General features: G+C 44.4%; 2 long non-coding RNA genes across 2 annotated transcripts; both read right to left on the bottom strand.

The window, feature by feature from the left end:
- Nucleotides 1-36,083: 36,083 nt before the first annotated feature.
- On the bottom strand, nucleotides 36,084-46,732 carry LOC101904059 (uncharacterized). The gene is made up of 3 exons (XR_003032415.2): nucleotides 46,476-46,732; nucleotides 36,822-36,906; nucleotides 36,084-36,310 (listed from the first exon to the last, which is right to left on the bottom strand). It is a non-coding gene; the product is annotated as an uncharacterized lncRNA (long non-coding RNA).
- An 11,036-nt stretch (nucleotides 46,733-57,768) lies between these two features.
- On the bottom strand, nucleotides 57,769-60,153 carry LOC132343806 (uncharacterized). Its single transcript, XR_009492779.1, has 3 exons — nucleotides 59,807-60,153; nucleotides 58,254-58,442; nucleotides 57,769-57,985 (listed from the first exon to the last, which is right to left on the bottom strand). It is a non-coding gene; the product is annotated as an uncharacterized lncRNA (long non-coding RNA).
- Nucleotides 60,154-72,089: the final 11,936 nt, after the last annotated feature.

The following is a 72,089-nucleotide window of genomic DNA, read 5'->3' as shown; positions in this document are numbered from 1 at the left end:
ACTGGAGTCTGCCCTGAAGCAACAGCTCTGATATGGTTTTCTTCAGTCTCCTTCTTCATGTTTGCAATTAATCCATGATTATCTGCAATCTTTTGGCCGATAGGGTGCTGGTAGAAAAGAAAGAATTGGTTTGTTTCTTTAAAAAACAGTGTCTTCTTATTTACTTGAATATTCTATATACACAGATAGTAGTGTCTTCTTATTTACTTGAACATCCTGTGTACAAACATAACAGTGTGATCTTATTTACTTGAATAGCCTATATACAAACATTTGCACAGTGCCTTACCATTTCCTTTCACACAGAGAACCTGCTTTTAGTTCACTTAATCCTTACAACAAACATGTGAGGTGAGGATCAGAAGATTATCTCTGCTCTGTAATGAATAACATTAAGCTCCATTCAAGGGGACTGCTGAACACACAACTATCCCTTGAAACTTTCCTGACACCCTTTTGATGAAATTTTCCTGCCACCAAACCTGTCGATTGAAACTGCTAAACAGAATGGGAGGCTAGCAGGAAATGACCGAGGTGTCTGAAGCTGCTTCCTGCGTTTTGATGAAGTTCTGTCCACAGAAACAAGGACAATGGTAGAAAGTGGAGTTCACGTCCTGCTCTGTTCTCCTCCAAGTTTTCTCTTTCTCTTAGAATCTGCTTTGTGTCTAAGAATCCATGGCAAACAGAAAGCAAATTTACACAAATGAAGCATTAGTTTTGGGTCACAATTCCCCACTTGGTAGGGTTTGAAATGTACAAATATTGTAAGTGCATAAGTATGCTTATTTATATATACATCATGGGCTTCCCAGGGGGCTCAGTGTTAAAGAATCTGCCTAGCAATGCAGAAACCACAGGAAACGTGAGTTCAATCCCTGGGTCAGGAAGATTGCCTAGAGGAGGAAATGGCAAACCACTCCAGTATTCTTGACTTCTATGGTCAGAAAAGCTTGGCAGGCTACAGTCCACGGGATCACAAACAGTTGGATGTGACTGAGAACTAACACCCCCAAAAGATGTCCTTTTTTATTATAGGAGACTAATATACAAAAGTAGGAAGTCAAGAAAAACCTGCAAATTTGGCCTTGGAATAGAGAATGAGGCAGGGCAAAGGCTAATAGAGTTTTGCCAAGAAAATGCAGTGGTCATAGCAAACACCCTCGTCCAACAACACAAGAGAAGACTCTGCACATGGACATCACCAGATGGTCAACACCGAAAGCAGATGATTATATTCTTTGAAGCCAAAGATTGAGAAGCTCTATACAGTCAGCAAAAACAAGACTGGGAGCTGACTGTGGCTCAGATCATGAACTCCTTATTGCCAAATTCAGGCTTAAGTTGAAGAAAGTGAGGAAAACCACTAGGCCATTCAGGTATGACCTAAATCAAATCCCTTATGATTATACAGTGGAAGTGAGAAATAGATTTAAGGGACTAGATCTGATAGAGTGCCTGATGAACTATGGACGGAGGTTCGTGACATTGTACAGGAGACAGGGATCAAGACCATCCCCAAGGAAAAGAAATGCAAAAAAGCAAAATGGCTGTCTGGGGAGGCCTTACAAAGAGCTGTGAAAAGAAGAGAAGCAAAAAGCAAAGGAGAAAAGGAAAGCTATATCCATTTGAATGCAGAGTTCCAAAGACTAACAAGGAGAAATAAGAAAGCCTTTCTCAGCAATCAATGCAAAGAAATAGAGGAAAACAACAGAATGGGAAAGACTAGAAATCTCTTCAAGAAAATTAGAGATACCAAGGGAACATTTATGCAAAGATGGGCTCAATAAAGGACAGAAATGGTGTGGACCTAACAGAAGCAGAAGATATTAAGAAGAGGTGGCAAGAATACACAGAAGAACTGTACAAAAATGATCTTCATGACCCAGATAATCATAATGCTGTGATCACTCACCTAGAGCCAGACATCCTGGAAAGTGAAGTCAGGTGGGCCTTAGGAAGCATCACTACAAACAAAGCTAGTGGAGATGATGGAATTCCAGTTGAGCTATTTCAAATCCTGAAAGATGATGCTGTGTAAGTGCTACACTCAATATGCCAGCAAATTTGGAAAACTCAGCAGTGGCCACAGGACTGGGAAAGGTCAGTTTTCATTCCAATCCCAAAGAAAGGCAATGCCAAAGAATGTTCAAACTACCGCACAACTGCACTCATCTCACACACTAGTAAAGTAATGCTCAAAATTCTCCAAGCCAGGCTTCAGCTGTACGTGAACCGTGAATTTCCAGATGTTCAAGCTGATTTTAGAAAAGGCAGAGGAACAAGAGATCAAATTGCGAACATCTACTGGATCATGGGAAAAGCAAGAGAGTTCCAGAAAAACATCCATTTATGCTTTATTGACTAGCCAAAGCCTTTGACTGTGTGGATCACAATAAACTGTGGAAAATTCTGAAAGAGATGGAAACACCAGACCACCTGCCTTGCCTCTTGAGAAACCTGTATGCAGGTCAGGAAGCAACAGTTAAAACTGGACATGGAACAACAGACTGGTTCCAAATAGGAAAAGGAGTTCGTCAAGGCTGTATATTGTCACCCTGCTTATTTAACTTATATGCAGAGTACATCATGAGAAACACCAGGCTGGATGAAGCACAAGCTGGAATCAAGTTTGCCAGGAGAAATATCAATAACCTCAGATATGCAAATGACACCACCCTCATGGAAGAAAGTGAAGAAGAACTAAAGAGCCTCTTGATGAAAGTGAAAGACGAGAGTGAAAAAGTTGGCTTAAAGCTCAACATTCAGAAAACTAAGATCATGGTATCCGGTTCCATCACTTCACAGCAAATGGATGGGCAAACAGTGGAAATAGTGGTTGACTTTATTTTCTGGGGTTCCAAAATCACTGCAGATGGTCATTACAGCCATGAAATTAAAAGATGCTTACTCCTTGGAAGGAAAGTTATGACCCACCTAGACAGCATATTCAAAAGCAGAGACATTACTTTGTCAACAAAGGTCCGTCTAGCCAACACTATGGTTTTTCCAGTAGTCATGTATGGATGTGAGAGTTGGACTATAAAGAAAGCTGACTGCCAACGAATGGATGCTTTTGAACTGTGGTGCTGGAAAAGTCTCTTGAGAGTCCCTTGGACTACAAGGAGATCCAACCAGTCCATCCTAAAGGAGATCAGTCCTGGGTGTTCATTGAAAGGACTGATGCTGAAGCTGAAACTCTAACACTTTGGCCACGTGATGTGAAGAGCTGACTCATTTGAAAAGACCCTGATGCTGGGAAAGATTGAGGGTAGGAGGAGAAGGGGACAACAGAGGATGAGGTGGTTGGATGGCATCACCAACTCAGTGGACATGGGTTTGGGTGGACTCCGGGAGCTTATGATGGACAGGGAGGCCTGGCGTGCTGCAGCTCATGGGGTCGCAAAGAGTCAGACACGACTGAGAGACTTAACTGAAGTGAACTGAACTGAGCACCCATGTATGTACATATATTACACCTTCATTTTACCATGCCCTTGTCTTCCTTAATTAAAAATAAAAGCCTCAAACTGTGGTCGCAAAGAAACTCGGAGTCATTGCCCAGGAGCACCTTGGATTCCAGACATCCTGGAGTCTGCCACTACCCAGTGACCAGGTCAGTGATCAGGCCACTTCCAGGAAGCAGCTTGTAGCTCAGAGTCCCGTTGGCTTCAGCATCCCCAGGCCTGTGATAACAGCTCTCCTCCGGCACCCCCCAAGATCGCAGGAGCTTGCAGTCCAGCAGAGAAGGATGCTGTGTGCCCTGTGGGTCCACACACTGGTGGACCGACCTCTGGGCCTTCCCAGGAAGAGGCAGCCAGAAGTTGGGAAGTGGGGGTGCAGTTATTTCAGGTGCCCGGGGAGCTGGCTACTGCACTTGGACAGTGGATGGGAAAGAAGTACAGCAGACTGGAATTCAGGAGGGTGAGGGAGGAGCTCAGATGAACTCAACCACTCTCCTAATGGCCAAACTTTATTCCAAACAGTAGAGTGGGCCTGTAACAAGTTTACAATTCTGGGGATTCTTACTTTGATGATGATTTATCAGTGGAAAGGTGGAGAACAGTGTGTGATGAATGGGGGTGAATACTACCCCCCACCGCCTGCACCTCCAGGCACAGAGGCCTGCGAAGCTGAGCGCACAAAACTGGTATTGCCTCAGGGTGCTCCTTGCAAGGCGTGTGACAATCTTTTTCATTAGGGCCATGGAGGAATGAGCTTAGCTGGCTCCTGAGAGAATGTCTTCAAGACTTGCTCCTAGCAGGACGAGGCCTGGTCCTTCGCCGCGAGGCTGGGCCGGTGAGACCGCACTTGGAGTGGGGGGTGGAAGTGGTCACATTGAGTAGCCTCCCCGCCGGCCCAGGAAGACAGGGGCTCTTCCTTCTGTGTGTTGTGAAACATTTTGTCAAGCCTGTTATAGTGCATTTATCCCAAGATCAATTCCAATTAGACCTCGTGGCCGGCACTTCTGCGGTTGTAATGAGCAGCCAGAGCTGGGCGGTTTTCACATCATGGGAGGCAGGACAGGACAAGGCCACTGTCAAGGACAAGGTCTAGGTCCTGTCGGGGTGGCCCCACAGCTGGTCTCTCAGAAGACGAGGTGCCCTTGCCGGGGTCCTGGAGCGGCCACCCCCTCCAACCCCTGACCCCGAGTTTCCTGCTTCTCCCTCCAGGCTGCTAAAGTGAAAACACGTGTACCCTCTTTTCTTCCTTCCTTTCTGCCTCCTCATCATTCCTTCCTGGGACTCTCACAATTACCTTCTCTTTAATTTTAAGCCAACTTTCATTCAGTCTTATCATTATTGGAGGGAGGAAGGACTTAGAACATTAATGAGTAGTTAATACAAATTACATAAAATTTAATTATCAGCACAATTGGTAACATTTCAAATCAGTTTTGCTTGGAAAAACCTTATGGCAGGAGATCAGTATGGGATGGTGAAGAAGAGCCGTCTGTTAGGGAGCAGCCTGCTCCAGGACCAGGAGAAACTGTCCTAGCTCCTCCGATTGCAAGCTGGGGACAGCGGCAGTGTTCCCCTTGTGGGGCCGGGGGACAGCTCAAAGCCACACTCACCAGGGCACTTGCAACACGCCCTGGGTGCTGGGAGGGCTCCATGGATGTTTGCTCCCATTATGTCAGATGCAGAGTCTTATAATCATTGCCCCCCCGAGAATGAGCAGCAGGAGCAGAGTGGACCAAACTCAGGTCAAGACTCAGATGGCGCCCCACCCCCATCTAAAGCTGGAGTCCACACCTAAGATTTTGTATATTGTGTGAGAAGACTGTGTATAGATTCAAAAGGTGATTATACCAAGTAAACACTTCCCTTGGAGGGGAAACATTTCTAATCCTAAATGGTACACTCTCCATAGTTTTAGATTTTTGCAACTTGACATCATGCTCCCTTCAGGTTGAGTAATATGGCACAAATCCAGTTTTGCACACTCGGCTGCTTTTATTTAATTAAAAGGAACAGAAACCATAAAGTGAAAGTGATCCTTTCTTTCTTTCTTTATTTCCTCTCACTGGAAACTTCCTCTCGCCAAGGTCCACTTGGGAAATTTCCATTAAGGAATTTTTTATGAAGTTATGAGAGACAAATTAGGTGATCTGAATACGTTAACACTGTGTCCGCCGCTTTGAAGATCACAGCACATGGCAGAAGTGATATGTGCTGTTTGCCTTGTGGGGGATGCAAAACTTCATTAGTTGAGATTTTGTAAAGCGTTTACAGATCCTTCATCAAGAGGCCTTTCTGGAAGAATGGGCATTGTGGTAGGAACCCTTGACTGCTGATAGACATGGATATTGAAACCACACTCTGGGTTAGTTTGTGCAGTGACACCACACCCCATAATATTTAGGAAAAGGGCAACAGAGCACGTGCTGTGAAAGTGAGTAGCATCACTCTGGGACCATTTGCAAACCCAGACTTGTTACCTCAGAGTAGCTCATTCAGACATAAATAGCACCAGACTGATTTTCAAGGTCGAAAGTACTGTTCATTTATTCATATTTGCCAGCGTGGCCACCCTGATCACTGCCGGCCACCGAGGGGCTTTCTTCTTTCTGAGAACCAGAAGCAGTAATGCAGTCTCTTGGTTAGGACTCCTTACCTCCATGAGTGTCTCCCTCCTGGTTGACAATCAGCCTGCCGCTACACAGACATTTACTGTTTCATGGATATTGGGACCCACTGTACTTAGAAGGGAGATGATTTCAGGAGAACACTTTCCTCCAGGATGTGTTAAACAAACAAGATTTTCTCCCCACATTGGGGTTGCTTAAAAATCCTAGCCTGGTATGCCTCCTTCATCTAAGTAGTGACGCTCCACGGTCAGCAGCTCTGGAGTGGACTGGCAGCTGGTGCCCTCCAGGCCAGGGCAAGGGACTTCTCTGCCCTCCTCATCTAGCAGAGCATGAAAGCGGCAGTCCACAGAAACACATGGGCCACACCCCCGGGTACCAGGATGAGACGGAGTGCCTGGTGGGAGCCCAGCCTTTGGTTTCTATGGCAACTATGGGAGCCATCGGCGTAGGAAGACCTCAGCACCCAGTTACTGCCCTCTCAGAGCCTCCACATTGCCAAAAACTACAGTCTTGGAGGAAGAGGCACTGTGTGCTGTCGGGCGGGGACCATGAACCAGAGACCAGGTCAGGAGTGGAGGCGGAAAAATCGTCAGGATGTGTCATCTGCTGACCTGCCATGGGTGTCTATAAGACAGCTGGACAGAAGGACCAAATGACCTGAACACCCTAAAACATTCCAATGTAACTCATGAGAGAATCCAAGTGCAAACCAACCCTCTCCCCTACTACATGCTAAGAGCGCATATGTAGATCACAAACTGCTTTGGAGGCTGTGTTGATGTGAGTCTCCCTTTTTCTTATCTTGGGGCTGTTGGTTTTCAGATCCCGCCCCAGCCCCTTGTGGAAGAGGCACCTTCTATTCCCACTCCATTCTGGCAGCTGGACGCCTCCTGGACACAGCTGGGTCCTGGTGCACTTGATTGGGCGACTCAAGGCAACACAAGGGCCGTGGCAAAAGCTGCAAAGACAGTCTTCAAATCTAGGGACAAAAGGCTGGAGGGCTTTCCCATTCTCACCTCCATTCTTCCTCTCCCCTTACCGTGCATCGACCCAGGGGGCTGAGGGGGTGCTTTCTGTGTTTCCTCCCCACCTCCTCCTCATGTGTCCACGCGCCTCCCTCCTGTCCAGTTTTATGTCACTGTCTCCCAGCTAACCAAGCAGCGATGCTTTTAAGGATGGGCTGATTTATGGAAGGAAATAAAAACAATCCAGAGGATAATAACAAACAGATTGGAGAGATGAAGGAATTATTAAACACCCAGCCCAGGCAGGGTTCTGTGCCATTATACATGGATCGCTCCCCTGTCTGAAAGTCACAAATGTTGGGGGCTCTTCTGCTTTCTCTTTCCCTCCCTCCTCTTTCTTTTTTTTTCTTTATTGTTTTTCAAAACCAAGATGGAAAGAAAGTAATGCACAAAACAGAGCTTCGATGTATAGGTTTGTTCATGTTTTAGAGGGGAAAAAAAAAAGCAACAAAAAACCCAGGGCATTGTGCGCTCGAGAAGGGCTCGGCGGCGGATCGGTGCGGGTTTATTATTCTGAGCGGCACTCCATCAAATGTGGCCCTACGAACAGACAGAATGCTGGGGAATCGTCCCGGGGGCTCTTTTTCTGTGTGTGAGTGGTATCCATCTGTCAGCTGTCAATGCCGGTGAGAGATATACAGGGCTGTCACTTCTCGTCAGCCAGCATTTGTGAAGTCTTTTGCAGCTGCTACACAGCACATACTGTCCTTATTGAAGGCCAGCGAGGAGTCGGAGATGATCGTGCTGGCCAGGGTGAGAGGCGGGAAAGAGATGTTGGGCTGTACTGGGACAACAGCATCAACTCATCCAAGACACAAGTACAAGCTGCGCTTGTTTCCCTGAAAACAACGACAACCAAAAAGGGGATCGCATTAAAAGAAAGCCTCCAGGCTCAGGGGGTCATGGGGCTCCACTTTGTCCCCAGGGGTCCTAGGCAGGTTGGGGCTCTTAGGGCCTGTGAAACCCATAACAGCGAACAAAATTTATACCCCGGTAAATGAATACATTCAACGTAGAGATGGGGATACACATTTTTTAAATCAGTGGGATATAAGTTTTTTATGGTTCCCCTAAATAAATTAAATTACTGCAAAGATTATACACATGCGTAAAAGTTTGCATAATGGAATGTATGTGTTTGTAAAGCAAAAATGAGCATGGTGAGCCACGGACATGCCCACACTCTAATAATGCAGATGTTAAAAACTGGGTTAATTTTGATATGGAAACACTCTATTAATCATTACTCTGGTTTTCCATTGGACGTTTCAATATGTTTATTTATAGGGTGACTTCCGCTTAATTGAATTATTTTAAACGGATGGTGGTTCTGGTGTTGCAGTCCTTCATCTGCAGGAAGTTCTTTGTCCAACACCTGCCTTTAAAAGCAAAACTGCCTTTATGGACCCTTAATGCACTCACTGATACGCAGCTACAAATGAAATGGGGAATTTCAATGCACTCTCTTGTTTGATGCTCGTTTTAAGATACTGCGAAATTTAATTATATTTTGGTTTTATGTGGGTTTGGCAGGACTTGAGTTTAAAAAAAAAAAAGAAATCCAATATGCTTAAATTCTTATTTAAAAAAAGAAAAAGGAAAGGGATTTACCGGAAAAATGAAGAATTAATTGATAGGATAGAAGAGTCACTGAAACAGTGAAAAGAAGAAATGCAAATAGTCAGAGCTCGGAGTAGTTTGGAAAATCCTAGTGATGCTGATTCCCTGTTTAGAGGAGAGAAAGGTAAGCCTGTAGTCAGTGAAATAAGTGTATTGGCTCAAATATCTTGGGCTTAAAACCTGGGATGCAAAGGTTATATTCTTACCATGTCAAAACACACTCTTCCTGTGTCAGCTGGCCGATGGTGTGATTGAGGCGCTAGAAGAGCAATTGATGGATCACGCCTATTAAGGTCTTGGGTATGCTTCTAGGGGAACCAGCAGGGTAAAATTAAATTCAGACTTTCTGTCTTCAAAGAGGCTATAATCAAGTTTCGAAGCCCACATAAATATGGAAAAGTTGAATAAACCAACTACTTACAGAAGTGTTCATGTATAGGCCGAGAGAGAGTGATACAGTGCGATTTTTGCTTTACCTGAACATAACCGAGGCAATAATCGTTCCGGTCAAAGAGGGAGGTCTACCCCTTCAGAGGGGAGACACAAAGAAGTGCTGCAACCAGCAGAAAGAGGAGGGCAAGGAGGAGAAGGAAGACAGGATGGCATTTCAGCGTCTCTTTGCTCCCTCTGGCTGCAGTAACAAATTACTATAAATGACAGGTTTAAGAAACCATGACTTTATTTTCTCTGGGGGCCAGAAGTTCTAGAACCAATGCACCTGCAAGGTTGGTTCCTTCCAAAAGTTTCTAGGGGAGGACCTTCTGCCTTGCCTTTTCTAGCTTCTGTAGGCCGCCTGCTTGCTTTGGCTCCGGGCCCCTCCCAGCGCAGGCCAGCAGCTCAGCCTCAATCTCTCTCTTACCTTGGCTTCTGCCTGTACAGCTCCTCCCTCAGCTTCCGCTCTCAGCCCCACTTCTCTGACTCTGACCCTCCTGCCTCCTTCTTATGAAGACCCTTGGGATTAATCATGACCATTTGGATCATTCAGGATAATCTTCCCATCTCAAGGTCTTTAATTCCCGACATCAGCAAAGCCCTTTCTGCCATGTGAAGTGAGATATAGCTTTCAAGGATGAGGACGCAGTGGTGTTTGCAGGGGACCAGCCAGCCACAGACAGCAAATACGATGGAGTAAAGCTTGGGGATTGCAGGCCAGAGCGCTATTGTGGACTCCAGGTTGGAAGCAGTTCACCTGGAGCTAATGGGTGGGAAGAAAAGTGAGTTCAGACAAGCACTGAGGAACACTGGGACCAAATTACAGAGACTGTCGGATTCCAGACACAGAATGTGGAGACTACTGGGGGGTGGATATGAGTTCAGCATGAGGAGATGTTTTCTAATAAAGGAAAGAAGGCAGGGATGGGAAGGAAGGAATGGGCTCTCTGATGCCAGAGATGTAGAGACAGACACGGATGACAGGAATGAGCAGAGTTTTAAGATACTCCCAGTTCTGAGAATCGAAGGTCCCGTTTCCACAAAACAGACTGCTCATGAGTAGGTTGGACTCAGAAGCAGGTGTTTTACAGGACTGGGAGAAATCTGCTGCTCTCTGCCTTAAACTCTTCAGAATGCTGAAATACATGATAAACAGTAACGTTGCACGTGTTCACATTGTGGTAAAGAATGGAAAACCAGAATCTTTTTTTTTTTTTTTTTAGATTTAGAAGGATCTGAGCACCCTTTGAAGCAGACTGAGAACTCTGGGTCTTCTCACTGTCAGTAAGCCTCAAACAAGGAGGATGCAGCAGTTAGTTAAAACTTCTGGTATTTCGGCTGTTACTCTGATCAGTTTTTCAAACGCAAAATGAGTCAAGAAAGAATTCAGAGAAAGGAATGAAGGCACCTGAGGGGCTGTTTGTGTCCTGTGCGTGTTATTGGTGATGCCTTCTGAACTGGGCTGTACACAGTATCAGCCCTCTGGTTTGCAGTCTGCATTACAGGAGCGCATGAAAGCCTTGCTCTGCAGGAATAAATCGTTCAGAGTGACCCTTGAAGATGCACTACTCTGGCCTCCATTCACAAAGGAAAATTGACGGGATGACAACAGATTGCCTTGTAAAAGTTATTCTATCCTGGGGGGCACGAAAGAAATGGACTTTGGTGGAGGTGGGGAGGAGTGGGGAGAGGTGAAGGCACCAGTTATCATGATTAAGACGCCCAGGAGGCAAGAGGATCTTTATAAACTTAGTTATTCTCCAGGATAGAAAGCGACAAGCCTGAAGTAAATTGGATCTAGAGAAGCCTGTTCACCAGGTAGAGAAGAGAGCATGCTTTGGACCAGAGAAGCAAGAGTTATGGCTTCTCTCTTACTATTTGAAGTCGCCAGATCATATAGTGTTTAAATGACTCATCACCACTTAACCCTGTTTTTATTTTCCTTTCTTCCCTTCCCTCCTTCCTTCTTCTTTTCTCCCTCCCCTTTATATTGTAGCTTCCTGGAGACAGACGTGCCCCTTAAATCACATCTCTTCTTGTGTCTCTGACGCTTATGTGTCCAACTTGCTAAGATTCAGGATGGACGCAGTAAACGGTAAGAGGTGGGTCTAGGAACACACGGGAGCCATCAGACGGGTCCCACAGGCAGGGGACTGTATTCTAAAACTTTTGAGTTTGGTGTCATTGATGTGCACACGATATCTAGATTCACTGGCATCTGGACGCTTACAATACATTGTGTGGAAAATATAAAGCGCTAAATGCTTTTGGCATACAATGGAACCAAATTTTAAAATTAGCAGAATATATAGAGTGAAGTAAGTCAGAAAGAGAAACACAAATATATTAATACTTATATGTAGCAGAAATAGAGACACAGATGTAGAGAACAAACATATGCACACCAAGGGAGGGAGAGTGGGATAAACCAGGAGACTGGCATTGACATACATACATTGCTATGTATAAAACACGACTAACGAGAACCTGCTGTACAGCACAGGGAACTCTACTCAGAGCTCTATAGTGCTCTATGGCCTTAATGAAATATCCCTTCTTTTTGGATTTCCTTGGACTGAAGAGACTTAGCACACACACAATATATATATATATATATATATGCGTGCTAAGTCGCTTCAGTGGTGTCCGACTCTTCGCGACCCCATGGACTGTAGCCCCCCAGGCTCTTGTCTCCTTGGGGTTCTACAGGCAAGAATACTGGAGTGGGTGCCATTCCCTTCCTGCACAGCCAATTCACTTTGCTGTACAGCAGAAACTAACAGTGTTATGCAGCTACACTCCAATAAAAATTTAAAATAAAATAAAATTAGCAAGACGCATATTGTGGGTATTCTTTGATTCTGAGGGACTTTTAAGCATGAGAGGATACTCAGCAAGTTGCAAATCTTTAGCAGAAATAGTCATAAATTATGATGAGATAGATGCAAGCTTGGTTTGAAAAAAAAAAGGCAACAGAATGTGTTTTGTGTATTGATATTTTTATTAGCAAAATATAACTAAAGGAACAAAATTGACAGGGATAAAATTTTCCAACCAGCAGTGGTACAATTATAGCTTGGAGATCTTGTCAAACATCAGGATACCATTAAGAAGCAATCCCAGTCATCACACACCAAAGAAAACAAATTCACAAAAAAATACCTTGTCAGGGTAAATTCCTTTCTGCTCCAGATACCAAGCATCTAACAATTTTCTCCCCGGGAGAGGTAATAAAGTGAATACATTATAATAATAATAATAATTGCTATGGTTGTAAATTATTTCAGCTTTTTCCCAATTTCCAAATTTCCAGTTTTCCACAAGAAATCATAGGAGAGGACACAAAGAAGTCCAGTCAGGATTGATTGTTGCCTTTTCTGCTTCTCTTCTTCATGAGAATGCTTCTTTGGGGAGGGAGGGCAGAAAAGAACTGCCTCCATTATTTCTGCCTACATTCTGTGGCTTATCTCAATCCACCCTCTCCCCATGGCAGTGTGTGTGTGTGTGTGTGTGCGCACGTGTACAGATATTCTTACAAGGGTAAGAATGGGAAGGTTTTTTATTGTTACCTGGCCTTCTTGGGTTTCTTTTATGGTTCCATATTCTTAGGGTTGAAAAATGGAGAAATTTTTTATTAAGGCAATAGGAGCATTATTAAGAGAGAGAGTGAAGATAGCTGAGCATCACCAAGTCAAAGATCAAGAGGAAGTTCAGAGGACCACTTAAGGGTCGGACACGGGGATCAAGTCTGATAGGGGCAGAAGCCAAAGGCATCCATTGCACTTCCAAGGTGATCCAGTCACCTTGCCTCGGGCTGTCAACTTTTACACGTTCTTGTCTTAACCTCATCTTCTCCTCTAGTGTTAGGATTCAATCGCTCTAGTCTGCTTCTAAAACATATCCTACTTATTTCCACCCAGAATCTTCCCTTTGGCAGCTTTGTTCTTTCTGGACCAGGAATAAGTTCTTCTTGCATTTTACCTCTCAGCCTCCACTTAGACTTCAGAAGGCTGTGCACCTTCTGCCATTCAGATCTCACCCAGTGTCAGCTCTGTGGTGGGACTTCACTTCTGTCCGAGATGGATTTATTTACAGAGACTGGATTTATCTTCCAACATGGAACAAAATAGTAACAATAAATTAGAGAATAGAAATATATATTTTAAACTGTTTTAAATAAGCTGGACACCAGGCAACAAAGGACAGAGATTCTTGAGAGACAGAAAACAAATGAACTGTACTCTCTGCATCCACAGCTTACTGACTAGAGAGGTTCCAGACCACAGTGCAGAGAGGAGGAACCTAGGAAGAACCAGCAAATACCCTAAGTTGAGGAGATAAGGTGAGATTCAGGAGAGAATACAACTGGCCCACAAAGCCAAGTTTCAGAGAAGAGGTCTGCAGAGGCTCCCCCTCAGTATTATCACAGTGCTGATTAGCACACGCAAGTGAAGAGATGAGCTGAGCTTGAGAGAAACCATCAGCAAGTATTAAAGAGATGGGTAAACTGAAGCTCAGCAAAAATTCAATATGTTTGTGCTTTGAATAGTATTATTAAGAAAATGAAGACAATTAACTGGACTGGATTTGCAAAACACAAATCTAACAAGAGACTTGTATCCAGACTATACAAAACAAAAGCCTAAAAAAAAATTCTCTGAAACAATGTGAAGGTAAGCAACTGAATCAAAAAAAAAAAAAAAACACAAATGCTTTCTGTAAGCATTTTATTAAAGAAAACATATGAATGACCAATAAATACAAGATCAACATTGCAGTAGGGAAATGTGAATTAGAAATGCAATGTAATACCATTCCACACCTACTAGAATGGCTCTAGTGAGAAAAAAAAAAGACATACAATAAAAGTATTGGCAAGGATAGGGAGAAACAGGAATCCTCATACATTCCTTATAAGAAATACAGCTACATTGGAAAGCCATTTGGTGATTTCTCCAAACATTAAATATAAATCTCTGCTATGAGTCAGCAATTCCATTCAAGTATCTATTCAAGAAACGTGAAAACATACATCCACACAAAGACTTACACAGGCGTGATCTTAGCAGTTATGGACAGGAAAATAACTTAGTCATTTCTTGGAGCAGGGAACAAGGATTAACAACAGCAAATGGCCAAGAAGAATCCTGGCCGTTTGAAACATGAAAGATGAAAATATTCTACAATTGATTTATGAAAATGGTTTTACAACTTGGCATATTTACTAAAAATAATTGAGTTATACACTAGAAAAGGGGAACTACATAACATATTAAAAATATATATTAGAGGGAACAATATCATTACTCACACAGGACCAAGTGGAGTGTCTCTTCCTACACTCTTCACCACTGAGCCACTAAATACATATGAAAGGACAGCGTATCCTCAGAGAGGTCTGTCCTAATCATTCAGGCTAAAGAAGCTACTTGATCATTCTCTATCAATCCGCTAATTTGAATTCCCTGTTTAGTATCTCCTTACACCTGACGTTTTGACATTACCTGATCATTGTGTGTCTTCCACTTTTAGAATCAAGATTCCATGTAAGTAGAACATTCTCTGTCTTGTTCATCACTGTATCCTCAGAACATTATCTGGGACCTTCTACAGTTCTGTAAATATTTTGCTGAATGGGTAAATGAAGAGGAACAAAGCATTAGGAAAAAGTAAGGACTGGGAGCAGAAAGTGGGAAGGAAGAGGAAAAGGTATGTTTTTAATGAACCAAACTGAAGATAGGATGGGAGTGTGCCTTGCCAGAGAAGAAGAAGGCTGGCAGGAAAGTCCTCCGGAAATCTCACCTAGTAAACACAGATCTTTGAATCTGTCTGACCGTTTTTATAGCTGCCTTTATGATGCTTTGGCAAAGAGAACTTGAGTACTGCTTTCCTGCAGCAGTACCAATTCTGACAATGGGGTTCCGAACTGCAAAGCCCAGGTCTCTACAGACCTGCTCCCTGCTGCAAGAAAGCCTACCTGCACACTTTTTCGCATCTGGCACCTGCCTTTTCTTTGCTTCGAAAGAGCAATGATTTCATTGCACCACAGCTTCAACAACCACCATCTAGGAAATTTTTATCTGCATGGGATACAGGTGCTGTGGTGATAAACACAACATGAATAAAATTAAAATATTACGAAGTGAATTAAGTCACAAGTAAATCTCTCAAGGGTTTATACAAATCTCATAAATAAGCAGTAGTTGAACAGAGGGCTGGGATTAATATATTTAAATTAATCTCAAACAGATACAACTCAGACTGTGTATAGGTAAGATAGTTCTGGATGACCTACTGTCAGAAAAGTGGAAAGAGGCAGGATGGGAGCAATTGCAGGGGTCAGTTGCTGTTGTTGCTGCAAATCTTAAAGACTATTTGATTTTTTTTCCTGTTTTATTGAGATGTAATTGACATAAACTATAGTTTTTAAGGTTGCAGCTTAATGATTTGACTGCCATATACGGATACTTTGTGAAATGATTACCACAGAAAGTTTAGTTGACATGCGTCACCTCATATAGATTTAAAAAAGAAATAAAGAAAAATAAATGATTTTTCCCTTGTGATGAGAACTCTTGGTATTTATTCTCTTAACAACTTTCCAATATATCATGTGTCACTTTAAAAATTTATTAATTAAAAAATGAGATACTATTGTACCAAATAATAAAAGAAAATCTCAAAGCATGTGAGTATTCTAAGTTCCTTGATATATGTCTCCCCAGTGTTCAGGCGCTCAGTCATTTTATACTCATAAAGACTGTTATAATCACATTGACATGCATGGTGAGCATTATTAAATTTTTAGAATTTAATAGACAAAAAGTAGGAGTTTCTAAAAATTCATGTTTTTGAGATCTAGCGAAGACAAACAATCTTACATGTCCATTCACCAGCTGATGTCTTGTTTTGGCTGTACCAGGTCTTGGTTGCGGCATGGGGAACATGGGATCTTAGTTCCACGACCAGGATGGAACCTGGGCCTCCTGTATTGGGAGCACGGAGTCGTAATCACTGGACCACCAGGGAAATCCTATCAATTGACGACTTTTTCTGTGAACTGTCTGTTCCACTCTTTTGACTACTGGGTTTTTCATGTACTACTCATTGACCAAAAAAAGTCTTTTTGCATGTTAAGATGAATGGCTTGTTTGCCAGTTTTCAGCAGGTACTTTTTTTAGCTTACATTTTCATACTTGAAGGGCTTACCTAGTGGCTCAGATGGCAAACAATTTGCCTGCAATGCAGGAGACCAGGTTCGATCCCTGGGTTGGAAAGATCCCCTGGAGAAGGGCATGGCAACCCACTCCAGTGTTCCTGCCTGGAGAATTCCATGGACAGAGGAGCCCACGGGTTCGCAAAGAGTCGGACATGACTGAGAAACTGACATACTTTTCATACTTGAAAACATTTTTATGAGACCAAAACTTTTTTGGGGGTAGTTTCTTCACTTATGTGAAGTGCTGTTTTGAGAGAGTAAATGAACATGCACTTCAAAACCAAAAGAAGCAGGAACAACTAAGCAGCCGGTTTCTGATGGTGTTCAAGTGGTATTATTCGGAAAAGGACTCTGGCTCGGTGCAAAGAGTGCTCTCAGGACATGTGACTCCAATGAATGCAGGATGACATAGGCAAACTCAGAGTCACTGGGCCCAGTTACTGGAGTGAACCTTCCCAGCCAAACCACGAGGATTCAGAAACTAGAATAATGGTAATAACTCACTAATGCTGATTGAGCCTTCATTAAATTCCAGGCAGTAATCCAAGAGATTTACATGCGTTATCTCATCAGTATGGAAAGGACTGGAGCTCTGAGTCTGTACTCCAAGTACAGAGCTCCACAACTGATGTACCCGGGAAAGTGCTGGAAGGGGTCAGGATGGGGTCAAGTCATGGTGTGTGACTTTTAAATAAAAGCACAAACTATTGATCATTCTCTGTGAGACAAAAATAATAATCTTTCAAACATTGCAATCAAAATAAGGCATTATTTGTATTTTTCCATGATACCCCTTTCCAAAAAAAACAACCCACATTTTTGGAAGACATTGCCATGAAATAGATGGAGGTTGATGCAGTTCTGAGGTGTGTTGTCCTCTGCCATGTACCTTTGTTTTCTTCTTTGGGATTTGTTTCCTCCTTCACAAATCATAAACGTCACAGCCCCCTGCTTTGTGGACCCAGAGTGAAGCAGAATGATGCTCCCTGGCCTCTTTCTGGTCAATGAATAGTACATGAAGACCCTGACAGGCAAAAGGTACTGCCAGTGGTGCCACAGGTTTTCTGTGGATAATTAGTAAGTTCAAGGTCACACTTAACACAGTGATGAAAAGATGAGGAACTGGGGAGAACGTACTTCTCTCTGTGAGTGTGTGCAGAGAATCCAGGCAGCTCCTGGAGATGCCAGCAGGACCAGCCCCTCATATGGGCTGTATACTCGGGGCATCCCTGTATCCCTCCGCACACCAGCTCCTCTATGGCATACCGAGGTGTCCTGCTCCTTCTCCTAAAGCCCCTGCCTCCTCTCTGCCCTCGCTTTCCCATCTCTGACCTCGGGGTTCACCACGGCCCCATTTGTCCACCTTGGGCCACGAGTCCAACAGCCGCTTAGCCCTTGCCGCTCCGTCTCCGGCTCCCCGAGGGCCCTGCTGGTGGGCCAGGTCCTATCCACTGTCAGGGGATAAGGGTGCAGTTGGTTATTCTAGCCACACATTTGCACTTCAGCAGGTGGGTTCAGAAGGTGGAACCTGGCAGCTCACCTCTGTGGAGAAGGGACAACCTCTGCCTGATGACCACACGTTCAAAGGGGGCCATACCCTCTCCTTGGGCGTCTCACAGCCAATAGAGAGCTGAGGGGGCAGAGGGTATGTCATGGCCCTGACATGTGCCACCCAGAGCTGCCAACAGAGATGGACTCTGAGTGGCGGGACACCTCCTGCTCCCCTTTCAGCTGGAGAACAAGACTGTCTGGAAGGGTGGACTCAGAGGAAAAGCCTCACACCTCACACACACACAGCCCTCCCGAGGCTTGAGGGCTCCAGGGCCTGCTGGAATTGAGGGTCATGGCTCGTATTAGCATTACTCAAGTTTTTAAACTAGAAAGCAATATACAGCTATTAATCTTTAGAAAATATTGCTACTATAGACAATGGCTTTATTTTAACACATAAATTATCAATGCCTTACATTAACATATATAACTATCATATTAATTATAATCACTAAATTTAGCACATTAATTAATAAAATGATTATATAATAATGACATGGTTGTTAATGTGATTTTAATGATTAAATTATTTCATAGTATATAATTTTATTATATAATTGATAGTATGCAATACACACTATTACATAATTAATTAATGCATTTGACATAATTAGTTACCCATCTATATGATAAATCAGTGCACATTATTACAAAAATATCCACTTCTATAAACACAGATGCAGCTATAGGACATATAGATTTTCTCTAAAATGATGCCTACCTCATGTAACTTCTTTTAAAGTCTTTATTGAATTTGTTTCAATATTTCTTTCTGTTTCATGTTTTAGTGTTTTGGCCCTGAGTGTATGGGATCTTAGCTTCCTGACCAGGGATTGCACCCACATCAACCGCATTGGAAGGTGAAGTCTTAACCACTGGACTGCCAGGGAAAAGAGTCTCATGTAGCATTTCAATGAAGTACATGGTGTAAACCTGCTTTTGCTAGAACTCTTTGCCCACACGTGATTCGATTCCTTGGCCTACTTGATTGATCACACTGCAGAAATGTTAGACGAGTTGACTGACTTGACTCCTAAAAATCAAACGAGGCTGTCACATTGTTCAGCGGGGGGCCGGCTTCCAGGAGCGGCAGTGTTCCGACGCCTGGGGACAGCCGCTTTCAGATGGCTGTGGGGCTGGGCCGCCCGACCCGCGTGTGACTCTGCAGGGACCACAGCCCCTGGCTGGCCTTGCTTCAGGCGACCAGCTGACCCTCTCTGCCACAGTCACGCAGCACAAATCGCACGCAGATTGTGAAACCTAGTTAATATTTAAAACATTTTCATGCTAGATAAAAGGGGATTCAAGTTGTCACCAATTAGTAGGAAAAGACTAATTATTATACAGACCTATGATCTTTTATAAGTAGAAACATTAAAAGAATCTAAGAGCAATCACTTTCCATGAAAGAGCAGATGGCCTGAATTAGACCTTAAAATATAGTGTGTGTCTCTGTACAGAGATAGACACACATCATGAAACAGCAAGCTTTCAAAGGGCTATTGGAAGGTGGGTGACAGATAATCAGAAAAGAGAATTCTGTTGTATCTGGTACTGTCTATGGAAATTTATCTAGAAAAAACAAAAAAACACTCTCTACTGTTGCAGCGGCTTCCCCGGGTGCTGAACAGTAGAGAATCTGCCTACCAATGCAGGATACCCAAGTTTGATCTCCAGGTCGGGAAGATCCCCTGGAGAAGGAAATGGTAACCTACTCCAATATTCTTGCCTGGGAAATCCTAAGGACAGAGGAGCCTTGCAGGCTATAGTCTACGGGGTCACAAAGAGTCAGACATGACTTAGTGACTAAACAACAATTGTTCCAGACTTTTAATGATTTGCAACACACTGAAATTCTCATATTTCAACAAAATTCATAGTTTAGGCAACAATTACTGAATTCCTACTATGGGCCAGGGTCTCAAATAATACAATAAACAGACTGCAGGGCTTGTTCTTAAAGAACTCACACCCTAGGGGAAGAAGACAGTTGAACACATTGAACGCGAGCAGATGTCCTTTCAGCCTGATTTCTGTCTGGTCACACCACCGCCTCCGAAACTCCTGGGAAGAAGTGATTTGTTTCATATCAGCTCCTGTGTTTGCCCCTCAGCCCGTCACGGCCCTCCCCAGGCATCCTAGCTGGGCTGAAGGCCACTGTTGCCTTGGCTACTGATCATCTCTTGAACCCCAGGACGGGCTCCACATGCAGCCACAGACGCCCGGCACAGGCTCGCACCGGTCAGCGCGGACCTTGGTCAACAGCCTGCGAGTCACCGCCACACAGAAAGGTCTCGGGTCCTTTGACTGCCTGGGCCTCACCTCTTCACATCGTGGGATTTCATCGACTCTGCTCCACATTTGGGCAGCAACTAAAGGAACTGGCCAGTGAGAAACATGGCAGACCAAGTGTGATGCTTCCCAAAGACCAGAGGAACGTTTTGCACAGAGTTCCAACCTTCACAGCCTCCCACGCGTTTCCCCAAGAAAGAAACCAGAAGGACATGCACATCCTTCCTGAAAGTGAGGTCACGCCAAGTGGGGGTGGAGATGTTGTGGGGAGAGGCGCCTCCCTCCAAGGAAGCTGGATGCTGAGCCATCACTTGAGGCAGATCTCTGAGTCTCCAGGCCAGTGTCAAGTGGGAAGTTCCCCCCATCCTTTCAGGTCTTCTGATGGAAACCACTGGCCTAAGCACACACACGTGCATATGCACACACATTCACACGCACACATGTTCACATGTAAACACACATACACATGCGCATGTGTGCACACCTCTGACTCTACCCTCAGATCCTAAAGATGGTGTCAATACCTGTTTTCCCAGCATGAACCCCAAGACTGGATCAGTGAGGGGAGTAGGTAAGTCTTCCAAACAAAGCAGGAACGAGTGACAACCTCCACAGGACCTTGGCCTTTGGGGAGGGAACCCAACTGAACTGTTTTCAAAATAGATTCTTATATTGAATGACATAAGGTTTTTGTTTTTTTTTTTTCAAATGTGGCTTGCAAATTAGTTAGGAGCATTTTGTTTGACATTTATTCCACAATCTCAGGAGCCACAGAATACTTAACAAACAGATTTAGAATTTGGGGACCAAAGGTTTCGGGTAATAAAGAGTCTTTTCATTGAGTGTAAAATAATCTCTAGGTAAAGTGTGCTAAAATGATGAAATGATTGAATGCGGCGAGTGATAGAGAAACTCTTGCAAACCTGACGATCTTTTCTCAACTCAGCAAAAGACCTGGTGTCCTAACACATATCCAGCAGCTACTAATGTGTCATTATAAGATAACAACTGAGGTTGATCGTTTCATCAGGCATGAATTTCTGTGTGTGGAGGCAGCTGCATTTGTGTGATGGAGCCAGTATCACCCGTAACACAGTGAAGGTGCTACTTGGTTGGGAGATGGGTGTGGCTGGACTGACTCCTTGAACCACACATTCATTTATTGAGCTTTTACTCAGCGTTACTCTTCCACTAATTTGACTTTTCTCCATGAGAGCATCCCAATCTCTCTCTCTCGTCCAAGCCTGTTAACTCTCCCCTCAGTGGGTGGATGGCAGATGCTGTGTGTGAGGGGGTCCATTCAGGACGTCCCAGCTGTGAGCACAGGTCTCTCCCAGTCAGAGGGGAACTCCTTCCACTTTCCTTTCATTTTCTTCTCTGTTTTCATTCCTTTAGAGAATTTTGTCCAGTTACCTCTTTTTGCTCCTGACCTTCTGTGATGAATCCATTGACTGCACATCTCAGCTTTAAGACAATCAGTGGGATTTGTTCATCCAAATTTTTTGGTTTAAACAAAAAAGAAAAGAAAATGAAAGAAAGTTCCATCAGAAATGGAAGAGAAGATGAGACCCCAAGCTCATAACCATTCCAGTTCAATGCAGGCTTGGTCAGTGACCTGGGAAGGAACATTCTAGCAGTGAAAGGTATTTTTAGGCCACTTGAAATAAAAGCTACAGACAAAATCTCATAGAAACAGGAAAAGTAGAGTTTTGATTCTTGAATACACTGTGGCTCTTGAAATATGAGTAAAATTACTTCCTGAAAGAGCTCAAAAAAGGTATTAACCGTTCCCTTTTCAGTCATGATATTGAACAGAGTCCCCAGAGCCCCCCTACAGCTGGTCCCACTAGCTTGAATGATCTAAGCCAGCATAAATCCTGGCACACTTCCACCATGTTAAGTGGCCAGTGCTTGGCACTGAAGCTTAAACATCCTGCAACCAGAGGTAGAATTGAAGGTGTCATTGACTTGCTGGTGCTCCTCCATTCCTCCTTCCTCATTCTCTTTCTTCCGTGCTTTCTGTTTCATTGCATGTTGCAGGTTTTCCCTGCAATCTTCACAACTCTAATTATCTTGGGCTCAAATGTTACAGAAACCAGGATCCTGAGTGTAGGTCAAAAAATAGTTGAAAAAGTCCAAGAAAGGCTCTTCAAGGAAAGCGGTGAGTCCAAGTTAACTTTGATCTCACCAGACTGTCTCTTCACCCTTGAGAGAAGAAAGAGGATACCCTGAATGACAAATACGAACCACGTGCCATCCTACAATATGACAAAGTCAACTTTAGACAGATCAAGTTGAAGTAGTCTGTGAATATGTAGAGCATCAGTTCATTTGTCTCGCCTTTGGATTAGCATTCATGATGTACCTTCTGTGTGATTGGAAAAGGGAACGGCTACCCACTCCAGTGTTCTGGCCTGGAGATTCCCATGGACAGAGGAGCCTGGCGGGCTACAGTCCATGGGGTTGCAAAGAATTGGACATGACTGAGTGACTTTCACTTTCACTTCCTGTGTGATGATCATTGTGTTTATGGGGCTACATGAGAGAAAGAAGCTGTGTGTCACTACATACCTTCTAAGTATTTTAGTCATGGTAACAAATTATGGACTAAAATAACATTACACCGTAGCATATTAATGCCCCCATAGAAATATGAGTGAAGCTCTTGAGCATTTTTAGGAGAAAACGGTAGGCTCTAACTACAGGAATGTGAAGTCTTCCAGAAGGAATGGATTTTCCCCCAGAAGATATTTCAAGAATTATTAAGGACTCAATAAGAGTTTGTTTCAAAGCCATGGAAATACTGCCTATAAAGCCCATAAAGAGGTGAGGTTTGGGTGTATGTGGGAAACATTCAGTCACCTCACTGAGATAGTTCACGTATAGAGTGATGATGAGAAGGACACAGATTCTGTCCATGGAGCATTCGAGGCTGATACCACAAATGAGGAATTAAAAAAAAATGTTTAATACAGTGTTCAAAGTGCTATATTAGAGATATTCACAAAGGGTACAGAACAGTGGGTCAGAAAAAGCCATAAAGACCGATCATGAAAAATACACATGATTTTTACCAACCCAGAAGTGATTACAGGCATAGCAAGAGTTTATACAAAGATTGAGAGCTGGGAAACACACATCCTGTTGAGCAAATCACAGGTTTTGTTGTCCAGAGCACTGAGGACAGGAGACTGCCAGGAGGGCCCAGATGCCTGGGAGCCTGGGAAATCAGGTCAAGGTCAGACTGGGAAGGACCTTTAACGCCAAAAACAAAGAGAACCTGAATTTATTTACTAGACAACAAAGCCTTCTAAGCAAGGAAAACAAAGAATCACAAAAAAAATTCACAAGCAAATACCTTTCTTCTTCAGCCAAAATGAAACACAGAACCTTCTTTTACTACCCTGATGGCTCAGATGGTAAAGAATCCACCTGCAATGTGGGAGATCTGGGTTTGATCCCTGAGTGGGAAAGGTCCCCTGGAGAAAGGAATGGCTACCCACTCCAGTATTCTTGCCTGGAAAACCCCACGAATGGAGGAGCCTGGTGAGCTACAGTCCACGGGGTCACAGAGTTGGACGTGACTCAGTGACTTTGCTTTCAGTTTCTTCACTTTCATGGTGACTGCAGCCATGAAATTAAAAGATGCTTGCTCCTTGGAATGAAAGCTAAGACAAACATAGATAGCATATTAAAAAGCAGAGACATCACTTTGCCAATAAAAGTCCATATAGGCAAAACAATGGTTTTCCCAGTAGTCATGTGCAGATATGAGAGTGGACCACAAAGAAGGCTGAGCACCAAACGATCGATGCTTTCCAACTGTGGTGCTGGGGAAGACTCTTGAGACTCCCCTGGACTGCAAGGAGATCAAACCAGTCAATCCTAAAGGAAATGAATCCTGGATATTCACTATAAGGACTGATGCTGAAGCTGAAGCTCCAATACTTTGGCCACCTGATGCAAAGAGCTGACTGATTGGAAAAGACCCTATTGCTGGGAAAGAATGAAAGCAGGAGGAGAAGGGGAGCAACAGAGGATGGATAGAACCACCAACTCAATGGACACGACTTTGAGCAAATTCCGGGAGATAATGGAGGACATAGGAGCCTGGCATGCTGCATGGGGCTGTAAAGAATGGGACAAGACTTAGCAACTGAAAAACAAGATAACCACTAATAGACAAAAAATGAATCTCAGTAATTTGGTTTATAAAGTAACTTTGAAGTTTTTGATCATAATCAAGTACAGGATCTTAAGAGTTTTAAGATCCACAAGGGCATGGATGTCTGTGTTTGTATATCATCAGGCCTCAGCAATTTAATGAATATTTGTGGGGAAAGTGAGGAATATATCTGATAAGTAAATGAAACAATGAAAATGACCCCAAAATAATTCTAATATTTACGAAAGGTGGAACAACTGTGGGGAAGATCAATGCTCTTCTGGATGGACAGCCTCTGAATGCAAAGATAGCATGGCATGGTCTTCTAGAGAAGGAGGGGGCAGCAGTTCTACAAGCTGCTTCTCCCTCTGGGGAGCTCAGTAACTAGCAATACTATTAATAAAAGGAAAACATCCGGAAGTCAGAGAAAAACAATAGATGCTATTCCTAGTGAATACACGTCTTGAGGACTTTAAACAAGTCTACGCATCTTCACTGGCTTCCCTGGTGGCTCAGACGGTAAAGAATCCACCTGCAATGCAGGAGACCCAGGTTTGGGAAGATTGGGAAGATCCGCTGGAGAAGGAAAGGGCAACCCACTCCGGTACTCTTGCCTGGAGAATTCCATGGACAGAGGAGCCTGGCGAGCTACAGTCCAAGGGGTCGCAAAGAGTCAGACATGACTGAATGACCAACACTTTCACAACACTCTCACACAGCAAGTAGGTGAGAGTGATGTTGTAACTGACGAAAATAAGAACACTGAATGTATTCATCTGGGTTCCCTGATAAGAAGGGCGCTAGAAGAGATAACCCAAACGCTCCACAGCAGAATATATAGAGAGTAGCCAATGAATACCTTCAGCAGAAGCAGTATGTAAATACACATAATTCTTGCAAAGAACAATGTAGGGTCTCCTATTCTCTGCTTAAACGTATCAGTGACCTCTTTGAAGCTAGGACGACCTACTCGGTGTCTTAGCACAATGACCTAGGAGGCTCATAGGCACTTGATGCGTGAATGACACAAGCAGATGAATGAATTTATACAGATGCATCTTCTGGGGTCTGCAACCATACCTGCCTCCAGGGATGAAGGTATTGCAGTTCACCTGACCACCTGCTTCCGTCACCTGGGGAGCCTCAGGAGGCTGTCCTTTCTTGGAACCCATCTTACATGTCACCATTAGGACAGTAATTTGGTGGTTTTTTTTTTTTTAATTTTTCCATTATGATTTTTTTTTCTTTTTTACTGTTTGTGGTTTGCCAGGGTGCCCGTAAAAACAAGAGCCACGTAGTTTTGGGGGGAATCAGCAAGAGTGACAGGGCCGACTGCACCAGCCCGTCCCTGAGCACTCCACCAGGGCCGTGTGTTGTGTGGGCCACACCTTAAGGCTGCTCCGCGATGGGCTCCGCCCCAGCATGTGGACTGCTGGCTGGGGCGACAGGCCAAAGCCGCCCTCGGTGCGAGGAGGTGAGCCTGTGTCCACGCTGCTTCTGGATGAGGTCACGGAGGCGATGCTGATCAACACTGAGCTGGCTCTCACCCCACTGGGTAAAGCCACAAGGCGGCCCTGGGCCCAGTGGTTCGAACACCTGAGAGGGCCCAGCGGTCTGCACACTTAAGAACAAATGTCATGCTGGTAAACCCTGCCCTTTGGTATCGGAAGCGTGGTCCAACTCTCGAGACCGCTCTGCCTCCGGCCTTTCCCCTGCTGAGAAAGCAAAGCCGGCTTGGGTCCTGCACGTCCTGGTGGCCAATCCACTGTGTGCCACGAGCACTCTCTAACCTGAAACTTTCCTCTTACTATTTCCAGGACAGAATCATTTCATCTGCAATAATTTTCCATCGGAGGCTGGGGAGAAGAGGCTGCTGGAGCTTTACCTGCTGTTCCAACCAGGCACGGTCGAGAGAGACCATTTTTCTTTGTGTTTGAAACCAACAGGAGGACGAAAAGGCCCCATAAATACAGCCAATCAGGAGTATTTTATATCTCTCGCTGCAATGAGAAAACCCACCTGTAACAAAATAGAAGAGGGATGCAAGGAAAGCGGGAGAGGAAAAAAAAGAAGACGAAAAGGAAGAAAGATTTAGGGAAAAAAGGCAGCAAGTTTCATCCTTCATGTTGAAATGCTCCCGTGGTTTATAGCAAAATAGTGCTTTCGAGTGTCAGGGCTATTAGTCAGGGGTTAAATGTCGCTCCGATCACAGCCGTCATGAACAGGGAAGTGCGTGCATGTGTGTGTGTGTTTGTGTGTCTGTGTGTGTGTGTGTGCACAGACTGGAATGCTGCTTTTCTGTGCATTTCAAACGGAGCCAGGCTGGCCAGGAGATGCCCTGGCACTCTGTCGCTCCGATTACAGCCATCATGAACAGGGAAGTGTGTGCGTGTGTTTGTGTGTGTGTGTGTGCGTGTGTGTATGTGCACAGACCAGAATGCTGCTTTCTTATGCATTTCAAACGGAGCCAGGCTGGCCAGGAGATGGCCTGCCGCACGATTTTTAAATTATCTCCGTGCGCGCTCTGCTTGTTTTGGAAACGCTCTAAATAAAAATAATGGACTGTCTTTTAATAAGTCTCATTGTGAGGATTCCACATATCAAACCACGCCGAGCAGCTTGGAGGCAAACATCGGGCGTGTGTGATCTCGCTGGAAGAGAGACAAATGGGGCTGCGGGCAGCTCCATCCAGGGGCCGCTGACAGGGGAACGGCATCCGCCAACCGGCACATCTGTCAGGACGCGGGGTATTGGCACCTGTCACGCAATTTCAGCCATGACTTTTAATAAAGCCGCCTTCCCTTAGGTAAAATTGGAACTTGACTGTAATATTAGCTGCAAGCCCATCTTGTTTTCCCCTTCAGAGCGCTTTTGTACGTGAGGCGCTTCAAATGGATCTCAAAGCTGAAGTATGGTGTTTACCAGCACCTCCCCTGCGCCCCAGAACTCAGGGTTTGAAAACGATGTTGCATCGAGTTTTTTCCTTCCTTTCTTTCTTTTGCAAAATGTCTGCTTTGGCCAAGGGATGCTGGTTTCCCTATTTATTTTCATATCACTCTCCCTCCTCCCGCCTCCATCTCCTTCGCCAACCCTCTCTGGGCTGTTGTTTGAGTGAATTTAGCCCGGGGACGTATGTATATCATAAAAACCGGGTTGGGATTTGTTGGCTGTCAGTCAATAAATCAGTCAGAGTTTAATTACCAAGCAAGTGATGGGCTGCGGTGACAGGCACCAGCACTGGTGGAGAGCCTTTCTTTGGGAGCAATCGCTATGAAAAACCCTAAAAATGAGGTTACTCTGTGAGTGTGTGTGTGTGTATGTGGAGAGAGAGGAGACAGACAGACAGACACACAGACAGAAGTCTAAGAGGCAAGGTAGTGAAGCAAAAACTTAAGAGTATATAAACCAAAATGAAATGAAAAGAAAGGACTCTGTAATTGCAATCAACCCTGCAAACTTTGTGTTCTAAAACAGTCAAAGTATTAGGAGTCATTTTAATACAGTGTTCTTCAGGAAAAGCTTTCCGTGTTGTGCCGGAAACATTGCTAGTTGAGTGTTACATGATTTCTGTGCTAACACATGCTAATTTTACTTCTTAGTGCAGTTCACAGACATGTTTTCTTTGTGATCTGTTGAATTTTAAAACTCCTTCAAACTGAAAATCTCAAATTCCACCCCCCCCCACAAAAATCGGAAAATTATGTCTTAAATGCTGTTTCACAAAGTGGAAGTCAACTGGGTTTTCTCCTTTTTTTAACACTGGTCTTATTTAACATCCCCTAATTAACAATTTGTTCCTCTCCTTCACCTTTCACCCCGATTGTAGGCTGGGTGACCCTGAAACACAGACTCCAGATTGTTTTTATTCTTTTTTTTCCCCAAAGGCAATTCACACTCAACCTGGATTTTATTTTTGACAAGTTCTAAGAAATGCCATTTTATATTTGTCATGTGTCACGAGACTGTACGTGGAGACACCGTGGGATGCTATGACTGAAAAAATATCTATTTTTTTCTAACTGTTCACCAGCGGCATGTCTGCAATCCTTTGGCCAGTTTTGGGAAGTGTAGGAACCTGTGAGTATAGGTAATATATCCAAGACTCAGAGGAAGAACTCCTTGACTGGGAGCAGGGGAGGAAGGGAGAAGTCAAGCCGTCCCAGCAACCCAGGGCGGCAAAGGAGGCCTGGCACATGGGGCTCCCCTCCAGAATTTACTTTACATTGGATTTTCCCAAGCTGGCCTGGATCTTATCCTCCTTCTTCGAATTCTTTTAGAATTATATCATTAGAAGGATGCGGCAATCATCAACCAAAGACAACAGGCTGGGATTCTGATAAGCTTATCACTAAGATTGAAGACAAAAGGCCAGGCAGGACCAACCGGGAAGCTATGAAAAAAATCATACACGCAACCAAAGCAAAATCAGCAGGCTTCTGGCTTTTGCCCATTCTTCTTTGTGAAGAAAATGTCTGGCAGTGTGCCTAAAATCTTAGCAGCAACAGCAGCCACTCCAGCTTAAATTGCTATTCTAAAAGACAAAACCAAAAAAGCCAAACAAAACAAAAACCTGTACCACCTGGCCAGAAAGTGGCCTGTGGCCGGAGCTCTGGAGACTTAAAAGCTAGAGCCCGACACCCCTGCCCCCACCTGCTCTGTGTTGAGTGCCTCCCAGGCCTCGGTTTACCTGGCAAGCGGCTCAAGTGCCAGCCCTCTCGGGGCTCAATAAATTTCTCTATGGTTCCAGTCTAGGTAGCGAGTGATCAATTTCAATAACCTTAAGAATGAGCAGGCTTTGTTTAAATGTCTGTTAAAACAAAGTTTATGGCTGCGTCAGGGTTGTATCAGATAGCTCGCCGTGTTCACATAGCCCATAAAACAAGTCACCAGGCTCCCCGAATATGTTGGGTTAAGAGAACCAGAATCTTTCCCAGTCCTGCTCCTTGTTTTGAATGTCTCACCCCATTTTAAACAACCTTTAAGTTCCCAACTTAATAGGCCATTTTAACCAGAAAAAGTAGAGTCAGAAGAAATAATAGTGGTATTGTCTAAGAGCAGAAAGGAAGATGTAACATCATAAAGTAGAAAAAAATAAACCAAATGCTGTTTTAAATGAGCCGGAAGGAGCTTCAATCCATATGGTCTGACATTTGCAGTGTCAAAAAGCTGCCTGTGTTTTTGCCCCGACAGGATCCTTACCTGCTGCAAAACAGTATTTAAAGCTAAGTCATGGAAAGCTAAAGCATGCAAACCCTATTAAGACAAATCTAAATACGTCCTCAACAGTGAAAAGACGGGCTGATCCTCATTTAATCCCACCATTTCTGTTGAGTGCTATTTCCTTACAGTCTTCAAGTAAAAGAGAAAAACACTGAAATAGTTATTAAAGTGTATAGCTTTCCTCTGGTTCCAAGCAATCAATATTGCACAGAGATGTGGGATGGTGACTTTCTGAGCAACCTCTCATGGCTGTGATTGTTAACATCACCACTGCATTTCAGAACAGAGTAAAAATTAAACTCCATCTTGATGGTATCCCATTTTTAAAGGTCTCCAGGAAGGAGACTTTCACAAATAGAAGAGTATTCTATTATCATGCTCTGAAATTCTTCACCACTTTCATTCCAAAGTGCGGCTCCAGAAGCTCATTTCCTCTTAAAATCTTTTAAGAGAAAGAGGAAAGACCTCACTTACGTGCCATACGTCTAATTTTTACAGAACCGATCACCAAGGCAGGATCAGAGAATTCAGAGACTCATCCCTGAATTGTCAATGCTTCTGCACAGACATGATGCCAATCATCTCTGCCCACATTGTCAAGGACAGCTGACTGGGTCAATTTGAGCACAGAGGTGGCCAGGAAAGCCGCTGGAGCACATCCCTGATGGTTGCTGCTCCTCGGTCGCCTGGCGCCCCTGGGCTCGTGGTCAGCACACGTGTGTTCTTTCCCTCACATGCAGAGCCACTCCCTCAAGCATGAGAGCTACACGTTTTGACTTCAGATCTCCTTCTGCTTTAGGAAATACAGTTGTGAACAAGCAAGGCAAGGCCCCTGCTTCAGATGGGCTCGCATCCTCTTGGGGATAGACTGAAAACAAGCAAACACGTAAGCAAGAAAAACATCAGATGGCGATGAGTGCTCTGCAGAAAATTAACACGTGTGGGGAGAGAAAGCTCCTGGGGTGTTCTGGTCAGGAGAGATCTCTCTGAAGAGGTGACATTTCAGAGAAGGACTTAGATGAGTGAAGGTCGAGGCAAGCACATTCCCGGCAAAGGCGGCAGCTTGGAGTGTGGGGACTTGAAATAAAGGCTGGAGTAATGAACAAGGGTGACGTGGCCAGAGGTGAGGACAGGTGGGTGGGAGGAAGAGGTGGGCTCTTGGCCCCGTGGGGACCCTGGGCAGCAGTACATCTTCGAGGTCTAATGGGAAGCCAGGGGAGGGTTTCAGGATGGAGACTGTGCGGCTTGATTTGAGCTGAACTATAAAAGGATCATTCTAATATCTATTTAAGTGACCAAAAGTCGAAACAGGGAGGCCAGAGAGGAAAGAGGACCCATGGCAAAAGAGGGCTGGGTGGATAGCGGTGTACAGTGAGAAGGGTAGGGACATAGCACGTACCTGGAAGCAGCATCAGCAGGAACAGCTGAGGGACTGCACAGCGCTGGGACATGGAGGAGCCTCAGCTCAGGGTGACCCGGCTGCATCATGGGGCAAAGAGCACCAACATCCTGACAGTTTAGAAGTTCTTAGAGCAACTCCACCTTCAAGTTCCACATTCACAGCAAGTCAGCAGCAAGTCAGTCTCCAGGCTGATGGAGACTCTCCACTTGGAAGCTGGCTGACAGCTGAATTAGGGCTATGAGAATTCAGAGACTCGTTCCTGAGTTAGACATGACACCAGTCATCTCTGCCTACAGCTCATGGTCAAGGATGGGTCACTGAGTCGAGGGGATGGAGAAGTGGAACTAGTCTCTATGGGAAAGAAAGAGGGAAACAGCTGACACCAAGCATTGGAGGTGTCAAGGACAACCCCCAGCACTCTGGTTCTAGGGAAGGACTCTCTCCTGCTTCATAGATGGTGCTGCCGTTCTCGGCTGTGGGAAACTGCTGATGGGCACCCTTTGCTGTGCTTATAGACATTCATCACCCACCTCACCAGGGCATGTTCCTTCCTCTCCAGACCACAGCTGCCCTAGCTTGTCCTCTGGACCCAGACTGGCAAATATAACCCATACTCGGTGACATTACGACTGAGTGAATGAACCAAGAATAAGAATAAATCATTAAGCCATTTGGTTGACTTCCCAAGGGTGGCAAACAATTGCGCTTTCATGCTTCCCGTCTGATGTCATCCACATTTGAGTATCTATTTGCAAGGGAGCTCCCCCGCTCAGGGGCTGACTCACGCCTGAGTCCTTGCAGCTGTGTATCTCCCCAGGCCATCATTTGTCTGTCGTGAATTTCTGGGCTCCAACTCCTAACACCTTCCCGGGTTTTGGCAGCTTATTTGATTACCTACCCGGATGCCAGCTAAATTTTCCATGTTTGAGTAAGTTGCACTTCCAACTCCTGCTAAGGGACACTTTGGTCAGCTAAGGCATTTGGACTTTGTCCAACCAGCCGTGGCAGGCACTAACCGCTTTTGGAGTGGTAGACTAGCAGGAACGGCGCCCTAACTGAAAACTCCTGGGGGCAAGCATTGTATCTTGGGATCTAAACCTTCTCAGCACTGATGAGAGTAATGGACATGCATACACACACGATAGAAGCGTGATGCACAAACTGCCATATGTATGGCCAAATGGATGATTGAACGAGGTTTAAGAAGATGAATGTTGTGGTGGGAGCAGGTTGAACTGGGGGAGGTACAAACTTGGGGCAAACAAATGCAGACAATGTTGGAAAAGTCTAGAGGAGAATTTATAAGACTCTCATAAGCGCTGACAAATGCCCAGATACTGGCTGTCTCAGCTCAGTGAGTTCCTGGCTAAAGATGAGCGATATTTAAAATTGCAACTCAATATTCCTTCTGGTGCAATGTCATTGCAACGTGTTATAAAGACACAGTGCAAGATTTAAAGAAATATCTTGTAAAATTTGCATAGAGAGATAAATAAAATTCTCTCATCAGAATGACTAAAGCCTTGACTGCCTCTCCAAGAGTAACCTTGAATACCAAGGCAATATAATTTGATTTCAGGTAAACATTCATTGAGTATAATGTTAAGTCAACAAAGCATATAGTTTTCAAAACCTTTTTTAATCTGTGATATAAATTTAGGTACCTGCTAAAAGGGACCCCAACGCCACTTTTGGTACATAGGAATGCTAAAATGTTGTTCATTTTCTAGTACTGTATTAATATGGAGTTTACCTGCAAGAACAGAAATTCAGACTAGCTTAGGGGAATTTGTGTGCTGAAATGAACAAGCCATTAGGCAGGAAGGGGATTCCCAGGTGGTGCTAGTCATAAAGAATCCCCCTGTCAATGCAGGAGATGCAAAAGACTTGGGTTCAGTCCCTGAGTCAGAAAGATCCCCTGGTGTAGGAAATGGCAACCCACTTTAGTATTCTTGCCTGGAAAAAATCAATGGGCAGAGGAGCCTGGCCAGCTACTGTCCACGGAGTCACAAAGAGTCAGGCGCGACTGAGTGACCTAGCACACACATAAGGCAGGAATGCGATATCGTTGGGAAGATGGTGTGCACTTGACCTTGAGGGCCATTGAAATCAGGGATTCAAACACCACCAAGCTTCCCTTCCCTCCCACTTCAGTCTGGTTATTTCTCTATGTTACCTCTGTTTCTTTATACTGTTGCTAGCTTCTCTCACACTAAGGAAGATATGGTAGCCAGCAGCCCTAGACTCACCTCTCCAGCCCAGTTCAGTTCAGTCTCTCAGTCATGTCCAACTCTTTGCGACCCCATGAGCTGCAGCACGCCAGGCCTCCCTGTCTATCACCAACTCCCAGAGTTTACTCAAACTCATGTCCATTGAGTCAGTGATGCCATCCAACCATCTCATCCTCTGTCGTCCCCTTTTCCTCTTGCCTTCAATCTTTCCCAGTATCAGGGTCTTTTCAAATGAGCCAGTTCTTCCCATCAGGTGGCCAAAGTATTGGAGTTTCAGCTTCAGCAGCAGTTCTTCCAATGAATATTCAGGACTGATTTTCCATTAGGATGGATTGGTTGGATCTCCTGGCAGTCCAAGGGACTCTCAAGAGTCTTCTCCAACACCACAGTTCAAAACCATCAATTCTTCGGTGCTCAGCTTTCTTTATAGTCCAACTCTCACATCCATACACAACTACTGGAAAAACCATAGCTTTGACTAGACGGATCTTTGTTGGCAAAGTAATATCTCTGCTTTTTAATATGCTGTCTAAGTTGGTCATAACTTTCCTTCCAAGGAGTGTCTTTTAGTTGCATGGCTGCAGTCACCATCTGCAGTGATTTTGGACCCCAAGAAAATAAAGTCTGTCACTGTGTCCACTGTTTACCCATCTATTTGCCATGAAGTGATGGGACCAGATGCCATGATCTTAGTTTTCTGAATGTTGAGTTTTAAGCCAACATTTTTCCTCTCCCCTTTCACTTTCATCAAGAGGTTCTTTAGTTCTTCACTTTCTGCCATAAGGGTGGTGTCATCTGCCTATCTGAGGTTATTGATATTTCTCACGGCAATCTTGATTCCAGCTTGTGCTTCATCCAGCCCAGCGTTTCTCATGATGTACTCTGCACAGAAGTTAAATAAGCAGGGTGACAATATACAACCTTGACATACTCCTTTTCCTATTTGGAACCAGTGTGTTGTTCCATGTCCAGTTCTAACTGTTGCTTCCTGACCTGCAAACAGATTGCTCAAGAGGCAGGTCAGGTGGTCTGGTATTCCCATCTCTTTAAGAACTTTCCACAGTTTGTCATGATCCACACAGCCAAAGGCTTTGGCATAGTCAATAAAGCAGAAGTAGATGTTTTTTTCCTGGAACTCTCTTGCTTTTTTGGTGATCCACCTGAGTTCCTCCACCCCAAGAGGAACTCAGTTTCTTCTCCATGCTCTGACTGGGTGACAAAGTAAGATGCCAGTCCTGCGTTGCCTCAAAAGGTAATGGAATATGACTGACAGGTTTCCCAAAAACTGCAGGGTGGAGGTCTCAGTCAGCGGGTGAGAACAGGAGGGGGTATTAGTATGCTCACCAACTGGGCAGCTTAACCGACAGGGATGTATGCAGTCATGGTTTTGGAGTCTGGAAGTCCAAGGTCTAGTGATTCTCCAGGAGAATTTATTCCAGGTCCCTCTCTCTCCTGCTTACTTCTGGTTTTCTGGCAATTTCTGGTATTCCTTGGCTTGTAGAGGCATAGTCTTCTCCATGTGTGCAACCCCATCCAATTCTCCCCTTCTTTTAAGGACACCAGTCGTGTTGGACAGGGCTTCCCAGGTGGCATGAGTAGTGAAGAACCTGCTTGCCAGTGCAGGAGACACAAGAGATGTGGGTTCAGTCCTTGAGTTGGGAAGATCCTCTGGAGGAGGGCACAGCAATCTACTCTAACATTCTTGCCTGGATAATTCCATGGCCAGAAGAGCCTGGTGGGCTACAGTCCATAGGGTTGCAAAGAATCAGACATGACTGAAGGGACTTTGCACACACCCATGTTGGATTAGGGCCACCCATATGACCTTTTTTAAACTTGATGACCTTAAAGACTTGTCTTCAAATAAAGTCCCACTGTGAGGTACTGGGAGTTAGGCCCCCACCATATTCTTTTCAGGGGACATAATTCAACCCATTACACAGGGTGATGGACAATTCCTGCTAAACAAAATAAGTCAACTTGTTGAGAATTAATACCACTCAAGTTACTTTGTTTTATAAAACCCTCTTTCAGTTATTAATTTCTTATGTCTTCTTCACATTGTTACTTATATCTCAGGACTTTTTTTAACCAAAGTTAAACCTGTCAATTTGCATTTAAATCTAGCAACACAAGTATAAGCAACCTTACTTTTGTTGACTCCTCCCAAATAATAAGTCATTACCCATTTTTGGCAAACCTATGAAAAATCAACATATATTATAAAAGTATGTTATTTAAAACTTTTTCAATTGAGTTAGTTTTTCATGAGAGTATTTTTGAGAAATTGGTTGTTTCCCCTTCTACCTACAAAAGCAATTCTCAATAAATGTTTTATCGACTGTATAAATCTGTAGTATGCCAGGTTAAAGCTGCTTTATAAATTGTGGTTATCCAATACTGAATCACCTTTCCAACATTAGCCTTCCACATTATAGCACAATTCATATTAAAGAAAGAGGTATCATTCATCATTATCATTTGTGAAGGGCGGAAAATTTTCTTTTCCTATGAAAAGTTATCACAATCAAGAACTGATCTAAAATTTTGTCTTAAAGTGAAAGTGTTAGTCACTCTGTTGTGTCTGACTCTTTGTGATCCCATGAACTGTAGCCCACCAGGCTCCTCTGTCCATGGATTCTCCAGGCAAGACTGGAGTGGGTTGTCATTCCCTTTTCCAGGGGATCTTGCTGACCCAGGGGTCGAACCTGGGTCTCCTGCATTGCAGGCAGATTGGTTACCAACTGAGCCACATAGTTATGGTTAATAATGGTAAATGAAAAGTAACCTTTAACACTTAACATGAATTTTTTTTAATTTAAATAAAAATATGCAAAAAAAATCAAAGAAATACACAAATAATGTCACGTGCTGGCCCTCATGTGAGCCGTTGGGAAGACCTGCTGGGTCCGGGAAGAGAAGGAACTCCTGGAGACCCCGCTCACCTGTTCTGTCCTCTCAGGAAAGTCGGTATCAAGGGGCCTCTATTTTGAGAAGGCTGTGATGGCCTCCAGCGGCGTCTGCTGCTGGCACGCAGGTAAACATGGATGTGTCTTGCCTTTCTTCTGTGAGTGACAGAGGAAGAAAGTGCGTTCTGGATGTGCTGACATCGATATATTGTTACAATATGAGTAACAAGACAGCCCACTGACAGATGGGCACTTCCATTTATAACACTGGCTCAGGGTCCTCTTTTTTCCACACTCGGAGGATGAGGTGCACGCCGTGTGCTGGGGGAAACCTGGGGAACTGAGGCTTTAGCAGGGACACGTGATGACCTCGGATGTTCCCCAAGCTTGTGCCCGCCTGGTCCGGTCCCAGCATCGGGACCGGCGGCTCACTCCATCCTGCAGGCTTGGCCAGTCTTACCTCCCACTGGAACCAGGGCAAACCCGCCCCTCCCACGTCCTCATGGCACTGATGCTCACAGAGAAATGCCACCAACTTAAGAGGAGGCTGCCAGGTCCCTGAGAAACCAGGCCCAAAGATGTGGAACTTAAGCTTTTCTAACAGTTCATTTCTTCCTTCCTTTTCCTGTCTGTTTTGCTTCCACCTCAGTGTCAGACAAAAACCCACCTCTTGTTTCACGTCACTTCAGCTGGAATTTCATCGGATCCAGCGCTGGATATGAGCACAGGCTTTCCGCTCCTCCCGTTCCCTCCTGCAGGTGCATAAACATCAAAGTGGGTTCAGTGGGTGGTGGGGAGGTCCACCAGGTTCTCCTGATCCACACATACAATCACCCTGCACCTGGAAGAAGCAGCTCTTCCAAGCAGCAAAGCACCCCTGACCTGGGAGCACACAAAGTCAGATGTTTTCGCAACAGTTTTCCCAGCAACAATCCACAGATCAAAAGGTCAGAGTCTGGCAGCCCCACTCTGGCACAGGCAAGCCTGTTTATGAGGACACTTAGTGTGGATTTAGTAAGTTCACTGCAAAGCTCCAGGGGTGCCTGTCTCTTTAAATCCATCTTCTCCCAAGTGAAATTTGTGGCCCTGATGAATGGCAGAGCAGAGTCATCCATAAAAGGGCAGAGGAAAATCACATTCATTTGCATACAGTAATTATTCTGTGAATCAGGCCACCTTTATCGCCGGCAGAAAATCTACTGTCAGCATCACTCGATAGATCACGTTTGAAAATCTAACAGCTGAGGAAAGTAATTGTTTGGGATCCAGGCGGTCCAGCATTCCTGTCGCCAGCACGTCAATGATCATGCTTCTAGGGAGAGAGCAAAGTTTGTGGGTGCCAGTCAAGCAGCTCCCTGCTTTCTGCAATACCTGTGTCCCTGTGCAGGGAGGGTCCCCTGCTGACTAGGCTCCACCCCAGACGGCTGCAGAGGAGCATGAGAACGCATGTAGTCAAAGGGCTGTGCAGGGCCCCCAGACTGGACCTACGGGAGCTGCCAGCTGTCGATCATGGTTGAGTCCTGCCTTCTCTAGAATCTGACTCCGCCCACATCTACCCACCAACGCACACACAGGGGTACACACACACATGTGTGCACACACACTCACACACCACCACCACCACCTTCTACCAGCTCTGGCTGAATCCACCTTCTCCCAGGCCCTGAAGTGAGTCCCAGGGCTCGCCCACTGTAGTCTATCCCCGACATCACGGAGAGGACAAATGAAAGCCTGAGTTTTCTGTGGATCTTCATTTTGGGGGGAAATGAGTGGTGTTTGCAGTTGAATGGGAGAGATACTGTGAGATGAAATAAGTGCATTATTAAAATATAGGCTAGGAAGAGGGCACATGGCACTTATTTCCATCTCCATGGGGACGCTGGGAGGGAATGCTTCCGTTAAGAATAATTTGTGTTGGATATAGTTAAAAGACCAAGACTCGTACCAGGCTTAATTCAAAGAGTTAGCAAGAATAAGGCAAAGCAGAAAGGCCTCACTGGGTGGCCATCAGGAGTAAGGCACACGGGTAATAGAACTGAAACAGGTGAGCTTTGATTTTCCCCATTTCTGTTGTTGCCTGTAATATACAGTTTCTTCTCAGGAGCCAGATCTTAAGGTGCACATTGTAACTGGGACAAAGACTAAACAGAGCCTGAGAAACAGCTCTGTGAACCAATGACTTTCCTTGACACTTTGATGTATCCTTTCTATACCCTGGCCCAAATGCCTCTTGTAAAAACAAAGTAAAGATGTATGTATATCAAACATTCAAATAAGGCCCTTGATGCAGAAAAGGCAACATTTGAAATACCATGAGCTGGAGGGCTGTGTCAAGCTGCTTCACTGCCACCAGGAATTCACAGAGAAAGTTGGAAGCAAAAAAGTCAGTTGGGGCCTCACTGTGATGCTCGTCTGGTTGGGAGAAGGGCTGTGAGCAGAGGTCTGAAACACACGGCATTCCAGCCTCAGAGTTCCCACAGGCTGAGATGTGGTTTGGATCAGTTACTTGAACATAAATGTTTATAAGAGAGGATTTAAATTCTCCATGACTCTGGATTTTCCTTCTTTTCCTTTCACTTTTCTTCCCATTAAAAGAATGCTTTTCACAACACGGATAAAAGTCGAAGACAGGATGCTGAGTGAAATAAGTCAGGCGCAAAAGGAAAATACTGTAGGATTCCACTTAATACTTGAGGTTCCTAGAGAAGCCAAATTCATAGAGATCGAAGTAGAAGGGGGGTGGTGTGCCCAGGGTTGGGGAAGGTAGGAGGGGTTGTTTAAGGGGGGCAGAGTTTCAGTTTGGAAGATGAATGAGTTCTGGAAATGGATGGCCGTGACGGTTGCACAGCACTGTGACTCATTTAATGCCACCGAACTGCACACGTGTAAATTTGGGGTTATGTACATTTTACCACAATAAAGAATAATATCCACCTGAAAAGGTGTTTCTCTTTTTGGCCCATAGGAGGAATCCAAAGGGAAAAAGTTATTAAAATTATAAAAATGTCAACATACCAAGATTTTTGATCAGAGACAACATCCACAATGGATTCATTTTCTCTCTTCTTGGAAATGTTTTGGGACAACACATGAGCTGTGATACGAACTCGTCTCTGCCAAGCAAGGGAAGGGTCTGAAGTGTCCAAGACCCAACCACAACCTCAGAGAGCAAACGCATGTATCAGCTGCTGTTGTTGTTCAGTCGCTCAGTCGTGTCCAACTCTTTGTGACCCCACGGCCTGCAGCACGCCAGGCTTCCCCGTCCTTTGCCATCTCCCAGAGTTGCTCAGACTCATGTCCACTGAGTTGATGATGCCATCCAACCATCTCATCCTCTGTCATCCCCTTCTCCTCCTGCACTCAATCTTTCCCAGTATCAGGGTCTTTACCAATGAGTCATCTCTTTACATCGGGTGGCCAAAATATTGGAGCCTCACCTTCAGCATCAGTCCTTCCAGTGAATATTCAGGCTTGATTTTCTTTAGGACTGACTGGTTTGATTTCCTTGCTGTCCAAGAGTCTTCTCCAGCACTTGTTTAAGTAAACATTGTAAATCCCCTAATCTATATGATTTTATAGTATAGGATCCTTTAATAATATAAAAATAATAAGTATGTTACTACTTCAACAACAATCTCTGTCATGATATAGAACTTAAAAAGATGACAACAGTTCATAAAATTGTATATGTTACCATTCCTGGGTTATTTAATAAATACAGTATTGCTCTCACCAGTGTAAGAACATTGATGTCAGGTAACTAACCTGACATAGAATAGTTCAGTAATTTACCAAACTCACAAAATCATGTAATGTTAGAAAAAGGCATTATATAACAAAACAGAACCCTAACTCAATACTTTTACGATCACAGCATTTCTGCTGAATTTGTCTCCTAATTCTTAAATTCCAGAACAAATTTAAGGAAATGTGCAACAAGTCGATACCATCTGTATCACCACAGCTGACATGAGACAATCCTGAAAGGGTTGCATATATATATATATATATATATATATATAGTACTTAAACTTCCAAAATAGTAACATAAGTCCCAAATCAAGAGTCAAAAACACACCGTTTAACCAGTGATCTATCCTAATCCTAGGATTGAGCTGGGGGCCCTGAGCTCTGGGTCCAGACTCTCTGATGAAACATCTGCAGAACTTTGGGAAAGGTATAGACCTTGTCTGAGAATGGTGATGAAATCTGCCTGTTTATTCAATTAAAAACATGTACTGGTGACTCAGATGGTAAAGAGTACCTGCAATGCAAGAGGCCCAGGCTTGATCCCTGGGTCAGGAAGATTCCCTGGAGAAGCGAATGACCACCCCCTCCAGTATTCTTGGGTTTTCCAGGTGGCCCTAGTGGTTAAGAACCCACTTGCCAATGTAGGAGATATAAGAGATGTGGGTTCGATCCCTGGGTAGGGAAGATCTTCTGGAGGAAGGCACCACAACCCACTCCAGTATTCTTGCCTGGAGAATCCCATAGACAGAGGAGCCCGATGGGCTACAGTCCACGTGGTCACACAGAGCTGGTCACGACTGAGGTGACTTAGCACAGCACTGATATTGGTTATGTTCCGATCTCTGTTGCTCTTCCTTTGGGAGCCTCTCATTCCTGAATGGTCTTCATCAGAAGACAGTTTAGCGGAGGGCGTTTGTTCACCAGCACTCAGGGACCAGTTAGGGACACTGCAGTGGGCAGCCGCCCAGCCCAAAGGAGTTGCAGAGTTACCCTTTGAGGACAAAAGGTAAAGCTTCTTGCATTTGGTTGAGAACCCTAGAGTTTGCTGGAGTGACTCTGAGCTCCAGCAGTCAACAGGAGGGGCTGGAGGGCTTGGGTGCTGAGGGGCTGAGCCAGGCTAGGGTAACAAACTGCACGGATTGTCTTGTTTTCTGAGATGATTCATACAGTAAGAGTTGATTTCCAAACAGGCTGAAATCAACCCAAAATGAGGTGTGGTTGGATTGGAGGAGTCAGCTTGCTGTCACTCAAGGACACAAGAATTTTCTTACTACTTCAACTGAGACTCCCTAAAAAGGTATAATCTGCTGAGGTCATGGGCATGAAGAGAAAGGGGAACCCATCAATTGGTTGCCAAATGCTATGAGTATCAGGTCAACAGCCACAAAGCCTCACACCCAACTAGGGATTCTGACCTAAGTGCTCTGAGGTCAGAATGGCTGACATGGTTAGAGATTCTGGTTCAAGGGCAGAGACCACTTCTCATCCAGATTTTTCTTCCCTCCTAATGGATTCAAACAGTTTACTCTGTACACAGTGGGCACTTAATAAATATTTGCTGATTCATTAAATAAAGGGGACTTTCCAGATAGCTCAGCAGTAAAGAATCGACCTGCAATACAGGAGATGCAAGAGATGCCAGTTTGATCCCTGGGCTGGGAAGATCTCCTGGCGGAGGAAATGGTTACCCACTCCAGTATTCTTGCCCGGAGAATCCCATGGACAGAGGAGCTTGGAAGGCTGCAATCCATGGGGTCACAAAAGAGTCGGACTTGACTGAATGCAGAGTACAGTGGAGCATTAAATAAAAACTCTAATGTAAGTGACTGATGTGGAGGGTGGTGAGAAAAGAAAAGGCCATCCCACCAAGGAAGTAAATATCAAAGATTTCAGTGTATTTTACACTGAAACTATTATACAAAAACAGGTTTTTTAAGATGGTGCTATTAATTAAATTTATTTGTTTATTTTTGGCATCACCTCGCAGACATGCAGGATCTTAATTCCGCAACCAGGGATCAAGCCCATGTCCCCTGCAGTGGAAGTGCAGATTCTCAACCACTGGACCAAAAAGGAAGTCCCCAAAATCGTTTTTAGAAGTTTAGTTTACATTTCCCATTGTTCTGATGGCCCTATTAACTCAGGCTTTATTGTGGATTTAGAATTTAAGTTTTCTCTAGGGAACTTGATATGCAAGCCACAGTCAGAAATTGCTAACAAGTAATTTTTTTTTTCAAATTTCCTTCCAGCACATGAATTTTAATGCAAAAAAGAAAAGAAAAAAGAATCAGTTTAAAATATTGCCATATACTGTGGTCTACTCCTTACTGTTCAGGGCCTTGGTGTGTCCTCGCTCTGGAGCAACTTCACCCTCCTTGTCTCCCATGCTGTGGTCTCCAGGCCTCTGGAGACCCGTAGGGCCTGGTGGGGAAGTTTAAATGCAACTTAGAAAGCTGCTGAAATTAGTTGTGTCCATCCTGCTTAAGACATGTGGATAGATGATGGGCAAATGTACTTTTCAGAGTGTTATGTCTCCAAAGAAGAGCTTAGAACTTAGCATTTGCAAATGGTAGAGCCACTCTGAGGACCAGAGAAAAACCCAATTAATTCCCCAGGGAGTTCTGAGGAATTCGGCCCTCTCTGGTGTTTTCATCTGCTCCCTGTGTAACTGCACACCCAGCGTCCCTGGGAAGGGTGGGATTAAATGCTGCTGTGAAAGCTAGTCACTCAGTCCTATCTGACTCTTTGAGACTCCATGGACTGTAGCCCACCAGGCTTCTCTGTCCATGGGATTCTCCAGGCAAGAATACTGGAATGGGTTGCAATTCCCTTCTCCAGAGAATTTTACCAAACCAGGGATTGAATTCAGGTCTCCTACATTGCAGGCAGATTCTTTACCATCTGAGCCACCAGGGAAGCCCAATGCTGCTAGTCTAAGCTAAAGCTCCAAGTGACATCCAGCCCCCATCAGATACCAGTACAGCCATCAAAGTGCTGGGAAAAGGTGTACAGGGTTTTAGTTTTTTTTGTATTTTTCCTTCTACCAGGAGGTGCTACTCAGGGTTCTGCTATGCATTAAGGCTCAAGCTGCCAATATTGGCTTGCGCAAAAGAGTTCTTTATATAACCGCACCGATACCAGTGTTTGCATTCCTCTTCAACTGAAAATTTGTCAGAGAAGAAAGGCATTAAGCCTGTCACCACAGATAAAGATCAGATGTTTGATCTCAACCAGAAGAAGCAAACACTCCACAGTGGGCTCCATTAGCTCCTGAGCACTCGACCCAGAGTGATACAGGGAGCTAGACGGGACCCAGAGGGGGCGGGTATATCCACGCTTCACCCCTGCTCTAGGAACCACAGAGGACCATGGACTGGGACAGGCACCCAGAGGAGGAGAAGTGAATGAAAAAACCTTCCCCGTGGTCTTCCTTCATTTCCTCTGATTACAACTGTGATGTCACAAAACTAATAAATCTAGCATAGTTTGTCTGAAAAACAAATCAGACTATATGCAATCATTTACATCTAACTAAAAGCATGGGGCTTCCCTGGTGGCTCATACAGTTAAAAAAATATCTGCTTGCAATGCAAGAGACCCAATTTCAATCCCTGGGTCGGGAAGATCCCCTGGAGTAGGAAATGGCAACCCACTCCAGTATTCTTGCCTGGAGAATCCCATGGACAGAGGGGCGTGGTGGGTCACAGAGAGTCAGACACGACTGAGAGACTAACAGTTTCACTTTCACTTTCAAATACATGGGAAGGTGGTTCTGGAAGAGTATTTGGACATTGAAAAAATTAAAGTATTTCGTGATACCTACATATCATCATTAGAAAACTAGCCCCATGTGGAGAAATAAAATGCCTACTATCAAAAGCTTCCCGATCAGTACACCTTTCTTACTTCCATTCAAGTAAAACCAATGTGTTTCTCTAATGCATTGTATAATAGGTGAGTCATTTTCTTTGACCTTGACCTTAACCTTGAATTCATACAGCAGCTATTTCCAAACAATCTGATCACTAGGAAGATTAATGCACATAACATTTCTGTGACAACCTGGATGACAAGTGTCATACAACCCATTTTATGGATTCAGACACCAGGGCAGGGAGAGGTTAAGAGACAGGCTGAGTGCCATAAGGAAAATTAGATGCTCTAATTTAGAGCCTTTGTTATGATGCTGTTTCTGAAGAAAGGTACAAAACTGTAGATTAGGAGTCAAAAGTCCAGGACTGTCATCTGAACCCAGGACTGACTCACCCACAACCTTCAGTTCAGTTCAGTTGCTCACTCGTGTCCGACTCTTTGCGACCCCATGAACCGCAGCACGCCAGGCCTCCATGTCTATCACCAACTCCTAGAGTTCACTCAAACTCATGTCCATTGAGTCGGTGATGCCATCCAACCATCTCATCCTCTGTCACCACTTCTCCTCCTGCCTTCAATCTTTTCCAGCATCAGGGTCTTTTCCAATGAGTCAGTTCTTCACATCAGGTGGCCACAGTATTGGAGTTTCAGCTTCAGCATCAGTCCTTCCAATGAACACTCAGGACTGATCTCCTTTTGGATGGACTGGTTGGATCTCCTTGTAGTCCAAGGGATTCTCAAGAGTCTTCTCCAACACCACAGTTCAAAAGCATCAATTCTTCAGTGCTCCGCTTTCTATATAGTCAAACTCTCACATCCTTAGGCAAGTCATTTCTCTGCTCTCTCTTGGCATTCTTACCAACCCTCTCCTGGCCTGCTGTGGGGATTATTGAGGTGAGACCTGTACCTCACAGCTTGTTGCTAGAGAGGCCCCAATAAATACAAAATATGCTGAGTGCCTTCTTCCAGATTCTGCAGGGTCCCCCCTGGCTTCAGAGACAGGAACACCTCTTGCAGTGCATTAGAAAATGCAGTTCCCGTGTGCCTGGGACCAGGGCAGCTCAGAGACACTGTGGCCTCTGACAGGGGCACGTGCAGGCAGCCAGATGCTGTCAGGGGTCGATGCCAGCTGGGCTACTCAGCCGTCACCTGGTTTGTGCCGCTTCCGTGGGGCACCTGGGAGCTAACCGCCTTTCCAGGCCTGCCCTGGAAATTGGAGGAATCCTGTGGTGGGTGGGTTTGTTCCAGGAAATCCCACCAAAGGTGAGTGGGGTTTAAAGCCTATATGGTGGTTGTGAAGGTGGTTTGGAGCTCGCTCCTATCCAGAGACAGAAGGCTGTGACAGAAGGCTGTGATGAGTCGTGTGACTCCTTGTGGGAAATGCCCCAGGTAAATTTCCCTGTGGGAAATGCCTCTGCGGGCGCCAGTAGGTGACCCTTCCTGGGCAGGGGAGATGTCAGATTTCCACACTTCAGGGGGCAATGTGTATGTGGTGTCTGCTCAGTTGTATCTGATCATGTCTCTTTGTGACCCCATGGACTGTGTAGCCCGCCAGGCTCCTCTGTGCACGGGATTCTTCAGGCAAGAACACTGGAGCGGGTTGCCATTTCCTTCGCCAGGGGATCTTCCCCACCCAGGGATTGAACCCACATCTCCTGTGACTTCTGCACTGCAGATGGATTCTTTACCACTGTGCCTTCTATTTACCAGGAAGCCTTCTATTAGGGGTCAAAGCCAGCGTGCAAAAACAAGGCAAGGAAAACCTTTTCTCCACCCTCTGCAGCCAGACCCTTTCTGACCTTGTACCTTGAAAAACACTGGAAGGGTCTTCTCACTCCCATCCACAGGGTCTTCTCACTCCCATCCACAGGGTCCTCAGTAGTTCTGACTTTACATCCAGCATGTAACAAGGCAGCTCAGGTTCCTGTCTCCAGCCTTCCTCTCTGTGCAGCCAACTCCAGGCTCACCCCCACAGCTGCACACTGACCATCTCAACTGGGAGGGGGACAGGCTTCTCTCAACCCAGCGGGCCCAGCCGTGAACCCTGACCTTCCCCCGACCCCAAACCTGCTCCCCAGTGATCTTCCTCGTCTCAGATGTGACAGCCCCTCGGTCCATGGTTCAAAGACACCAGAGTCACCTTCTGCTTTTCTCTTCTTTTCCTGAGCCCCATCCACCCCTCAGGACCTCTGGGCACTGCCTTTCCAGCTTGCTGGAGCTTCCCTGCTCCCCTTCTCCACTCTCACCTCTAACTGGCTCATCTAGTTCTTTTTCTCCTTATTATCTGTCGTCAGCAGAGCGCCCAATTATTCTTTTCAAACCTAAAGGAGACCTTTGTATGATTTTTCACTTACAACCCTTCAGTGGTGTCTCTGTCACTCAGGGGAGAATCCCCTGTGTGACTCAGGGGATCCCCGTGACCCCCGACCACTTCCCCATCCCCTGACCGGCCTCCCTGCCCGCCCCCCAACTCTGCCAGGCACACAGCTGCCACTGTTCCAGCCTGTCCCTTTGCAGAAGTGGCTTCCCCCAACTCCCCACCCACCCCCGGCCTAGTTCCCTAAAGTCCTCTGAGTCCTTGCTTGATCCCAGCATTTTTTAGGCAGGTCTGTATAGACGCACCCCCGCTCATTTCACACCATGGTCTCCCCAGCACCTCGACCACCCGGACTGGGTCTTCACGTACTGCGTTTCTCACCTTCCAGTCCACTGTGTCAGTTTCCTGGGGCTGGTGCAGCAATGCACCACGGACAGAAACGTCTTGTCTGTCACTTCTGGAGCCGGAAGTTCCCTCTGAGGTCTCTGTTACAGGGCCCTTTCCTGGCTTCTGCTGGCCACCGGCAGCGATCCTCCATGGCCTCGGCGTGCCAACGGCATCCCCCTCACGTCTTCACGCTGTGCTCACTCTGCGTTTATCTGTGTCCAAACTTCCCTTTTACAAGGACACCAGTCATGCTGAAAATAAGACTCGCATTCATGACCTCTCTTCAGCTTGATTCCTTCTGTAAACATGCTCTCTCCCAATTGGGTCATGCTCTGAAGACTGGGGTTTAAACCCAAATAATCTTTTCTTGGGGGAAAGAGCACAATTCAAGCCCTAATATGTAATCTATTCATTGAATGAATTTAGTTTTATTATCTGTTTTCTCTTGCTAGAGACAGTGAACTGTGCAGCAGATATTTTTGTGTGTTTTGGGTTGCTGTTATTTTCCTGATACAAAGCCAAGCATTTAGAATAGTTATCAGGACATAATAGGTATAAATGCACATTTTAATTGAATAAATAGATGGACTTCATCACCATTCTGCAGACAAGTTCTAGTGTCTTTCCCAGAGTCCTGCAGATGTTTCATCAGAGAGTCTGGGCCAGAGCTCAGGGCCCCCAGCTCAATCCTAGGATTAGGATAAATTACTGGTTAAATGTCCGGCTGGTGATGGAGATGATGAGATTATTATCAGATGGAATCTGTGGGCAACAAGAGCCTGGGAGTCTGGCTAACCCAGAGGTTTCCTGGGCTCTGGTCTCAGATGGGACGCTTGGAGCCTGGGCCCTTCCCTGCAGCCTCTCAGCGTTAATCAAACAGCACAATAGTTGCTTGGATACCCTCCTCATTTCATCAGCCATGGTGGCCTGGTACCAATTTTCAGAAAATGAAACGAGACCCCTGAGGACTGTAATTTGGGGAGCGCAATGATTTAGGAATGTTTAGAGGGGTCTGGAAAACCTGTCTAGCTAGTTCCTTCTCAGGCACAAGCAGCAGAGGGCCTGGATGTGTGGTGAATATGGAGGGCTGTGCTGGCTTCCTTATCAGCTTCACTACCAGGACCTTTTGTTTGTTTACTCTCTTAGATAAACTCTCCAATCCTCGGGAATGCTCCAATAAATCTGTTTCCCTAAATGCTTCATCCTTGTTTATAGAACGCCTTCAAAAGCTTTGACAGCTTGCTGCAGACAGAAACAATGCCTCATTCTGAAAACCCATCTTTTTCCCTGGCCCTGAAATATTTCTTGAGAACATTAAAGTCCTTGAAGTCATGATCTCAAGTATTATCCTAAGTGGAAACTTTTTGCTGGAATTCCTTTGGCTAAATGTTTGCATATTCTTTTTTAACTTTTTGTTTTCTGTTTAGGAATTCACTAAAAGTGGTTTTTTTAATGTTTTTTCAATATATTTTTATTTGGAATATAGTTGATTTACAGTGTTGTATTAATTTCTGCTGTACATCAAAGTGATACAGTTTTACATGTATATATATTTTTAAAATATTCTTTTTTGTTATAGTTCATAGGATAGTGAATAGAGTTCTCTGTGCTGTACACTAGATGAACCTATCTATGAAACAGGAACAGAATCATGGACATAGAGAACAGGGGGAGGGGCTTGGGGGAGGGATGGAGTGGAAGGTTGGGGTTAGCAGATGCATATTCTAACTCAGCATTGCTTCATGGAAGGTGAACTCACTCCGTAGCTACCCTGGAATTGTTCAGTTGCTAAGTCGTGTCTGACTTTTTGCAGCCCCGTGAACTGCAGCACACCAGGCTTCCCTGTCCTTCACCATCTCCCACAGTTGGTGCAAACTCATGTCCATTGAGTCAGTGATGCCATCCAACCATGTCATCCTCTGTCGCCCCCTTCTCTTCCCGCCTTCAATCTCTCCCAGCATCAGGGTCTTTTCCAATGAGTCAGCTCTTAATCAGGTGGCCAAAATATTGGAGCTTCAGCTTCAGCATCAGTCCTTCCAATGAATATTCCAGGTTGATTTCCTTTAGGATTGACTGATTTGATGTTCTTGCTGTCCAAGGGACTCTCAAGAGTCTTTGCCAGCACCACGATTCAAAAGCATCAATTCTTCAGTGCTCAGCCTACTTTATGGTCCAACTCTCACTTCTGTACATGACTACTGGAAAAACCGTACCCTTGACTATACAGACCTTTATCAGCAAAATGATATCTGTGCTTTTTAATACACTGTCTAGGTTTGTCATAGGTTTTCTTCCAAGGAGCAAGCATCTTTTAATTTCATGGCTGCAGTCACCATCTGCAGTGATGTCACATTTCAATAGGTGGCCTTAATAGAATGACTGTTCCACCTGAAAGCAGCAAACTTATTCTCCATCGTTATGAAAATGATCCAATGGAAAACATTGATCGTTTTGCTTTTATAGAAACAGAGTCCTAGCAAATTGGATCGATGTGCTTTCCCTGCTCACAACTGGGCCAACATCAACCCAAGGTCCTGCACCTGGCTTTTTATAGTTCCTGGGCAGGTGGGTATCATTCCAACAGCCTTGCCTTTATTATCCATCTAATAGATTATCCTGCTCCATATCTCTATAGCACCAGATGGCATTCTCTCCTCAGACTGGCTGTTGCCTTGTTAATACAGAGTTACACAGAAACATGAAAGGTCAGGAGGACACCATATGGTCTGTTCTGTCCTGCCCTTTTACGCCCAGGAAAGGCCAAGTCATCATCAGAGTATTGCTTCCGCCAATAGCCGCTTGTATTTGATTCTCTTTTGGACTCATTATCTGGTTTCTGCTGAAATGCTACGGTCAATAATACCCCCAATGTCTAAACTTTGGCCATTATTTTATTTTATATTTCAAGTATCTTATCGTCCAGAAAACTAAATTATAAAACACATTTTAACTGGTTTACTTTTCTTAATGCTGCTGCATCCTCATTTTGATAAATTTTGCTATTTTGGTAGCAATTCTAATATACTTTACTAATGGTTGAGTTATGGTTATATTCTGGAGCTACCACACCATTGATTTGCAATCATCGCTTGAAATCTGGGTTGTGTTTGTACAATCTATTTCTGTCTGTCATGGATATCTGGGTGTGGGTCTTGCCATTTGGGATTTTAAGTCTTATTCCATTTTTTAAACTACTGCCTTAAATGCCTCCCATTCAGAGAGGTCTTTGCATCTCTCTAATGAGTTCCAGTTCTAATTAACATAAGAACAATTGAACTGTTGACTGTGGGGAGAAGCATCTGGGTGAGAAGCATCTTGATTTGGAACCAGTAGTCATCAGTCCCAGAAGAATCGCCAGAAGGTGTTATTTCAGGGGTCACTGTACCACCAGAGGGTCAGCAGATCAGTAATTCTGACACTGAGACTTTTCCTCTTGACGTACTTCATGAACGTTCATGATGAGCTCTGAAACTCTTCATCCTTCCTGGAAGCACCTTTTAATCCTTGCTCTCTTTCTCTTTGTCTTTCTTTTTTTCTCCAGAAATTGGGATAAAAGACCTGATTCTTCTTAAATACATTTAATATCTATTCTTTATTTAATATATATCAAATTTTTATTCTTTTTTATTAAAAAGAATGTATTCCTTTTAAATGTATTTATACATTTGTTGTTCAGTTGCTAAATCGTGTCTGATTTTGTGACCCCATGGACAAAGCACACCAGGGCTCCCTGTCCCTCTATATCTCCCAGAGTTTGCCCAAGTTCGTGTTCATTGAATTGGTGATGCTATCCAACCATATCATCCTCTGCTACCCTCTTCTCCTTTTGCTTTCAATCTTTTCCAGCATCAGGGTCTTTTCCAGTGAGTCAGCTATATGGGCTTCCCTGGTGGCTCAGAGGTTAAAGCGTCTGCCTGCAATGCAGGAGACCCGGCTTCAATTCCTGAGTCAGGAAGATCCCCTGGAGAAGGAAATGGCAACGCACTCCGTACTCTTGCTTGGAGAATCCCATGGGGGAGGAGCCTGGTGGGCTACAGTCCATGGGGTCCCAAAGAGTCGGACACAACTGAGCAACTTCACTCACTTTACTCACTCACTCATAGTATATAAACGTGCATTCATATGTAAAATATACACCTTTAATATTTATTAAGAAGACTATATTCTTCATATATATGTAAATACCTTTAGGTCAAATTCACCTTTTAGGACATAGTGTGTTACAACTATTGGCAGATGTCACTTTAAATTCCCTTTGTTGTTTTTGATTTATAGCAACGCTTAAAGTTATGAAAACTGTTTGCTCCCCATAATTCAGATTAAATAATTCTTCTCAGCTGGTACCCTGTTTTTCTTTTTATTGATGCAAAAGTAACTTGGCTCCACTCCTGGTATTTCAGACTTCAGGAACATGGCAAGTTTTAGATTTCAACTTAGACAATTGTAAGCTACTCACTTTTCTGCAGCACTGTGTTGTCACCTATATGGCATAATTGGGTTGTTTGAAGAGTCATTTGTAATCAGGGCATTTAAAATTCTTTTTCAAGATGCTACAGATCAACTCGAAGGCATAAGGGTTATAAGGATTATAACAATCAGTTCAGTTCAGTCACTCAGTTTTCTCCAACTCTTTGCAACACCATGGACTGCAGCATACCAGGCCTCCCTGTCCATCACCAACTCCCAGAGTTGCTCAAACTCACGTCCATTGAGTTGGTGATGAAATCCAACCATCTCACCCTCTGTTATCCCCTTCTCCTCCTGCCTTCAATCTTTCCCAGTATCAGGGTCTTTTCCAGTGAGTCAGTTCTTTGCATCAGGTGGCCAAAATATTGGAGTTTCAGTTTCAACATCAGTCCTTCCAATGAATATTCAGGACTGATTTCCTCCAGGAAGAACTGGTTGGATCTCTTTGCCGTCCAAGGGACTCTCAAGAGTCTTCTCCACACCACAGTTCTAAAGCATCAATTCTTCGGTGCTCAGCTTTCTTTATAGTCCAACGCTCACATCCATATATGACTACTGGAAAAACCATAGCTTTGACTAGGTGGACCTTTGTCAGCAAAGTAATGTCTCCGCTTTTGAATATGCTATCTAGGTTGCTCATAACTTTCCTTCCAAAGAGTAAGCGTCTTTTAATTTCATGGCTACAATCACCATCTGCAGTGATTTTGGAGCCCCCCAAAATAAAGTCAGCCACTGTTTCCATTGTTTCCCCATCTATTTTTTTCACTCTCCTCTTTCACTTTCATCAAGAGGCTCTTTAGTTCTTCTTTGCTTTCTGCCATAAGGGTGGTGTCATCTGCATATCTGAGGTTATTGATATTTCTCCCAGCAACCTTGATTCCAGTTTGTGCTTCATCCAGCCCAGCATTTCGCATGATGTACTCTGCATATAAGTTATATAAGCAGCGTGACAATATACAGCCTTGACATATTCCTTTCCCAATTGGAACCAGTCGTTGTTCCATATCCAGTATTAACTGTTGCTTCTTGACCTGGATATAGATTTCTCAGGAGGCAGGTAAGGTGGTCTGGTATTCCCATCTCTTTAAAAATTTTCCACAGTTTGTTGTGATCCACACAGTCAAAGGCTTTGGTGTAGTCAATAAAACAGAAGTAAATGTTTTTCTGGAACTCTCTTGCTTTTTTGCTGATCCAACAAATCATCGAAATTTGATTTGGCAATTTGATTTCTGGTTCCTCTGCCTTTTCTAAATCCAGCTTGAACATCTGGAAGTTCATGGTTTACATACAGTTGAAGCCTGGCTTGGAGAATTTTGAGTATTACTTTGCTAGTGTGTGAGATGAGTGCAATTGTGCAGTAGTTTGAGCATTCTTTGGCATTGCCTTTCTTTGGGATTGGAATGAAAACTGTATTAATGTATATATAGCAATACATTAATAAAATAAAGACTTCAAAGGACTGACATAGGAAGAAGATTTCAACTACCCTAAGCATTTTGCCTCTTTGTCTGGGAACAGTAGTAAAGATGGAATTGACCACCTGGAGTCATGACATATTTTAACTGATGGCTCAAGGAAAACATTTATCTCAGTGCCTAGAGAGTAAGTTAACAAGGGTTCAATAAACATTCTTTTTTATTGCATGAGCTCCAGTTGTGATTTCAAGGTGATTATAATTATTCCTGTGGTTCCTGGGTGGCGCTAGTAGTAAAGGACCCACCTAAAAAAAAAAAAAAAAAAGAACGCACCTGACAATGCAGGAGACGAAGGAGACATGGAGACATGCATTTGATCCCTGGATTAGGAAGATCCCCTGGAGGAGGGCATGCAGCCCACTTCAGTATTTTTGTCTGAAGAATCCCATGGACAGAGGAGCCTGGTAGGCCACAGTCCATGGGGTCGCAAAGAGTTGGACATGACTGAAGTGACTTAGCATGCATGCACATATGATTATCCCTGTTTCATAGATAGATACACTGAGGCACAGAGAGGTGAAAAGACTCTATTGGATTCAAACTCTGAGCTCATGAAAAAAGGCAAGACAAAAGCCCAGGTACTCTAAATTTTATCTGATTTATACGCAGCACAACCCTACAATATAATACAATATCTATTACAGAAAGAAATGAGTCTCTTGGTTACCATTTCCCCAAACAGAAATAGGAGTCATTCAACCCTGAAACCTATATAAGTGCAGGTAGACGTTAAGTGTTCCTGTCTAGATCCAGCCGAGCAGGATGGAATCTTGGATCCAGGCTGAGAGAGGATCAGATGGTGTGGGCGAGGGCAAGGCTAATTGACTGAAGGGTGCTCAGACCCCTGAAGAAGATGGGCGACGATTAATGCTCAGTGTTTCTGATTATTGAAATAAACCTCTGATGTCCTTAACACTTATCTAGATGAAGCCCCCTCCTGAACCCCTGCACTCATCCTCGGCTCTAATGGCGTGTCAGTAATGGTGACCAGTAAATTAACCCTGGAAAACACTTATTGATCTCTAGCTCAGATTGCTGACTTCAAAAAAATGTCATTGTTTCATCACACACTGTTCCGCCTCATTAGCTGCTGTCACTGTGTTCGTGGCACCAGGGACTCATTATTCCTGACATAGTAACTCGCCATGAACTTGCTGGGTTGTTAGGAACCCAGACAACAGGTGGTCCCCCCAGCCCGCCTTGGTCTCCCTCTATTTGGGGTTGGAAGGGATACCTGGTCCTGATCACCAGACCAATGGACAAAGCGCCTACTCATCTAGGAATCATCCAAATAATTTGATTTCTTCTTTATAGCCTAGATAAGTACGAAAGATTATGTTTCCTCAAAGGCAACTTTTAAGACCTAATAAAGCTTCTTTTCATACAATAATTGGCATCTCCTAGGCTTCGATGACTCTAGGAACATTTTATGGTAGAAGTTGCTGAGCCCCATTAGATGGTTCTTAATTAGGTAAGAGCTAGCCAGAGATCTGAAATGTAAATTAGAAAACCATGCTAAGGGAGAATCAGACCAGATCATTAAAGACCAAGCCAGGAAATGGCATAAGTGTGTAAAAATAAGAAAGTAAAGGCAAAAAAAAAAAAAAAGGAAATTCAACTTCCCAAGATGTAGGAGGCAACAAGGAAATTTTTTTAAATTCTAACACTTAAAATTTTATCATTTGCTTTTAATAGGACAGGTAAATTATAAAGGAAAAGATAATTTTTACTTTTCCTTTTCTTAAAATAGCATGCCATGCTGTGCTTAGTCACTCAATCGTGTCTGACTCTTTGTGACCCCATGGACTGTAGTCCCCCAGGCTCTTCTGTCTGTGGGGATCCTCTGGAGTGGTTGCCATGGAGAATAACTAAAACAATTTTATGATAGATTAAAAATCAACAGAAGTAGGGAGCACCTTGGTCGGACCACTTCTTGGTCCAGTGGCTAAGACTCCCAATGCAGGGGGCCTGGGTTTGATCCCTGGTCAGGGAACTAAAATCCTTCATGCCACTACTAAAAAATCTGTAGGCTGCAATGAAGATGAAAAGTCCCATGTGTCGCAACTAAGACCCAGTGCAGCCAGATAAATAAATCATTTACAAATCAACAGAAGCATTACAGATAGAAATGTGAGAGGCATGAGGCATGTCAGTTTCCGAACTTGATGAAAACTGTTTCAAGAGGATATGAAACTTAACTTGAGGAATAGGCTTAAACCAAACACCCCCAAAGCAAACATTTGTCCAGGCAGACGATCATCTCCTTGCATATCCATTTATGAAGTCACGTGCCATCCTTCACACGTTTCCACAGCTTCTCTTTCAGGTAAAGCCTTTACTACACTCCTCTGGTGATGAGCAGTAATAAATGCTTGCTCTTTGAGGCTGTTTTGAAAACAGCCAAGAGTCTTTCTCAACCAATATTTGTGAAACCTATGTGTGATTTACTCTGGTAATGCTGTGGGGATTCCTGGGGGAGAAAGGGATGATTGCTTGGCATTTTTGGTTTTAATGATGCAAAAGAAATTTTCTTTTATGGCTTGTAAAATATGGTCCCAAAGGCAACTGATGATTCATGGAAACTAATCATTGGTTTTAATTCCAATGAAGCATTGTTTTTCTTGCATCTGAGCTGCCCTGTGGCTTGCTTAACCGGAGAATGAAACAATCCAGTGCTGATTTCAGGCCTAGTCTTTAAAAGGCCTGGAAGCTTCTGTAGTCACACTCTCAGGAGCCAGTCACCATATAAACTGTCTATGCTAGACCCGACAAGGAGGGTGGCAGTGCCCCAGAGGCCAGCCACCCTTGCTCTCCCGTCCTCCTCAGAGCTCAGCTAAGCCCAGATTCCAGCAAACCCAGGTGCTCGAGAGGAGCCAAAGGTCGGCCAGTGGGTCCACACAGTCCGAAATAATGTTTCTCTTATGCTAATGACTTGGTCCGGGGGACTACAGGGAAAGATGTTTTAAATAATAGAAAAACAAGTATAAGAAATTTCAACATGATATGCTCAACATTCCACAAATTATGAGGCAAAAGTAAGTTGAGTGTGAAAATAATGCAGTGGAATTGACATAAGTGACCAAATGGCCCAGCACTCAGATAAACTGACTTGAGAACAAAATTGGCTGGGCTGAAAATTCTCCATGACTGTGGGACTTGCCTTGTTTCCTTACCGGTACTCTTGCCTGGAAAATCCCATGGGCAGAGGAGCCTGGTAGGCTGCAGTCCATGGGGCCGCGAAGAGTCGGACACGACTGAGCGACTTCACTTTCACATTTCACTATCACATTTCACGTTCATGCATTGGAGAAGGAAATGGCAACCCACTCCAGTGTTCTTGCCTGGAGAATCCCAGGGATGGGGGAGCCTGGTGGGCTGCCGTCTCTGGGGTCGCACAGAGTCGGACATGACTGAAGCGACTTAGCAGCAGCAGCAGCAGTGGGACTTGCCTTGTTTCCTTACCTGTAATATGCAAATAAGTTATCTACCTTAAAGGCTTGTCAAGAGAATCAAACGAAATAATGAATGACAAACACTTAAAGCGACTTAAATAATGTCATCAAAGCCAGAAGAGTAGTTTGTAAAGCTAAGAAATCAAAATTAGCAAATACTAGCAAATATTGGGCTTCCCTGGAGGCTCAGATGATAAAGAATCCTCCTGGGTTGGGAAGATGCCCTGGAGAAGGGAACGGCAACCCACTGCAGTATTCTTGACTAGAGAATTCCAGGGATAGAGGAGCCTGGTGGGCTATAGTCCATGGGGTCGAAAAGAGCTGGACATGGCTGAGCAACTAACACTTTCACTTTCACTTGGCAAATATTGATACTGAAAAGAAGAGAAAGAGATTGAGGTAGAAAATGAAAGTACACAAGGCAGAGAAACAGAAACAGTAAATATTATGAACAAAAGTAATGTATAATACTTACCAAGTAGGGAAAAATTAATCTACCAAAATATGAGAATTTTCCATACTTTTGCAAATTTTTCTCTCCTTGAATTATGCTTTTTTCCAATACTCTGTTCTTATTGGGCTTTCCTGGCGACTCAAGACTAAGCGACTTTCACTTTTGCTTTCTTATAAAATTTTATAAGAAGTATGCCTCTCACACAATCCAGAAGAAAATCTAAACATGGTCTGGGAGATAAGTATCATGATTATGAGAGGTAATTTTTTTCTATATGACATAAAGCATATTGAAGGTGTACAGTAATTAAAAGTATGCCATTCTGGCACAGTATACTTTAGTATGCTATTGGGAAGCTTCTTTAAAACCTATGTGATGGACATTCATCCATCTATGTATCTTTCAGCTCTCATCTGTATCCATCATTTTTTACTTTTCACCCAGCAACCGATCGCCCTACTGCTGCCCCACTCCCTTCCAGGGGCCCACTCCTTGCCGAACTCTAATTCTTGTGCTATTTTTATGGATCACTTTGGAAAGTGACTTTGGCTTCTCTTGACAGATCTGCAGCTTCAAGGTGGTGAGCTACGGAGCTACTTCAGGGAGCAGAGAGCTTCCAGAAGCCCCCCTGAACCTTTCAGAAGAAGGGAAAGGCTGCAAGATGGAGAATGGAAGAGTCTTGTTATTTTCTCAACTGGGAATTCAGGTACGCCTGGAGTTCATTTCATTCTTGGCCTTCCAATTGGATAGACTAGAATCTTCCTTTTTTACTGGAACCAGTTTGAGTTACATTGGTCTTAACTGCTATAGGTTTACTTTCTGAACTTTTTTCTATTTTTAAATAGAAAAAATAGCTATACACCCAATAGCTTTATTGGGTGTATAATTCAGAGACCACACAATTAATTTAAAGTATGGAATTGAGGAGCATTTAGTATATTCACGTATATTTGCATCCATCACAATTTTAGATTCTGTTCTTGACTCTGTACTCCCAAGCCATGATCCCCTTGAGCCCTAGAAAATCACCAATCTACCTTCTGTCTCTATAGAGTTGCCAGTTTGGGACTTTTCTTTATAAACAGAATCATAAAACATGTGGTCCTTTGTGATAGATTTCTTTCCCATGGCATAATACTTTCATTGGAAATACTGAAGCTGAAGCTGAAGCTCTGAGTCAAAGAGCTGACTCATTGGAAAAGACCCTGATGCCGGGTAAGATTGAGGTTGAGATGGTTAAATGGCATCACAAACTCAATGGACATGAGTTTGATCAAACTCTGGGAGACAGTGAAGGATAGGAAACCCTGATGTGCCTCAGTCCGTGGGATCGCAGAGTCGCACATGACTTATCGACTGAACAACAAATGCTTTCAAAGTTCATGCTGCTGTAGCATCTGTCAATACACCATTCCATCTAATCACCAAATAACATTCCATTGTGTGGAAATACCATATTTTATTCACCCAGTCATCAGCTGATGGACGTCTGACTAATGAGAAAATGATCCATGGATGAAACATTTGGCAGTGTTTTACTCCTTCTGGATTCTTGTGTTGAGCAATCTCCTCTGGTTCTCAAACTGGCCAGGTCTGCAGGGAACGTCCATTATGAAGACGCAAGGCTCTTGGCTGCAAGCAAGGTCCTTGGTCCCTCTGCGAGTGACAAGAACAGATGAGTTGAGTTGACAGATGCTCTTATCAGCATCTATGGAAGTTGATGGCACCTGAAGCAAACCTCCACCTTTTGAAATTTCAGAGCCCCAGTTTAGCAATTCTGGAACATTAATGATCTGTTGTGAGGGCCATGCAGCCACTGCCTGTTTCTGAAACACTGACTCCTCTTAGCTTGGTAGCAACCCAAACAAAAACAGACTGCTAACCAGGCAGTCCTAAATATTTTATTTCATTTATCAATTCTTACATTTTTTTCCCCAAGCACTCCTTTCATGCCTGCAGTCATTGAGTTGTACAGGAGAAGAATACTGCACACCAAATCCTGTTGACATAACTGAATTTTCCATGTCTTATTCACACCTCTGCTAGGCTGGGTCTATTGTTAACATGATGCCTGGTTTTGTTGTTGTTGTTGTTCTGGGATGCAGGTTACAATCTATCAAGAGAAAACAATCATAATGAGATTTCTCTCAGTTTTAAACCTAAGTTTCCTAAAAGAATCTGGGAATTTTAACTATTTGTCAATACACGCTTCACTTCCCTCTTTGCTTTGTCTTTTCGTTTTGGGGTCCCCTCTCAAGCCTGTGGGATTCGCCTGCCTCTGGGGCCAGGATCTGCCATTCCTCTGGAACAGATCATCATCTGGGTATGGCATGTACCTTTTATGGCACTTTATACAGACCAGCCTGAGTGAAATAAATACACAGGATGCAAAGCTCAAAGTGACACATCCCAGATCTCTGACATTCTTACCATGGCTTTGAGCTTCAGGCACTGACAAATCTCCCACGCGTACCAGCTCTCCCAGAGGACGGGCTGTAATGATGTTTATGTTATACAATATGTAAAATATTTATACCCGGGCTTCAGCACAAACTGACTATCACTTAAATCAGGAGCTAGTATTTACATTCGGGGCAAGGGGGGCTCTCTGTGTCACTCTTTGCAGGCAGAAAGGGAGCCCGATAGAATAAATGATCAGTTTATGTACAGAATCAGATTCCAGCAGTGTCTCTGCTTTAAAAATAACAGTTATGGGAAAGGTTTTTAATGTGCATGCTTCTTTTAGAATTGTTAAATTACCAAGAAGGGCAAAATTTATGCCTTTCTGACTATTGCCCTTATCTTTAGAATGGAAAAAGTCTTTTCTTTTGACAAACCGTTCTTTCATGAATAACCTCTTCAAGAGCATTTAGTTATCATTATTAATAAATTGTTACCGTAATAAATTATATTTTAAACATTTTATTAAATGCAGTTCTCATGTACTTAAAATAAATTGCAAAGCCGGCTTTTTTCAAGGTATTTAATATATATGGTGTGACACAATGTGCTTTTAATATATTTAATGTTATATACTTTAAAATGTAAGTGTGTTGTACTTTTATGGAACTTACTTTATATTCCTTTCTGTATGGAAAATGTATTACTTTTTAATACGGGTTCATTGTGGAGTGCCATTAAGAAATAGAGCACGGTTCTTAAAAGTGGTAACTTTCAGAATTTAAGTACATTAAGTGTGGGGGAGGGGAAGAAACTGCATTATGGTAACATCAAGCATCTAATTGAAACTGACAAAAGCAAGGGGAGAAATCTCACACTGACATTGTAATGGCACTTGCATTTGCATTGACATCATAACAGGTCTAATGCAAGTGCAGGAGACACTGCCACTGACAAAAAAAGACTTCCCCTGACATTCCTCTGCTTTCGCACTTTCTTTGGACATGCTATCACTGTCATTCACAATAAAGATGAAAATATTATGAAAAACATCCTCAGTCCATGCTTGTTAGATACCTTCCATGGTTGAAATGTGCTGGTCGTTGTCGAGAGCTTCTTCTTTTTCAGCCTCAAAAATACACTGCTTGAGTCCCTGGGGAGAATGCATCACCAAATTTTCCATCACTTAAAACGATTCTGTAAAAAAGGAAATTTAAAAATGGATTTTGCAGAAAAAAAATAATTTTGCATTAGATCCTTAAGGCAAGAGAGAATGTTGGTTCTTCTTTGGAAGCTGCAGTAAATCTTTTGGGTGAGTGCGTACAACGGGACAACAGCAGACACGGGAGACAAGTGTGCCCCCTCCTCCCGGGGAGGCAGAATCATCCCTGAACTTCAAGGGAGCCACTGAACCCACCCATGACGACAACTACTAACCAACTTAAGTTAAAGAACTGCGTTTCCAGGCTGGAGTTCTAGAACACTACTTTGTTCTTCTGGGACTTCTAAGGTGGCTCAGTGGCAAAGAATCTGCTTGCCAAGCAGGTAGATGCCAGTTCAATCCCTGGGTTGGGAAGATCCCCTGGAGGAGGACATGGCAACCCACCCCAATATTCTTACCTGGGAAATCCCATGGACAGAGGAGCCTGTCCGTGGGGTCGTAGAGAGTTGGACACGACTTAATGACCAAACAACAACCACCTTTGTTCTTTCGCCTCTGCTGGTTACCAGGCTCCAAGCCCAAATAGCAGCTCTGGAAGCAGCACACCAGCCTCAGAACGTTGTCTGAGACCATTTCTCCATCCACCGGGGCCCCTCTGCAGGGCCGAGCACTTGCCTTCCCCACTGCTTTGGTCCTCTCTGCTCCTCGGCTGGACCCTGCTCCCTCTGACCAGCTTCCCTGGGGCCCCCGGGGGCTACAGGGCCAGATTCCTCCCCCACACCACCACCGGGGTCTGACGTCCCAGCGTCTGTTCCTTTCTGGAAGGTAGTGTCCTCCTAGGCACTCATCTCCTCCCATCTCACCTGTCACAGTGCAGGCTGCCAGGTTCTGCACGGCCCCGTCCTCAACAGATGTGAGAAGGATCGTTTGTGCCCCTGTCACATTTTAATATGAAAATGTTAGATTCTTGAGCGGAAGGTGAATTTTTTCTTTTGTTCACTTTTTCCACATCCATCCCTGGATATTTATCAATGGCTACAGCTCCACGTTCGGCTGTGCCGTTGGCAGAGGGGTCCATCAGAGGATAAGAAGGGCCTGGCTTCTGAGGGACAGCAGCCAGACGGTAACTCGCCAATCCACGAGCGCTCTCAATCATGGTGACATCAGTTGGGGTCATCAGCTGGCGGGACGGCTCTTCCGGCTTTAGGAAAATAAGGGTTTGCAACACGGAGGAAGGAACGGAGGGGCAGAGGCAGGAGCTGGGGAGACTCTGGGGAAGCATAAAGGCCCAAGCTGAGGCTCGCAGGGTGGGCGGGGCAGGCAGGGCGGCGGTGAGGACCGCAGTGAGGACCGCGGTGAGGACTGCGGTGAGGAGCTGCTGGGTCAGCTGCAAGTCCGCAGTTCAGCCCGGGGCCTGGGGTTGCGTTACTCACAGTCCCTCTGCTGCTGTCACCTCAGGGATAAAAACAGGGACGATTATAATATTTACTCCTGAAGGTCACTGACAGCGTTAGAGGCTGACGCCTGGAAGTGTCTGGGCAAACAGCCCTGGACGAACGCTGCTGTTTCTGTCGCGACAGACTCCAGCCCCAACGCGCTTTAGTCTGTGCGGCAGCCCTGGTCTCTCCCCCCGACCCAAGGGCCCACACGCCTGCTCTTGCAGGCTGACCCAGTCGGTAAGGAGTCAACGTGGGAAAGGGAACGTTGTGGGTGGAGCTCTGGCCACTGTTCACAGCATGGTCTCAGGCTACACACCTCAGGATCCTACAAAGACTTCTGTACTATCAAATACATCGAGTTTAGTGCATCGTATTTTAATCTGTTTACATCCATTCTCTATTGATGAGCTACACAGTAACCCTCTATTAAACACCATATTTAATGAGTCCTAATTCCCTCGATTTGTCATATGACAAGGATTCACTGAGGCTGCCAGATAGCAAAAAAAAAAAAAATCAAATTTTAGAAGCATGAATTACTAAAAATATTGAAGTATCATTGGAGCCTATTATGCAAAGTAAGCCATCATCTCTATTTTCCTCAGTGGGTTGGATTTTTGGATGTTTTGAAAGCTGCAGTGTTTCCTCTCTGCTAAATAAATTTCTTTCTGTGTAGCTGAATGTCATGGATCCAGACGTTTGGGGAGGGCCAGTTCCAAATACTGTAATTTTGTGTCTCTTTTTGTATCGACTAATGTGGTGAATGGAGGTAGTACACTGGCAACCAGGAGAGCGGGTCTCTAGTCCAGCCAGGAAGGATCCTTCCCAGAATTTGCATTTCATAAATTGTATTATTCTTCCTTAAATAAAGACTTTGTTCTCTTCGCCTGACCCCTCCCCTGTTTCCTTAATTTAACTCATTTTTCTCCTTTCTTCAAGTATATCCTAGATTCTCAGTGGCTTTCCAGACCAAAAGGGACCCTCTTGCTTGGAAAGATCCACCATAGGAAAAAGAGCCTCAGAAAGCTCTAGAATCACCAAGAGACTTTCCGCAGCCACAGGCGTGGAGAGTTCCACACCGGGTCCTGTGTGAGCCTCTCCCAAGCAGGATGGCCTCTGACCATGGGAAGGTGTCCAGGAAGCAGGCTGCCCACAAGCAGCCTGGGGACCCTTTATGCTAAGTTCCCCAGGTGCTCAGACCTTTTCAGCAGAGGCAAATCAAAGAGCCGTCTGATGCCCTGGTCTCCTGAGAGCACAGGCCCGGGGTGGTCGTGGTCCTGGGAAGGCCAAGAACACACAGGAGCTGGTTACTAGAGAGAAAAGCAACCTTGGAAGCCCAGAGTGGGACTAGCCATGCTGGGTTGAACAGTGTCCCAAATTCATGTCCATTATTTGACAACAGGATCTTTGTAGATATAATTAAGTTCAAGCTGCTGCTGCTAAGTCGCTTCAGTTGTGTCCGACCCTGTGTGACCCCATAGACGGCAGCCCACCAGGCTCCGCCGTCCCTGGGATTCTCCAGGCAAGAACACTGGAGTGGGTTGCCATTTCCTTCTCCAATGCATGAAAGGGAAAAGTGAAAGTGAGGTCGCTTAGTTGTGTCCAACTCTTAGCGACTGCATGAACTGCAGCCTCCCAGGCTCCTCCGCCCATGGGATTTTCCAGGCAAGAGTACCGGAGCAGTGTGGGCCTAATCCAACATGTGTAGTGTCCTCCTGAGTAGAGATGCAGAGAGACAGGTGGAAATGCCACAGAACAAGCAGGAGGAATATAAACTCAAGTGCTGAACACTGTTTCCCAAAGCTGGCATTGACCATTCCCCCAAATTACGAACTTTCACAGTCGGCATTCATTAGATCCGTTTCCAAACATTTCTAATTTGCAGCATATATTTTAACTTTATTGATGAGGCATATTAGGGTAATAATGTGCTGTATTTTTCACTTACACTCTGTTTTTGAAGAAAAAAATATTTAGCAGATGAAGAAACAGATAGGAGAAGATAAAATGCTCAAATAAATCACCCAGTTCATGAAAAATAAATCATCACTCTTAACTTGCCTTGCCTGCTCAAGCCATATCCCATGGCTACATTTGCTCTAAAGCAGTCTTGATAGGCATGTAAGGAATAAAAAAGTTATTTTGATTCTTCCGTCCCCCTGATGATTCATGTTTCTTTGTAAACTGAAATGTTGAGAGTCAAATAGATTGTATCAGAAAGAACAAAGTGGTTAAAGAAACAGAGATAGAAAGATGTTAGAGAGGCAGGTCTTCGGGACTGTTTGTAACGGATGCTATAAAGAGAACACATCTTTTCTTTAGGAATGCTTCTTTCCTAACACAAAAGAAATAAGAGAAAGAGTTTTCTGGTGCCTGCATGACATGATGTAATGCCCCATCATTTCTATTAAGATCTCACTGGTAATATGGAAGCATTGGCATTTAATAGAAACAGATTCAGGGTCAGGTGGTTTTTTAAAAATAATTCTTTCCTTGCTTGGAAAGGAATGTAAGTTAGACCATAATCCATCAATCTTCCAGACTGGTTTTAAACTTCCAGCAGCCTGGAACATTTCCCCCCATACTTACCAGAAGTAAGGCAACGGCATATCTGACGACACCAGGCTTCAGAGCCATGGGTTTATTTGGAAACGCTTTTCAAAGCACTGCTCACTCTGTCTCAGTTCTTCAAAACAGGACTCTTCTTATTGCATCTCCTGTTCTGAAGTCTCAATCAATTTGTGTCCTGAATATGTGCAATTTTACTGCAATTGACAGAGATCCTTTCTCACTTATTTACAGTGTGAGAGACACCACAGAATCCCATGTTCCTCTTTCTAAATTTCCAGTGTATCGGAGGCTCAAGGGTGAAAGTGTGTTGATCCAGGGTTTACAGGGATATGCCAGGTTGTTGTTCTGATCATGTGCTTCAGGGACAGAGAGGAAACGCAGGATTTAAGGACATCTCAAGTGTAGATATGCTAGTCTACCTTTATTGCAGCAGCTTCTTAACTCCTCAAAGGGCCGAACACCCAAGAAAAATCTAAGCTAATAATAATGGTGGTAGCTGAAGTAGACTGTTATTCTTTAAGGATGAGGTATGGTGTATTTGATATCCTGTTTCGCTCTAATTTCTTTGGATGGGCACCCAGAGGGGGACCGCTGGGTCGTAAGGCAACTCCGTTTTCAGCGTCTTGAGGAACCTCTGCGCTTTTCCCATCATGGCTGTGTCCATTTACATGCCCACCAACCGTGTCCGAGGGCTCCGTCTTCTCTGCACCCTCACTGACACTTCTGGTCTCTTGACCTTGAGTTACAAGGTTATATATCAATTGTGTGTGTGTGCCCAGTCACTTGAGATGTGTCCAACTCTTTGTGACCCTATAGACCATAGCACGCCAGACTCCTCAATCCATGGGATTCTTCAGGCAAGAATACTGGAGCGGGTTGCCATGCCCTCCTCCAGGGGATCTTCCCAATCCAGGGATAGAACCCATGTATCCTACATCTCCTGCATTGCAGGCGGATTCTTTACCGCTGAGCCACTGGGGGAGTCCATATACCAATTACATCTCCTTTGGGAAAAGAAAGAGCTTTCTGGGACCCTATGCTGTTCTGTCTTTCCTAATATGTGTGATGAGTAAGAGTATAGGGTGGAGGGAGGGCTGGGTTGAGCAGTACCACCTAATGCATTTCTTCCACCCATCAACCTCGAGGCTCCATGGGCTTAAGTGTCCAACCCCATGTGCGGTCTTCCTAAACTCTCCCTCTCCCCTTTATGCAGGGAAAATTATCATAGTGTCTCCAGTTGAGAGGGAGACAGAGAGAGGGTCCCCTGAACCTGTGACCCCTCAGAGATTCTGCGGGGCAAAGACACTCTCAGGGCCCCCAGAGGCAGTTTACCTTGGACTTGAGTTGGTTTTCTTTGCCTTCCCCGTACTTGGGTGGCTGCTGTTACCTTGTTTGAGGAACAGATGCACAGAATTGACTACCAGCTGGGAAGGCAAGAGGAGGAAGAGGCAAACATAAGATGTGAGAAGCATGAGTGACCCCGATCTGAATAATCCTCTCTTAACTGATTGAACTCTGGCTTCACAGAAGGCACGCTGCCCTGTCTCCCCTCCCCACTCCCTGCAAGTTTCGCATTTCTATTTGAGTGCTGCTCCTCATGAAAATGAATTGTAGTGTGAAAACAGTGTTGGCCTCCCTCTCCCCGCCTTCTTGAAAATGTAAAAGAACATTACCCCCCAGAATAACTTCATCAGTTTGCAAATATGGTAAAATGTGTTTCCATCATATACTCATCTCTGGATCTTATCTGTCTATCAAATTCAGTCTGAATAAGCCAGGCAGAGCCTATGCCTAACTCTTATTTTTTCGTACAGTGCTCAGAACATAGATCACATCTAATGTATGAAAATAATAATAGCAAATGTATAAAGTGATCATGAAGATACATGGCCCTGGCCAGTGCAGATAGTAAATCCTCAAAAGAGAATTTCTTCTTTCCTGCACATTACGAGATGGGTCACACGGGCTGCAGGTACCAGTTGTGCAAAATGGCCTGGGAGACAGCTGAGCGCTGCCCACGTCGACCTGACTTTCATCAGCTCCACAGGTAAAGGAGGCGAGGCTGCTTCGGTCCCTGGGTTTACTCAGCTATTCCTCTGAACAAGGAGCTCAGGCTCCGCTGTGGACCGAGGGCAGGGCGGTTGTTTTCTCCCCACTCATCTTCAGAAGACGAAGGGACAGAAGTCAGCGACTTTTACATAATTTCCACAACCACCTTATGCTAAAGTTTCCCAGACCTCAATGAGTCAGCTGATGTCTGCTGTTTCATGCAAAACACAAACTAGATACACCATTTTTGAGCACCTCTTCCAGCCTTTCCAAACAGGCAGGCTTCTGGCGGAATGAAACACGGTGTCTCCGCTCAGCAGCTCCCAGACCTAAGATGTCACTCAGGGAGGCAATAGGTCATACTCTGGTTACTATTTCTCCAGATGTCTAGATGGTTTATTAAGTGGTTTTCTCCACAACTTGGATGTCCTACATATTTAACACACCGGTAGGGATTTATCTGTATGTTTATTTATTTTATTCTCTGCCTTCTTCTAAAAGTAATTTAAGCCAACTTAGAGGAATATAAACAATGCGACAGAATGACAGTAAAGAAGTAAGTGAGGATGTTTCAGGGCAGGGAAAATAAGGAGTCAAGTTCGTAATGGAATGAATTAGTGCACAGCCTGTGCCTGTCAGGGCGGGTGCGACTGCGGCCCTGAGTGTCCTGACAGCCGATACAAGGAGAGAAAGGACACAATTTACATGATTCATTACATCTATAAAGTTAAAAAATGTTTGCTTAGGGGATGCATAATCATCCCTACCCCTACAGCTGGTGAGGATTCTTTCACGAGTCCACATGACGAGGACACCACGTAACACAGGAAACAACAGCCTCAACGGCCAACCCTCCCCGGGGCCACTGGTAGGAACATCGCTGAGAGCAATCTGGAGACAACACGTTGACGGGTAATTCACTCCAGCAGTTCTGCAGGGGAAGAAAAAAACTAGTCTGCGTACAAAGGTCCCCTCTGGTTCGGTTAGTCCAGAAGCAGATTTCAAAGTACCGAGGAGGTGGGTTGGCATGCTCTTCAGGTTCCTGTTCATCTCCAGGCTTTGGGTAAGCCTTGCGCAGTGCTGAGTTTGAGGTTACACCTCATGGCAGCATCTGAAGTATGATGACTCTTCGTAGCTGGAGGCAGACCTGCCTGCTTTATGTGTTGGCTGAGCTGAGAGGAGAGCAGGACCCCACCCCCACCCCCACTGCAACAGGAGAGACGGAGTCTCATAAGAACATATGCCTGGGAAGACGTCTTTCTACTTCCCCGTGAGGAGGAACTGAGCAGGTAGACTAGATGGACCACCTTAGCTAAGAGAGAGAGTGTGTGTGTATTCAGTTATTCAGTGATGTCCGATTCTTTGTGATCCTATGGACTGTAGCCCACCATATTCCTTTGTCCTTAGGATTTTCCAGACAAGAATACTGGAGTGGGTTGCCATGCCCTTCTCTAGGGGATCTTCCTGACCTAGGGATTGAACCCACATCTCTTATATCTCCTGCACTGGCAAGCAGGTTCCTTACCACCAGCACCATCAAGGAAGCCTAAAGGTCTTTCATAGCAAGACATATTCACAAATGACCTAAAGCACTGACCCAGTGGTAGGATCATGGGGTACAGAGGAGCCAGAATAAGCAGGGAGGAAGAGCTGCCTTTGGACAAAGGTGTCTCGTGGTGTATGAGACAAGGAAACACTGTTAAAATGCACTGTGGTTTTTTAGAAGCTATTTAAGGCTAGAAATCAAAGGCCTTGCAGACCCATGTGGTCATTTTAGCCACAAGCATAGAGATACTACACACTGGCACACGTGTGTGCAGACACACACACACACACACACACACGGAACACTGAGAGTCAGGAGATACGGATTCCAATGCCAGCTCCTTCCTTCTCTCACCACATAATTTTGAACTGCATTAACATCTTTGTGCTTATATGTCTCGTCCTAAAAACAGGCACTGCTGAATCAGACATTTTCCAAGAATGCTTAAAATTCAGTAAGCCTTTGGAGATGGCTTCATTGGAGTTGATTGTTTTCATTCCTAAAATAGATAGTTGAGAAGAACAGGGAATATTTCACTTGATAACAAATACAAGTAGCATGGTCATGTCTCCAAACAGCCCTTTAACAGACAGAGAGATGATATCTAATGACAGGTTTCTAACTTAATGCCATTTTATACAGAAAAATAAAGTGTTTTTGCCTTTATAAAACCAAGTTAAAAAAATAATGCATATGATTCTCATTAATAAGTCCAAACACATCTTCTTGTGTGAACTCATCTTACGGTGCTATCTCATTGAAAGAATAGGAAAATGTTGCCAATTTACTGCAATAAGGTAATTACTGTAATAAGATAAATGTTAACTTTTTAATGAAAACCACTGTACTTGAGTAATTACCCTTCTGAGGACTATTCCATATATGATTTCTTCGCAATTATTAAGATTAATTCACTTTTTTAGTAGGAACAGACCAAAATTCCAAGCCAAATGATCATTTTTATAAGCACATTTTCCAATGTCCTAGAACTTTAAAAAGGGAGAAGAGAAATGGATTTAAGTCTTTTTTCCAAATCTATTTTATTAAGTCACAGGCTGTCAAGTTTCTAGGTTCAGTTAAAGGCAAATAAAAGCACCATAAGCCTGGTAAAAATAGATGTGATTAAACATGAGATTGTCCATTGACCATCAGCTTCAGCATGGCAAAAAGGGAAGATTTAATTAGAACTTTCTTTGTTCACAAATCCACTCACTTTCTATAAATAACTCCTTGCATGAACATCCTCAGTGCATAAGTAGATGTGTGACAGCACCACGCCTTGTGCACGCCGGTGACTCTGAACGCCTCCAAGATGCTATTTCCGGAAGATTATCACAATATCAGCTTAGTGTTTAAAGCAGCATAGTTAATGAAACAGCAAAATCCAACCAGAGTAGTACCTGGAGAGCACAAACTTCACTTCAATTTGCTCCATCTCCACGTTTGCTTCTACTGTTGGGTTGGCTGTGCCTGGCGTTGCGTCTTCGTCTTAGACAAAAGGTTAGGGCAGCATTCTTTCCTGAGCCTCGAGTGTCACTTCTATTTTCTAACCAGCAGGGGAGCCCAGAAGGAAAACGTGGCCCTTTCTTGTTTTATCAGCTTCGTGGATTTCAGCATAGCTTTCTGGAAAGCATCACGGTGCTCTGTGTGAGCTAGTTCCCATCTGGATTTGCTGTAGCAAGGTCTGAGGGACTCCAGCAAACACTTGGCCTAAAGAAAACACTCCTGTAAAAACAAAAGTTCTTTGCCCAACTCTTACTTGGCACTGACTTTTGTTCATGGCTTAGAGTCACTCAGGAAAATACAGGAGTAAAATATTTATTAAATCTATCTCCATCTATCATATCTATCTATCTAGGGCTTCCCTGGTGACTCAGCTCAGTTCAGTTCAGTCCCTCAGTCGTGTCCAATTTTTGCGACCCCATGGACTGCAGCACGCCAGGCCTCCCTGTCCATCACCAACTCCCAGAGCTGGCTCAAACTCATGTCTAAGTCAGTGATACCATCCAACCATCTCATTCTCTGTCATCCCCTTCTCCTGCCTTCAATCTTTCCCAGCATCAGGGTCTTTTCCAATAAGTCAGTTGTTCGCATCAGGTGCCCAAAGTATTGGAACTTCAGCTTCAACATCAGTCCTTCCAATGAATATTCAGGACTGATTTCCTTTAGGATTCACTGGCTTGATCTCCTTGCAGTCCAAGGGACTCTCAAGAGTCTTCTCCAACACCACAGCTCAAAAGCATGAATTCTTTGGTGTTCAGCCTTCTTTATGGTCCAACTCTTACATCCATACAGAACTACCGGAAAAACCATAGCTTTGACTAGACAGACCTTTGTCAGCAATGCAGTGTCTCTGCTTTTTAATATGCTGTCTAGGTTGGTCATAAGTTTTCTTCCAGGGAGCAAGCATCTTTTAATTTCATGGCTGCAGTCACCATCTGCAGTGACTTTGGAGCCCAAGAAAATAAAGTCTGTCACTGTTTCCATTGTGGCTCAGTGGTAAAGAATCTACCTGCCAAAGCAGCAGATGTAGGTTTGCTCCCTGAATTGGGAAGACCCCCCTGGTGAAGGAAATGGCCAGCCACTCCAGTATTCTTGCCAAGGAAATCTCATGGACAGAGGAGCCTGGCAGGTCACAAAGAGTCGGACACAACTGAGCGATTATCTATCTATCCATCTACCTATCAATTTTCCGTTGTTAAGTGTTGCACTAAAAAAGTCAAGAAGAGCAGCTCGTCATTTGTCTGTTGAGTCTGTTCTGGTCTTTGCTACTTTCTTCAATTAGAATTAAACAATCCAATTCACTTTAGTAGTGCTTTTCCTTATTTTATAGCCCCATCCAGACGGAAATGGAGTTTTGAGAGAATATGGTTTAAAGAAATGCTGGTTGGGGCATGGGGGATCCCCTGTTGGTGTTGGTTCTTGAATCTGTTCCTAGAGCTCAATAGAAAGGAGCCCAGGGTGGTGGTTAGGGTGGACACCAGGGCCAGACTTCCTGACGCACCACTGTACAATCTGAGCCACAGAAACCGGCCCTGACCACACCTTGGTTTCCTCATCAGCCTAATGAGAAAACCGGCACTCAGCTCACGGGCTTACTCTGAACTGTGGCTGCACGTTGTAAGCACTGTGTGTTAGCTATTATTACCAAGTGAAATTCAAATAGAAGGCAGTTAGCCTATGTGGACTTCCCTGGTGGCTCAGACAGTAAAGCGTCTGTCTACAATGCGGGAGACCTGGGTTCAATCCCTGGGTCAGGAAGATCCCCTGGAGAAGGAAATGGCAATCCACTCCAGTACTATTGCCTGGAAAGTCCCATGGACAGAGGAGCCTGGTAGGGTAAAGTCCATGGGGTTGCAAAGAGTAGGACACGACTGAGCGACTTCACTTTCCTTTCCTTTAGCCTATGTGGCAGAAAGCCTTCTGAAGATGCTCCCAAAAGTCCCCGACTCCCTGCTTATTCAAACCCTCCTCTGAGCACTGCTGTGAGTGTGGCTGGGAGATGACCAAGGTGGGCAGGTCCAGTCAAGTAGTCCTTTAAGATCAGGATGTCTTCTCCTGCTGGAGGCAGGGGGAGACGGCGAAAGATCTGAAGCTGGAGAAGGACTCAATATACCATCACCAGCTTTGTCGATGCAGGCGGGCAGCATAGGAGGAGATGCAGGTGGTCTCGAGCAGCAGACCCGGGCCCTGGCCCAGAGCCAGACAGGAAACAGGCCCCAGCCCCTGTACGCCTGTGGCGGGGATGGACAACAGCCTGGACCCTGGGTCACTGCCTGGGGAACGGCCATTCTGGAAAGTGGTTTGGATGTTGGACGAGTGAGAACTTATTCTTGTGTGTGTTTCATGGCTATTTGTTACGTCATTATAACCTAGCCTGGCTTCCCAGATGGCACTAGGGGTAAAGAATGTGCTTGCCAGTGCAGGAGATGTAAGCAATGTGGGTGTGATCCCTGAGTCAGGAAGACCCGCTGGAGAGGGGAATGGCAACCCACTCCAGTGTCCTTGCCTGGGAAATCTCATGGACAGAGGAGCCTGCTGGGCTGCAGTCCATGGGGTCACAAAGAGTCAAATACAACTGAGCAGCTGCACACAAACGTGACCTAACCTATCCCGCAACTCGACAAAACCACTGTCAGTGGTTTTAAGCATCAGATGGACTACAATACGTGAATTTTAAGGTCATTTCATCTAAGATCCTTCATTTTCTGACTTTTCAAGTTGTATCAATGAGTCAATGGCAGTAATAGGAACATTGATTATCTTCAAAGAGCAGCCAATATTAATTATGGACCTATTACATGCTAGAACCATGCTGGACTCTATACACACTCAGCAACTCCATCAGGTGGGCACTTGTACTTATTCCCACAATAGGGAGGAGGGCTTAATTAACTAGCCAATGGCAAATCTGGGAAGGGGAGTCCAGCCTTCTAATACTAAACTTTGTGCAGCAAGTTAGGCAAATGGAGCAACTGCAGACCACATTCTAAATCTGTCTGCTCCATGACTTTGTACAAGAGAAGATGGCCATTTCTGTTTTATTTCTAATACTCTTTTCACTAAAGTCACATCACTGTTCTTGTGAGCATA

Source organism: Bos taurus, chromosome 24 (assembly GCF_002263795.3).
Source record: "Bos taurus isolate L1 Dominette 01449 registration number 42190680 breed Hereford chromosome 24, ARS-UCD2.0, whole genome shotgun sequence".
Lineage (NCBI taxonomy): Eukaryota > Metazoa > Chordata > Mammalia > Artiodactyla > Bovidae > Bos > Bos taurus.
The sequence above is the reverse complement of the archived record's forward strand: the minus strand, read 5'-3'. Positions and strand labels throughout refer to the sequence as shown.